General features: G+C 26.1%; 4 protein-coding genes across 4 annotated transcripts; 1 reads left to right on the top strand and 3 right to left on the bottom strand.

Moving 5' to 3' along the window:
- Nucleotides 1–7,893: 7,893 nt before the first annotated feature.
- Nucleotides 7,894–8,490, bottom strand: LOC113558074 (cytoplasmic polyadenylation element-binding protein 2-like). The gene has a single exon (XM_026963591.1). It carries the CDS (start codon nucleotides 8,488–8,490, stop codon nucleotides 7,894–7,896), a length of 597 nt encoding a protein of 198 aa, XP_026819392.1.
- Nucleotides 8,491–23,372: 14,882 nt separating this feature from the next.
- Nucleotides 23,373–31,411, bottom strand: LOC113556927 (sorting and assembly machinery component 50 homolog). Its single transcript, XM_026962159.1, has 10 exons — nucleotides 30,746–31,411; nucleotides 29,487–29,555; nucleotides 25,339–25,440; nucleotides 25,147–25,263; nucleotides 24,867–25,078; nucleotides 24,680–24,785; nucleotides 24,313–24,588; nucleotides 24,073–24,234; nucleotides 23,867–23,987; nucleotides 23,373–23,796 (listed from the first exon to the last, which is right to left on the bottom strand). Exons 1-10 carry the CDS (start codon nucleotides 30,764–30,766, stop codon nucleotides 23,609–23,611), a joined length of 1,374 nt encoding a protein of 457 aa, XP_026817960.1. The 5' UTR covers nucleotides 30,767–31,411; the 3' UTR covers nucleotides 23,373–23,608.
- A 4,077-nt stretch (nucleotides 31,412–35,488) lies between these two features.
- LOC113558969 lies at nucleotides 35,489–37,122 on the top strand (the record flags this gene model as incomplete). Its single annotated transcript, XM_026964563.1, has 2 exons — nucleotides 35,489–35,740; nucleotides 36,826–37,122. Coding segments are annotated over exons 1-2 (549 nt in total), but the record flags the coding sequence as incomplete, so codon positions are not given.
- Nucleotides 37,123–37,720: 598 nt separating this feature from the next.
- LOC113558779 lies at nucleotides 37,721–49,169 on the bottom strand. The gene is given in 13 exon segments (XM_026964317.2): nucleotides 37,721–38,487; nucleotides 38,964–39,051; nucleotides 39,846–39,894; nucleotides 39,897–39,972; nucleotides 41,322–41,427; nucleotides 41,488–41,576; nucleotides 41,637–41,732; nucleotides 41,818–42,425; nucleotides 42,483–42,611; nucleotides 42,682–42,776; nucleotides 42,845–43,046; nucleotides 48,623–48,779; nucleotides 48,890–49,169. Coding segments are annotated over 11 exon segments (1,563 nt in total). The 5' UTR covers nucleotides 48,669–48,779; nucleotides 48,890–49,169; the 3' UTR covers nucleotides 37,721–38,487; nucleotides 38,964–38,984.
- Nucleotides 49,170–70,094: the final 20,925 nt, after the last annotated feature.

The following is a 70,094-nucleotide window of genomic DNA, read 5'->3' on the forward strand; positions in this document are numbered from 1 at the left end:
CAACCCGATAATGTAAAAGATGATTTCATATTTTTATATTTTTATACTAGTAATAACAAAGAAAATAATAATATGTATAATTAGTAATTGTACGAAAAAATCTAACATCAAAATTTAATGACTTTACTAACGATTAGTATTTAGTTTGATAAATTGTATTTATCTTTTATTATAATAACGAGCAATGACACAAAAATGTATATATTTGTTTCGAAATTCTCTACAAAAATGAAGGATAATTATTATTGATAAAATTATAATTAGGCGAAATATACTTTTATAATAATAATAAATAATCTTAGATTTCTTGAAATCAATATATTTCATGATATTATTGTTATAGTTATACATTGTTAGTTGTTGGTCGATGTTCGTTAAAGTGAATATTTACTTAAAAAATAATCACTATGATAACGTTTTACTAATTATTTAATGTGATATTTGATATAATTATTATTACTAGAAGAAAACTTATCGAAAACTCAAGAGTGACGCATGACCTAAAATCGTCTGCAATATTCTTAAAAACAAAACGATACTGTAGAGAATTTAATGACAACAGTTAAAGAGCCAGTAATTATTTTTTAATTATGATACATACAAAAATATTTCTATTCAAGTTACATATTAGTAAAGTATAAAATAAGAAAAATTTTAGGAATTGAAGAAATACCTAACATTAATTCAATTAGTATGTAGGTAGAAGTTTATAGATACTAATACTATACGTTAACGATTAACCATACGACAATATACAGTTGGGGTCTCCAAAATTATTCATTCGAGGGTCACACAAATTATCAAACGCTATTAGTGGGCCAAAATGTATGAACTTATATAATTTTTAATTGTTTAGAAATATAATATGTACACTTATTATAAATATTAAAAAATAATTCTTATAATATACCTATTTAATTATACTTAGTATTAATTTTAATAATAATGAAAATTATGAAATAGGTGTTTTTTTCTCTATATAGGTGATAATTGATACGTATGCGCGATAACGACTTCGAATATAACGCATATTTTTAGATTATTTACCGTCCTTTATAGAGAGCCGATTTAAAACTTATCCGTAGTTTGGAGATCCTTGATATACATGCAGTATACGGCTATAACTTTAAATACTATATAATTTACATGTTTAACATTAACATTTTACAAATAACATCTGACCAAATTTTAGTTATATCTTATTACCATCAGTTATATACATCATATTATGTAATGTAATTATCTTAGAGTAGTTGACTATAATCGAAATATATTTAAAATAACAGCGTTTAGACCAGTTATAAAATTATTATATAGATACTTTTACTATAAAGTATAAAGCTATAATTTATAGTTGAATCTCGAAGTTTTAGTTAAAAAAATGTAAATCGAATAAAAAGTTGTTATCGTTTTACATTTTGTCCGAAGACAAGATATATAATCTAGTTGTATAATATTGTATAGTATATGTATTAATTAACTAATTTTAAAAAAATTAACAGGACGTACAAATGGCAGTAAACTTTTTTATTATTTTTAAACATCGTGGTATAAGAAAATAATACCACGTCATAAAGTATAATAATTTAGAATGTTATTAATTCTATACAGATGTTCAACATTAAAGGTAGCACGAAATATTTCGAATATTTGACCCTGAATTTCATTGGGGATTTTTTCTGTATATAAAAGATATAAAATTATTATAGGGATTTATTTAAAAAATTATCACGCACGCAAAGCGAAAAAAACTTTTTTTTTAACTATGATCCAGTTCTTGAGTTCATATTTGAATTTAATTATTTTTTTTTTTAAACTTTGATCTATAAAGTTTTTTTCTATCTTAAAAATTTTCATATCGAGAGTGAGTTAAAGTTTAGATTAATGCATGTTGTATATTTTATTAGTCTAACTACAATTTTACTAAGTTCATTGTTTTATGTGATTTTGTTTTATGATACATCATCACTTGAGTTTTCAAAAAAAATTATTCAAAATCAAACTTTTAAATTGTTAATAAACTGTTAAAAAATATATGATAATAAATAATTAATAATACATAATATGAATAAATCGAAACTTTAATTTACTCTTGATAAGTCAAGATTTATGATAGAAAAGAACTTAATAGGTCAATGTTACAAAAAAAATTAAATTAATTCAAAATTAAACTCAAAAAGGAGGGTTTAATTAAAAAAAAATTGTATACCTAGTTGTGCGTGCGCATAAAATTGTTTTAAATTTAAAGTTATCATAATTAATATACTAGTTAAGTTTTTTATACAGTAAAAATATCTCGAAAGAATTTCAGGATCACATATTCGAAATAATTCGTGCTACTATATTATTTTTAAGCACATCAAATATAATAGTTGTTTTATTTCTACGGGTATATTATTTATGTGATAATTGTTATTAATTTTTTTTTTCAAAACATTTATTGCAGAAATATACTAGTATAGGTATATTTATGCCTTATAAATATATATACCTATGAAGATGAAGTTATTTAGAATAATAGGCAATTAATAACGTTATTCATCGTACATAGTTGAAAATACAAGTAATAAAAAAATTGTCAAAAATAAATATGTTTTTCATACATTTTACATTCCATAATTTTGATTTTGTATATTGAAACAAAATATTTTTAGACTATTTATTATGTACATTATCACCTTGAAAATTTGTAATCCTTTCATCATAATTTAAAAAACTTATAAAAATCAAATAACTGGTTTAAAATTTATTAATTATATACATTCATATTTAAGAAGCATTGTTTACCTCACAATTTGTTAATATGTTTAAGGGTTACTACATAAAAAATATAGACTTCGTAAGAATAAAAATGGGATTTTTCATAAAAAGGTTAGATTATTATTCTAATCGTTTAGTTCACAAATAAGCAGACTAAAATAAAATATGTACTATATTAATATAGTCATATCATTAATTATTATTTATAAATGGTATAATATGTACCTACATGTTGTAAAATCAATGTCCATAAAAAATACACAACTCACTGTCTTAGCATAATATTTATAAGTTTATAACAAACAAACATTCATAACATGCGTGTTTTATATACAAACTATTATACCTACTATCAAAAACCACAATACTTTATTACGACATTTTAACATTTTTGTTATTAAACTCAATAATACAATTAATTTATTGGTTGCAAAACTACAAATAATACTGATAAAATGTATAAAACAAATTTGAACTAAAAATTTCTATTATAAAGATTAAAGTAAAAATATTAAATGCTAATAGAATTTACTCTGATATGAGTAAACGAGTATATCAGCATTCACTATTTAGTTTATTAACCTTTTCGTAGGATAAAAATTATTGTCAAATAATAAATATAAACTTCATTATTAACAGGATTTTAAATAATGATTTTATGGCCTTGTTTTAACACGCGCATAACGTAGGAATAAAAGCAACAGCGTAGCTAAGGAATATGGGATAATCGAGAGCTAACTAGTGACCTTGTAATTTAAATTATCAATATTTATATTGGTAACCATTAAGTTTAACAATCAGGTAATTAATTTGGGTACACACGAATTGCGTACCAAAATAGGTAGACGAACCTTTTTGAACGAATTGTGTCCGCGCGGGACGCAATTCGTGTTACTTTTTCATCTATAGGTTTCTAAAGTGATATTGCCATAATAAAGATATTCCAGGTTATATAAAAAAAATTGAAATGTAATTGTAAAAATATAATAATGTCATAAATCATAATCTATCACATTAGTTAATTCGTTGTTATTTGTGAGTAAGAACTTTTTTCTGCCCATAATTCCGGAGGAAATATTGAATTTTCATTTATGTATGTGTCTACAAAATAGTTAGCAAACTCTGTAGTTTTGTGTTTATCTGATTGAATAGCAGACATTTCAAACGAAGAAAAAACTCTAACTTTGTGTGGTTCTAGGAAAGATAATTCAAACGTCATTGCTAAGTACTTTTCTATTTCATTATTTAGGATATAGTCTGAAGCCAAGCCTAATTCTTTTATTTTTGTCCACCAATATTTTTATCGAAAATATCTATAAGGTCGGAGCTATTACATGGCGTATTCTGCCGCGTTGTCCGTGTAACTCAAAATGCATTGGTTTATTTTTAATTCAATGGAAAACGCCGCGAAATACGCTGCGGTTCGAAACGCGCGAATACGCCGTATAGCTTCGGCCTAAAAGTACGCACTACCAAAAACAAGTTTTCATATAATAATATTATGTTAATGATAAATATTTAATTATTATTATTTTTTTTTTTAAATTCAAAAATATCAAAAATAAAAATAAATTTGATAACTACTGGAAACCAAAAAAAAAAAAAAAATCGTCAAGTGAAAAGGTTCAAAAAACTTGTCTACCTGTTTTGGTACTGCAATTTGTGTGCATCGATTAATTTTTTGACGGGACCAAGGATTTCGAAATGATTTTCATAGTTCGCAAAAATAAAAAATAAAAGAAACTATAATTTAAGTGGCAAAAATAAAATTTTCAGATCATAATTTTCTACCTTACTATAATATTCAATTAAAATAATTTTAAATAAAAAATAAATAATGAATCGTTCGTTATTACATGAGTTTTCCGAGGATGAATTAATTTTTGTAATCGAAAAACGACGTCGCGTTCATTTTATTTGCCTTTTGTTTCTAATCTCGTATTTATTTATTTTCTTCACGCATTACCACTCAAGATAATATTTTGTATATTTGATATTTTTTGTTTTTGTATCAACTTATTATGCCTAAAAGACGTGTATTTCGATTTATAATCCAAGATATAAACAGAATTCATGATATTAAAATAATCATACAACCGTATTTTTCATACGTTAACTTATTCATAATAATAAAGTGCTCTGCTAAGTGACTGCCTTTTGTAGTTTGGTCAAAATATATTCATCATGATCAAGTATAACAGTATTAGTGATGTAAAGTGTGTATAAGTACCAATTCAATCATGTATTATGTATACACGTATTGTTAAAATCTTCTTTTACATACTGCTCGTTTAAAATATGAATTAAATTAAGTGAAAAAATGTTTCTCTCTTATATTCCTTAAATAGATTTTTGAAGTATTATTTATACATACAGTATTATTCATAACAATACGAATAGGCATAATAATAACTGAGACTTTGAGAGCTTACAAAATAGAATAAATGTTGGCACGTGCGGTAACAAATTTTGGTAATATTTATATACCCAACTTATAGATTTGGTAAATATGAATTAATTTATCAAACAATATTAATGGTCGATATATAAGATTTTAAAATGTACGATTATGTTTCTCATAGTTTTGAAATCTAATTTTATATAAGTAGATCAATGAACGTATATTTGGATATTTATTGTTTTTTATATTGATCAACAGGTCAAAATCATAGATATAAACGCACAATCGGTGTCTACGTGTCTACAATTAATGATAGGTGGAAGAAAGATAAGATTAAAATTCACTGAATTATATCAGCACGGCAGCACTCAACTAAATATACGATTTAAGTTGTGTAAAAACTTAAAACTGGATCATTTTATAATAAATATTACTATATCAAGTGTTTGTAAATATTAATAAGAACGCTGATGACCAATATCAGAGAAGTAAAAAAATAAGTGCAGACAAACAAATTGTTTAGGTATCATTTTATAGTCCGTGTAGATAATATGTACCTAGTACATAACCCACATCATACACGACCCGTATGTAATGGGTTTTGGTGTCCTAACTGAAAACCATTCAATCCGAATCAAGACTTATCCTGACTACCTGTTCATTTATATAATGGTTATATAAAATCCACTTGTTGTACATGTTTTCATTAAATATTTAAATATGAGCTTACCGATGTCTTTAACTAATCAATTTTTAAATAGTCTGTTTTAAAATAATAAAATAATCTCGAGCAAACAAAGTAAAAAATAAAAATAAATAAATAGTTAATAGTTTGGTAAAGGATATTCACGTAGCATTTATTATATAGGTTTAATAATATTAAATTATATAGTATTTATTATATTATCTATTTAAAATTTTTAACGTTTTAAAGGCCTTATTATTTGTAACATTTATAATAAGACTAATATTAATATTATCGTTTCTTGATTTTCATTAAATATACGTTTTGATTGTATTACTAGTATAATGTTTTTAATATCCGTGCGTTATACATCATCATGTAGGGTATTAGTCGTAACTCGTAGTATGGGGAAGGGTATAAATTCAGCGAGCTGAGAGACAAAATCGCCACCCTAGTATTTCACATATAATCACTTATACAATTATATTGTTATACAAAGACTATAACCAGTTTTATGTTAATTATTAAACGGCAAAAATTCATAGATTTGTTGGTAGCTAAAACATTACGGTACTTCTTGTGTATATAAATTATAAGCCACTGCACTAGGTCAGCGGTCGGCAACCTTTTTTGACGGAAGAGCCAAAAGTAACCATATACAACATTTTCCTGATTTTTAAGAGCCACTAAAAATTTTCGTAATTTTTTTAATATAATTTTTTTTTTTAATTTTAATATAGCTATAATAATAATACAATTAATTTATAATAATAATAATAAATTTATAATAAAAAAAACCGTTTTTAATAATAGGGAGTTACTGAGTTACATTAATGGGAGCATTGGCTTTGCATGTCTTTTCAAAGTTCACTAATTTGGTTGTCGGTTTACGGCACACATGAACAAGACTATTCCTAACCTTATCTTTATGATTGTCTCATTGTATATAGTCAGTAGAATTTACATTATATGTAAGCTACCTATTTTTTGAATCCCATTTAACTGTAGTATTGCGTGGATTGTTGAAACTTACACATATCATTACTTTTTGTTGTTGTTGTTGTTGCTAGAAGACTAAGTAGAAATACACTATACAATATATTAATCTGCTGTTTTTATTTTTTACAAAATAATATATTATGTACCAGTAGAATTTAGGATTTGTATGTGTTTATTTTATTTATCATACTAATGTGTTTTATATTATTGTTATTTACAGACGTAAATACGGTTTCGTTATTCATAGTACAGTCAAAGGTCAGTGTTATAAGAATACTTCTAATCTTTGCGGGTATACTTATATTACAACAGCTCATACTATACGCAGTGAGAGTTCATGCAACGGTAATTATAACATGTCAATTCAGAATCTGAATATTATAAGTTGAAAAAGTATAGTGTCACTTGGTGACGCAACCGGGGAAATGTGATTGGGGTTTTATGGGTTATAATCTCTTAGTCCTAAATAACCCGAAATATGAGATTCTATTACAAATCCCACACCGTCGTATGTAGATTGTAGTTGGAGGAAATTTTATTTCAACTCACATTACGGAGTTTTTTTTTTAAATTCATTGCCTAAAATTTATCGCGATCAACCTCAGGTTGCAATCTTTTTATTTGATTGACGACGTCGGTTATAAAAACGCATATCAAATTTATAAACTATATGCAGTATAGTATATCGGTGGACTGCAGCCCGTTTACGAGCCGGTTATCGTGTACAATATTGTTTTTTATTCGTACGAATAAAAATACTTAATTTTGAGACGTTTTCATTTCGTGTACAAGCTTATTATTGTTATAATTATCTGTACTGACTCTACAGCGATAATCTGTTGTCTATATATCGTTGTAAAAGCCGCACAAATCGGTGTCGGCACACTACTTCTATACTGTAGTATCTATTCGACAAACAAACGCGATTACAATATAATTAAAGTTTCAGAAGCAGAAAGCGATCGATTCGATGGGACGGTGACACGATGGTACGTTTTATAATTATAATAAAACAACAATATTGTGGGTTGCGGTGTACCGTACGGAATTAATGTTTTGTTAATTCACTTTGACGTCTTTGCACACAGATGTCTGCGGTCGTTCGCTTTTTCACGCGGTGGACGCGGCACGGTCGGAACAACTTTCTGAGTGCGGGACGATCGTCGTATTGATCTGCGGCCCACTTTCGCATTCGACGGGCGTTAAAGGGTCGGTAACGCGCGTTTCGTTCGGCCGGGCGCCCGCTAACGGTACCGCCGCCGCCGCCACCACCACCACCACCACCACCACCACCCACACCAGTACCAACACCACCGCCGGCCACGCCGTCTACAACACCGCTGGTGCTGCCGTCCACCGCCCGATGTGAGGACCGCGACTCGGCGCGGCTTCTGTCGCGGTGGCCGTTGTCCGGGGGGATCACGGGTGGCCGCGGCGGGCACGGCCGGCTGGGATGGCAGGTGGGCGCCGGGTACGTTAAACACGGCGTCCGGTCGGCCACGCACTTCAGTCGCTCGCACTCGTGCTGCATCCCGTCGTTCCTGGTACACTTGCAGCCGACGATCAGTCGGCTGCTGCGGAATTCAAACCGGTCAAACTCGGCGGTCGGCCGATTTTCGTCACACGCCGTTTTGGTTTTCGACATGATTTTGTTCACGCTCTACCGCCGTTTACGGTATGACAATGACGTTCCGATCGTATATGATGTATATCTTTCGACTAGAAAAACATTTTCAAAACAGAATCAGAAACAATAACAATATCGTTATCGGATATTAATATTATAATTTATTGTAATGTATGTATGTATATAATATGTGCATGCTATATAGAGCTAGGAGACCCATAGTGGTCATGGAATTAATTTGGTGGCTCGAATCGGGTCTAAATAACGTTCAAAAGTTCAAAGAGACTGCGGAAATAAGAATATATTGTTTTTCATAAATTTATATTTAGAAAAAAAAAATACAAACATTATAAACACGCCATTTAAAATTTTTATTTCTTACGTCAATATTAATGATTTGGGCTGGGTCTTTTATTTTTAAAACGCTTTAAAATTCAACTCAAATAGTGATTCGTATGTGAGGGTTAAATACAAGCCGTTGCCAGACCAAATTTTCAGGTGGGGCGAAGCAAATTTTCTTTTTTGTGGGGGCATTATATGTAAAAACAATATCAAATAAAATACTTTTAGGAGAGGCAACAACTGGGTTTAATACTTAAATATTTGTCAGACGAATTCGGTCTTTTTAACGATATTTTTGCGTATATAAGTTTTTTTTTTTTATAAGAAATTTAATGTTTTATGGTATTTTCACGATTTATTTTAAAGTGAACGCGAATTGTAACACAAATTTATTTGTTCTAATAAAAAATAGCATATTAGCATAGTTAAAATATATAGTAATCAGATCGTGTTGATCGTATAATAGATATGCAATGATTGTCGGTCACCTTTTTCATATCTGTAAATAATTAGGAAGAGGCGATAACAATACTTCTTTTAATATTATATTACAGTGGTTTTCAATCTGTGCGTCGTCGGTTATTATCAAGGGAACCGGGTACGCAATAGTAACTAAAAACGTTTCCTATTACTATATTATGTTTTTTATTATTATCATTATTCGTATGGGAGCCATACAAATTGACTTCAAAATCAAAAGGAATCGTGAACCCAATAAGGTTACTGTTTATATTATATTAATTGTTGTATACAACACGTTTCAATTATATCATTGCATTAAGTTGTAAGAAATACATTATAAACACATTTTTATGATGTATATATTTTAAAATTTACAAGGCATATTTTGTATATATTTTTTTAGGGCATTTCTTAAGGCGCTTTAATTCCACCCTGTTGTGATCGTAATCGATAGTAATAATAATATTTCAGTTTACAAAATATTTCATAACTTTGTGGTAGTATAGGTACACGTACGCAACATAAAGCTGCGGTCAGTCAATATTTATATGATTATAATATCCACGAAAAGTTGGACCGCACTGAATGTTTCAATATCGATCTCAAAATATTAAGTGACGTCACTAGTACTTATATATATATATATATATGACGCAGGCGGCAGGTTTTAAACATGCTTACACTTTTGCTTTTTTTAATAATAAATGTTATGGTGGTGCTTTAGATATTATTATTTTCATATATTGTCTATAAAAACGTTATGAATTATACATTTTTTTATTTGTATTTAGATCAAAATATTATTTTAATACTATACTTTTAAAATAACTTCTTGCACGCAATAAATAATATTTTAAGCAAACCAAAGTCATTTCGTACATGTTGGATTACAACTGAGGTGGAAATCATGATAGTATTACTTCCATCAGTATCGAAATACATTTATCTTAACTAGGTAGGTAGCGATTTTTTAAACAGTTCAAAAAATGTGCTAAAAAAAAACAACCAGTCGAAACTTGAAAAAACCTAGTGCACATTTATATCAATCCAGTAGGCAGTAGGTATAATATTATTAAGTCCGGATTTATGGTTGTCCTAATGGGTTAGGTACCCTATATAGTTATCATATACAGTATACACCATTATGAACCAACTCTTCCATGTAGCTGTATAATAAGTAGGTATACACTGTGTAAGTAACATTATGTTTTTTATTTCTTATAACAAATCACTAGTAAATATTTTATCTACAAAATATGGTGTTATCTATACAACTAGCTGTAAACAAACTGTTTTATTCTTTTACTTTGAACTTATTGTACTCGTCTAATATCCATAAAGCAATGAGATAATAGAAACCGAAATAATAATATAACAGCTCAGAGTTGACATTATTTGTTTGTATTTTTTTTTTTATTTCCGACAAGTCGGGAACAATAATATAATATAAAGCTGCGTGTTTTAACATTGTTGTTAAACCATCGTTAGGTATATAATGCTCGTTACTAATAATAAATACAGCAAGTAAATCATTTTGTATTTGTTCAGCTACTGCCTATTAACAGATATATATGCGCAGAGGGAAACTATAGGACTACTTAAAACTCCTTGCCCCGAAATGTTTTCCAGTACACGTGCCTAAGCCGTAATAATATATACAATAGGTAATATAGGAATATATACAATATTATAATCAATACAGAAATCGTGCATATTTATCTCATTTTTGATCAGTAATCGTTTTAAACATTGACAAAATTACTATAAATACAACTAAGAATAAAAATATAATATATACTATTATATTACAAATATATAGGCATTTTAAGAATTACATTTTATTTTTATTTTCAATTCTTAGATAGGTACTTGAATATTATAACATTTTAAAAATATACCTTCAAATTATAGGTAATTAAAAACAAATGTTTATAGATGATGTTTGATACTTTGATTTACAATATTATTCTTTCTCTTTATATGACTTTTTGTTTATTATTATATGAGAGTTATACTTTTCTTAATATAAATCTTGTTGTTTTATATTCATTTGATAGATTTGGTTTTAATTTATAAACTATTAATGTTTTAAAGACAGATGTTCTAATCGATTTTAATTTATTACTGTAATTTTTAGTGGAAAAAATAAACTATTCAAATATTTTTGATTATCAAAAATATAATTTTAATGCGCACATTGAACTTTTAATAAATAAGAACTAATCGAGTTCAAACTAATTGATTAGTTATCTCTATTTAATATATACGCACATCATATCAAATATATTATTCCTATTCGTTGGACAAAAAAATGAGTCATTATTCATACTCGTTAATATATATTTACTATAGATTTGTATTCGGTTTAAAGACAAATAGTGGCAACTTTGAATTATCTATTTTATTTATACCCGATGGTAAGAAAAAGAGTCTGGGGGGGGGGAAGTCACGGAAAAAAAGTGTTAAGGAAAAAGTCTCCGGGGAGAAAAGTACAAATTAGAATATTTTAAATAAAACTTATATAATCATTCTGTATGGTATTTTATGACATACACTTTTATAATCACTCTGTATAATATGTTAGTTTGTTTTAAAAAACCAAAAATAAAATGATATAATCTACTATTCACTTAATATTATACATTTATAGACTTATAGTTTATACCTAATATACGTTAGGTTGCTGTAGAAAACCGTAGATAAAATTATGATTAAGTTAATAAAAACGATAATTTTTGGTTTTTAGATTTTACCAACGAGATCGGCCGTAAATTATACACACATATATACATATATAGATTATAGGCGGTTAGAGCTTGATATAATAAAGTAAAATACGGTGATCTCTTGAATAGTATAATATTAATATGGTGTAGTGCAGTAGGTCGGTATAATAGGTGTGAGTGTGTGATAGACGAAGACAGCGTACGTCAAACTGTATTAAACAGATTTTATTTTTTTGAAAATGGAAATTTTAAAATCTAATAAAAGAAATATGAAAATTGCGTATGAAGGTATTTTATACACAAATATTATTATTTCTTAATTATTGATATTATTATAACTGTACTAGTTTTGGGGAAAATAAAATAGAGCTTGAAAAATTTTTAAAAGCTATAACTCAAAATATTAAGTTAAAGCTTAAAGTTTTATTTAAAATATTCCAATTTGTACTTCCCCCCCCCCGAACCTTTTTTTCTGTTTCTCTTTCTAACAAACCTATATAATTTTTTTAATTCGTTTCAAAAATGGGTAATTTTATTGTATGTACTTTTGGATAATCGCAATAAATTAATTCTAAACATGTAATAAAGTTATATAGTTTATTAAATTAAAGGTAAATAAATGATAAATTTTATTACAAAGGAAAATTATCACTTGAACTTATAAAAAGTTTTTAAATTATCAAAATTATCAAAAAAATTAGGGAAAATTAGGTACCTACAACACTGTGTATACCTAACGTAACACAACTAAAATAATTATTGTCTAACATCTAAAGGCCGTATCTGAATTATAATATAATTTTCTAAGGAACTAAATTGTATACCTAATACGCGTGACTATAGAATTTACTAACTACGCATCAGCTATCAAGATAAATATACGATAGTCTCCTTTATAAACTTTAGACTTTAGAGTTCCACAGCGGCTTTTTATGTCCCATCGTACTACACTAATTACTTTACAGATGAACATTTGAGACGTATAACGTCTAATGTCAATACGAACCCTATACTTTTCTCTTTTAACCACTTCATTTTCATTGGTCAGAACTTTCTTTTCTTTTTCATTTGTATTTTGTTTCTTTTGTTGATGTATAATATACCGTCCTTTTTATTTTGTTTACCCATTTTTATTTGTTGATTGTACAAAAATGCTTAGCTCGTATATTTTCATAGTAAAAAATTAAATAATATAGTAAACGATTTAAAACTATGTATTAATACAATATTTATTATAAATGAAAGAAAAATACTATAATATTTATATGTTTTGTAATATATGGTTATTATGATTTTACTCTATAATATTTAAAAAACATTAATAACTATTTTATGTGGCAAAGTTTTATATAATATGTTGTGCGTGAATTCGGGGGAGAAAAAATATTGCACTAACATCTTTTTGTGATTTGATATAAATCAAACTTATTTCTGTCACGGTAAGTACTATAAACCTAGGTAGGTACTACTATATACTCATGATTTACAGTAGTTACAGTCTGTATGCATATAATAAAAGGCCTTAGTCATTACTGTAAAAGCGTAGTTAACCAACTATTCGATTTTCGATTTTAATAAAATACACTTTATTTTTGTAAAATGTATTTACGCTTTTGGGTTCTGTTTGGGTCATGTTTTGCTGCTTGTGGGCTACAGCCGAAATCACTGCATGCATCACTACGGCTTCGACGCAGTCTAATCGTATAAATGTATATTTTTTTAGTATTTTATTAATGACAATTTAATACGCTTTACAATTTGAGTTCCTTTTATATATAATTTATTTTTTTTGGTGGCAATATTTTAAATTTTATTCAAAAATTTTGAAATCTTATGAAAATGGTTTAAAATAATAATCTTGATTTATTTATTTTTAGTGCAACAATAATAAATTGTTATAAATTTGACATTAATATTATCAAATAGAGATATAGTCTAATATATATATATTTTTTTCACCTATCTTTTTTGGTCTCCAATAGCAATTAATATAATACGAGTATAATATGATTTTATATTAACATGCGCTGTCCAATATCCACCACCACTAGCCAAATATTGAGTAGGTACCTAAAACACACACACACACACACACATACACACAAACATCTATACACACTCGCCCCAAATCCAACACAATTATTCACACTCGACACACTAATACGTGTACACTGTACACAGTCGAACACACGCACGTATGTATACATACAAATACACACACAATACACATACCGTACTTCGTACAATAACTGAATAATCACATTATACACTATACTCGTGTATTAATATGTATAATGTTTGTGGTTTATATATTCTATGTTATTTTAAATATTGATATTGTGTCATTGAAACAATTTGATGCTTCTATAATGTATTGAATATATTATGAAAAATTGAAAAATTCATTAGAATGGTATTTGAATTATTTGATTATCTCGTCTAGTTTCATAAAAATGTAACGAATTATTAATTTTTAGAAAAATATAATATGATTTATATGATATTACAATTTACAATGATTTATTGATCTGTTCACATTAAAAAAAAAGTATGTTTATTTATTTGAATTTTAGACATTTTTAATTAAAATAATAATTAAAGTTATAACAGAATGGTCAGAATTTAACTAAAAAGTAAATTAGCGTGTTAGCGATCTGTTGAATCAAAAAAGTTTGATACTTGACTTTAAACATGGGTGTTAGAATTAAATTTAATGAATTTTATTTATAGTTTATAAGAATTATATTCATATACCTAAATAATTAGATAATTACAATGTTTAATTAAAAATAGTAACACAAAATTATCAATGTATCTATTTATCTCTATATAAAAATAAATCCCTCTTTCCCTTGGTAAACGGCTAGACCGATTTCGCCAATTTTTTTTTTATTTTGTTTTATTTGTTATTGTCATGAGAAAGTTGTTATCGAAGAAATAATTAAGAAAGTTGCGCGAAAAAATAGTTATTAATTAAAATAAACGTGTAAATTGTATATTGTATACCTATAAATATACTAATATACATATTGTACAGCCCGGGGGCCCACGGGTTCCCAGTTACCTGTAACCTGTCCTTTTACCCGTCAAATCACGTTTTTGATCGGCATGTAGATACGAATTGTTCGGAGAAGTAAAATTCTACTATCTATCTATATCTATCTATATTCTATATAATATATAAAAATGAATCCAAACGACATATGCCATTCGACTTTAAAACGTTTGCAATTATTTCCAGTGCGGCTAGCATTTGCAATGTCGAATGTCGATAAATAAATCGCAAGGACAGTCGCTAAGTGTTTGTGGCATCACTTTTGAAAATTCGTGTTTTTCAAATGGACAGTCGTATGTTATCCGTTCTTGTGTCTAAATATCAACAAAACTATTCATATACGCAATACGCCCCAGAAAACAAAACTAAAAATGTTGTGTACCTATATCATAAAACATTAGAATAATAAACATTATTTTTTTTGGAATAATGATTTTTTTTTTTTATTATTATTATTATACCAATTCGAAATCAATATTCATAGTTAAGACAGGACAACGTCTATCGGATCAGCTAGTACATTATCTATAGTTTAAGCAAAACAATTTTTATCTTTATGTTAATGAACAATATTTATTAATGTCAAATGACAAATCTTCGCTGACAATAAAGACATTGTTATAATGTTTTTATCAAACCATGAATCATCCTATTAAACTTCAAGTGTATAGAAATTGTTTTGACTATCTAACACGATATCAATGTTTGGAACGAGTTTGAATTTTATAAACGATATATCGACTATTAAAATATATTATTATAATGTTATATTTTACATTAATCGTGTTAATTATATTATAATATAATATGATATATTGTTCACATGACCTTTATAATTTAATATTATGAATCATGATATTATATTCTTACGTCCGCAACAATATTTATTAAAAACATTTTGTCCACCATAATATCAAATAGAATGAACTATGAACCCTGACACCCAGTTTCAATACAGTCTATTATAATACGGCTACACACTACATGCAACGTCCCAAAAAGTTACCCATGTTAAGCAAGCTACAATAAATTCAGTTTATAAGACGATAATTGGCCAAGTATATATATAGATACCGTATGATCCTCAATATCACCGCAGACAAACAATATGTTTTAATTTGTTTTTTTTTCAGTAATTAGTAAAAAGTAAATGCCATTTTCGAAAAATTTCTTAAAAAATTCAAAAATTTCAAAAAAATTTTTGTAGGAAATTTTTTTGCCATCGATACTTACTATGGATAATATGAGACTTTTGGGACATCATATGGTATTATTGGTATTGCACAGTGTACAATGAAACTTTCATATAATGAGGTCTCAACAGCAAGCCCGGATTAAGAATCGATTACGCCTCAGGAGACCATTAACTTAAAAAAAATTGTATCAATACATTCACTAAATTTTAAAGACTGTATATTATTGTATAATTTGTACAATACAAAATATATATATATAAGGCTATATAAATTAATAATTTTGTAATACTTTATTATACCTAAACATATTATACATATACATATATATATATAACGCCGTATTTGTTATTAAAAATTTAACTTTTTTCTTTGCTTTTTCTTTTGTAAATTGTTGTATAGTTTCATTGAAATAAATGAATTGAAAAATATCATTTTCTATATACAATATCATTAATGATGTTAAATTGTCTTGAGTCTAGATTGTTCTATATTTATTTTTAATTCTTGTTAACTTGGAAAATGCTCTTTCGGCCGAACAATTGGCCACTGAGATAATTAAATATAATCTAAGAGCAATTAAAATATTTGGGAAAACTTTATGCAATGATTTTTTGTAAAATCATTGTGTTATTATACATAGGCACCGCATATCATGCGAATAGATCAAGAATAATTAATATCAATTATTACTACGTATATACGCTATCAAATATTAGAATATCAATTTAATATTTATTATCATTTAGTAATTTTTCGTGATAAAAAATAAGGACATTTTATTTTATAATTATTAATTACCTAATAAACCCACTAAATTTTTTTTTAAACTATTATAAATGCATTAAAAAAAACATATTTTGGAGAAAAAGATGGCTCCTCAAAATCAATGGGTCCCGCGACCGCGCCCCCCTTGGCTCCCCTTAATTTGGGCTTACTCAACGGCAACAAAAAATTATTATAGAAAAATTCGTTAGTTAGAATTACATAAATTTAGTTCTATTTTGAATATGGTTTTCAAAGATATTCGTTAATCAGTACATTTTATTGAATGAACGTTTATTGCTAATATTATATTTATACAGGTAACAATTTTCCACGTCAATTTTGAAAATAAACGTATATTGTAGCCAACCAGAGAAAAAAATTGTTAATTGCGCCCAAAACTTTGCTGTCATGTAGATACAAGTACAGGTATAAATTAATACATAGTGAATTTCATTTAGATGTGAATTTTTTATTTTATTATAACCATCACTTTATTATCCTTCAAAAATTGATTTCAATTTTCGTTAAAATGAAAAATTTAATAAAAATGAGCCTTAGATATCTTCCAATATGCGGTCTATTTCTGTTTTGTGTACTACCTACCTATAATTGGGTATCCCGCATCATTATTATTTATTAGTTTATTACCTACTAATGTAATATAATATGTTTTAACTTAATTTTTTATTATGATATTTATTTTATCATGTAAAATTTAACAACATGTTAGTCGGTTTAGTATCGTTTGTGGTGAAACAACTTTATTTTTCAAATTTGAATTAAAAAAATCCAAAAAGTTTTAACTGATTAAACTTATTGTCAATTGTTAAGATGAAAAAGTACGTCGGAACGGCTGGTGGCTGCGTTTTTATAGTTGGAGTCGTTTACCGTCGCTGTTCGGTGTTTATAATGTCAATGTTATAGCGAATGCGTGAAGCCTAATATTTTTATTTATACCACACTTGCTTATCCGTGCTGGTCTCCGTACGGGGCACTACAATAGTTTATTTTTTAATTAATTTTAATTTTAATATTATTACGGTAGACCACGTTCATTCTGGTAGACCGCATATTGGGAGATATTTTTTTGTAAGGATAATTAAATATTGAGTAAATAATAATATAATAAAAGCTTAAGTTATTTTAGTAAATCACTATAATAGTAATATGATATAATTATCGCATATGTTATAATGATCCCTGATAATATAATTATTTTTATAAAATACTTGTCTACACCAACCTATACTATTTATTATTTTTTATGTAGATTTCAAATTTCAATTCAAACAAGCACCTTGCTTTTACGCCTATAATTGTACCACAGTATTTAAAATATATCAATGAATTCAAAGTCACTTAAATCAGGCGCAGATCCAAAGGAGAGGGATGGGCAAGGACAAGGGGCGATAGCCCCCCCCCTTCCCGTAAATATATTCTGGATCCGCACCTTACTTAAATACTAGGATTAAAAATTAATAGTTACTATATCTATTTTAAATCAAAAAAATACTGGATTACGAAACATTCGATTGTAGTGTATTAAAATTCGATAACCGTAGGCATATTAAAATACTACTATAGATGAAATTAATATTTATTTTCAATTTTAACCGGATGTATATCATATTTTCAAGACTATTTAATTAAAATTATTATATTTATATAATTATTAGTTTTATTTTTTTAATTATAACAATAATATTTTTTACTCTCTTTAATTCAAGTTTTAGTTAATAAAAAATAGATATAATTTTTTCAATTTTAATCAGTATTTACTATTTTGTATATTAATACTAACTGAATATATTATAGTAGGTATATAGGTGTAAGTGTAAAGAGTGTAACTATTATGAAGGTCTCTATGTAGTATATATAATTGATATTTCAACTTTTTCAAAAATATTTTGCATGGCAGTATTATCACTATTATATAGCAATAAGAAATCTAAATTATGAATATTATGGTTAATAGGTAGTTTATACATAGTTTTATTTATTAAATTATTATATCGACGACAGTTGTAGTTGATATTCAAGGAACAGAGATCTAGGGCATTATGGTGAAGGTTTCCTTGAATCTGTGACCATCGTAATGAATTCCCATATTCTACATGCCTCCGCGGCGTACAAATACAATACAAATACACAATGGTACTGCTACGGCGGCAGTAAATAATAAATATTTTATCAGGCGACATTTTATCGACACAGTGGTAATACTGCAGTACCGAGTGTACATTGTATGCAGACCGTAACTCGATAATTTCGAAATTATGTTGTGCTTAATTATTCAATAAAGATTTCCTACAAATTGCTATTTAACTAGATTTTTATTGTCGATCTTCGGTAGAAAAACCAACTGATGTAACCCTCATTTTTTTCAAAAGTTAATCGAATATTATTCTTAATCTCGACACATAAATACGTATTCTGGCCAAGTGTTGTAACTCACAAACGAGTAACTCTTGGTACAAAATTGTATTTTTCTTCGACTCAAATGACGTACCTAGCCCTCATACCCTTATAAACAAAATAATAACATCACTAGAATTGTGGCCACCACTGTTCTAAATTCGTTTATGTCGTTTATATGTTGTATTTAAAAAAAAAAAGAAATGAAAATAGTAAATACTATTCCGTGTTTTCAGAAACAAATTTACGTGATAAAATTGTTTATACAGCGCTATCTATTAGATTTACGGAAAAAGACTACCTCAAACACAATAAAAGTAAAATAAAGTCCCAATGGTTAGACAGCGCTGTAGTACATATTTCATTTTAGAGTGTTTTGATAGAGTTTAATAATATTATCATGATTATTATCAAGGCACTCTATTTCATTTTTTCCGCGATCAAATGGATAAAAGATAAAGCACAGAATTGTAAGAGAAATGGTTAAAACCGAGTACTCGTTTTATTGTACTTCAAAATTATTTGGTGGTGTGTACTAAATAGTATTGGCAAATAAATATCGACATGCGTAATAATGTATTAAAGACAAAACCTTCAAGTCTTGTACGAAATTATTCAGCCTTAGACCCGCTGAATTTGTATTATGGGGATTAATTCGTTCGTTTTTCTACCAAGACGGACCTGGCTTATGCCGACTGCAACGTCTATTCTAGTTATTGAATAGAATTTCGACTTATTTTATGGGATTTATTTATTTACTCGAAAACGACTTAAGTTTTTTGAAATTGAACTCTCGCGTAAGTCGTTTACGTGTAGGCGCCTACTTCAATTTCATGACGAATCTAAGTATGTTTCCAGAACTCTTACCGGATAAATCAGTTAGTTAAAATACGACCGTCAAAAGATTAGTGGGTACTTAAGAAATAAGAACAAAAACAAACAAAATACGTAATTAATATTCGTATAAACCTACGTGTATAATGCGTGTGCGTGCATGTGTGAGATTGCTAACGATTGCCACTAATCATCAGTTATCTACTATACCCCTACGCACACTTTTACACGATCCACGCACAAACACATAAAATATTACCGAAGTCTTAAATATTTTGGCTGCACATTAGTGTCGCGGTCACGGATGACTTTTGAGATAAGCACATGTACCTAATAGTTGCGGTCACGGCAATGTCTAAACTTTTGCGATGATATAAAATGAGTTAAAATGTGTAAAATTAAAATCACAATATATTAGTAGTTATTATAATTAATATAATTATAACGAGTACCTAAAAACTTTAATTTGAAATCTGAAGCCCACAGATTTTAAATAGTCCAAGCTGCAATTTTTTTTTTTATGTACAAGTTCCATACTTTTATATTGGAATCGACCTCAGAGCTACATCGAATACTATTTTTTATAAGTTTATACCGTGTATATAACTACTGTTAAGTTATCTTACATGATTATCAACCGCCGCCGTAATTTGTTATACGATAATATTTTTATAATACTAAATTTCAACCGAACTAAATCACTGTCGTTTTTTTTAAGTATAAAAGTACTAGGTAAGTTTAAGAAATATTTATTTATTTTTGCGCTTTTATCCCACTACTGAGCCAGTGAAGTGCAAAAGCGGAAAACGAATTTGTGCTTTTTGCCTATCGAAAAAATAGACGATTTGCGCTTTAGGGATTCACTGAGACCGCAATCAGTAATTACTAATTAGTAATATTTTTGTCGAGAGACCGCAATCAGCTAGTAGGTAACCTTTTTGTTGGTTAACCGCAACTATAGTACGTTATTTATTATTTTGACAGCAACTATAGTAAACATCGATTATTTTTGCTGTTTCTAAATTTGAAAAATACGTATCAATTATATCTATAATATAGGTGTGCTAATAGTCATTAGTTGGCCTTAAAGATTTTTTTACAAAGTTGGTGGTCCGCACAACTAAAAAGGTTGGGAATCGCTGTACTAACCTATTTATTTGAAAGTGATAAAAAAAAAAATATCATCTCTTCTTATCAATTCTTAATAGGTATTCACTATTCAAAATTATTAACTATAATTTTAAGTTTTAAAGGTAAAATTGTGATTATTTCAAAAAAAGCGGAAGTCGTTTTCAAGTAAATTTCATAATAAATTTAAAATATTACGATTTTAGAAATTTTATCCGACGACTACACGATAGGTAGTCAATTTTCATAAGATTTTAGTCTATATTTGTTGTAAATTTAGTTTGAATCGAATCCCTCTAGGCTTTAATGTATTTATGTAGGTACTTACAAGTTACAATGTACTACTTCTAGCCGTTTGTCGACATGTTAACTATGCAAATGGCAGCATTTCCGGAACAAATTTACCAAAACTAATATAATCTATGCATCATGTATGTAGGTATTGTGATAACAATTTATTTTTTTCTTAGATAGATGTTGAACGAGAACGAGGTGCTTATTACAAAATGTACAGCTGCAAAAAAGTAAATATATAGGTTAAGGCTAGTATGAAAATTAAATCACTTTTTTCACGTTTCACAATTAAGTTTTAATTGTTGATATGTTATCAATTTTGAATGGTAACTAATTATTTTGATTGTTAACAATTGTAACATTAAACTTCAAAATTATCTTAAAAGCAAAAATTTAACTATATATTTATTTATTTAACTGTATTTTCCATTATTATTTAATAATTATCTAGTATCTATGTGAATTTTAATTATTAATACTGATAGCAGGTATTTTTTTAATTTATTCAAGTATTTCAATAATTAAAAATTGGAGGTAAAGTTGGTCGTGAAGGTAAAGTATAACTTTTGTGGGTTTGGACGATATGGTTCTACATGCCTCAGTTAATAGTAATACTAGTAATAGAGACAGAATGACTTAGTTAAAACCAAATTAATTTTCCGAATTCTTATAAATTTTAAACCAGTGTAATTATTTAGTTAAATCATATCATAAATTACCTTTTTAATCAAAATAAGCAATCAATGTTGAAATTTTAATTTTTGTGTGTTAGATACCTTCTCACTCGGCCATAATATAAATGTATATATTTTATATTATTATATATTAAAGTAGTTTATCATTCGTGGCCATCAATTGATCAGATATGATGACATAAAAATAATATTATCCTAAATTGTTGTATAATAATTTCATAGCAAATTCTACAACGCTGATGCTAGACTTAGATTACTTTCTAATATACTTTAAACTGGCAGCTTAGCTAAGCCATTTTAATAAAGAGTCAAAGAAACATATGGATATAATTTTAGTTTAGTCCATTACTCTATTCAATTATACATACCAATTTAAATCAAACAAACCATGCATACACTTAAGAAGATGCAACTCTCACATTTGTACACAATAGAAATACACTGAATTAGTATCGGCTATATGCAGAATGTATTTTGTATTGTTAACTATTAATAAAGTGGATTGATCTACTGAACTATGTCTAACATAAAGGTAAGAACATTATCTGTTTATATGTTGGTTCTTTAACAATTTTAAATTTTTAAACGAGTTTCGAGTATTTAAAATATTATATATAGAATAAAAATATTAAAAATGTTCATAACTCAAAATTAATATGCAAAAATTAACGTTTAAAATACTTACATTTAGTTTTGAATAAATATGAAATGTTTGAATCGAGCAATTTCTATTATTTATAATTTTGTGAAATTTTAATAAAACTGTTTTTTATAAATAATACCTAAGCAACTGCAATAAATTATAAAATGATAACAAAATAAAATATTGTTATGTTATAAAAGGTAGGTAGGTAGGTTTAATATTTAAATTATTATTCAAGATTGTATTAAAAGTTTAAAACATTATGGGTTATAAAATAAAAATAAAATGTGATTAAAAATTAATTTGCTATTATATTTGATCAGTCGTAATCTAAATAAGTACATTATACTTGAACTTTTAGTACCTATTCATGTTCATACATATATATTAATTACATTGAACATTAAACAAAAACAAAAATAAAAATATAAATAAAACAATAAATTAGATATAATAAAATAATACTGATGTCTCTGATTTAAATAAATAAATTATTGTTTTATATAAAATCAATACAATTGATTAATACTTGATTATAATTAAGGTAACTAGCACATACAGAGATTCTGGTCTTATATCTTTTAAATAAAGTTTGCTCCAACTCCAAATTGAAAACCATCAACAATTCTATCGCCAGGTGAATATTGAATTGGTGAACATAAATTGAACTCAAACCTTATTGAATTACCAATTCGGGCAACTACCCCGACACCAGCTGATAACCTGACGTCTTTAAATGTTTTTCCCAGACTGGATTTGGTGTCTTTACCTAAAAAAAAAACCAAATATATATAAATAAAAAAACTAGGAATATATAATAAATTAATAACTGTTTTTACCAAAGAATGATATATTCCCAGCATTACAAAATAAATGTAGCCTGATTGCCTCATTTATTCGGTTACTTTCCATGCCAAAAAGTGGTTTTACATAAATATGGACGGCAGAAACCCAATAGCTCTATAATATAATTATAAACATTTATTAATTATAGTTATTTGTTGTTCAAATGTACCACATTTATATTAATGTTTTGATGAATTACCGTAACACCAGCCACAACATTATCATTTAAGTTCCCAATTCCTCGAGACTGGAAACCACGTAATGTCATAGGACCACCGAGAAAAAATCTATCCATCATATTAACTTTTTTAAATGTTCCTAAATCAGTTAGAAATCCACCACCAAATGATCCTTGAAACACCTCCATAGAGAATTTCAACAAATATTACTTTCCACACAAATGATAAATAATTAACAATTAAAGTATAAATTAACCTACAACATCTTTACTGATTTTTGAATAAAATTGGCTTGTAAAATAGTTCCTCAAAAATTTAACATCGCCGCCAAAACCAGCTACTTCCATAACCATTTGGAAGAATGCACCTTCATTAGCTAAAACCTTGGAATCTCTAGTATCAATCGTAGTTATATGTTTAATAGAAGATTTAACTGATAAACCTGATTCCTCTCTTAGTTTAAATGGACTATTTTTTGATAACATATTTATATCACGTACTACACCTTCATACTGTAAATTTTGACTAAAATGACTCTAGAAATGTTTTTAAAAAAAATTGTTAATAAATTATTCTATAAAATATAATATAATATCTTTTTAAAAAAAGTTTGGTGTAGGTACCTACTTTATAAGATGCGAGGAATAATAAGTCAAATAAAGTTCCCCACTCGTTGAAAACACCATGTACAGTATTCCAGTATGATTTCTTTTTAAATATATGTGAGGAAGTGCTAAAATGATTAAAACAACTAAATAATGTAGTTAATTGAAAATTAAGATCTGAGGTTATAGATCAATTAAATTATACAAACCATGAAGATATACTTCCAGGAATATGTTTGGATATACTAACATCATACTTTTGAGTGCCACTATTTCCGAGTGATGATTCTATTTTAAAATGATTGGCATGGCCAGTTAAGTTGTTTAGCTTAAAACCTAATTTAACAAATCCTTCATTATCTCTTGCAACCGAATGAAGTATACTAGATGCAAATTTCAGTTCTTGTACATTAAAAGTAACCTATAAATAGATAAAGTAGAAATTAGATAATACAAAAAAATGATTTATAAATTGTATTTTAAAAATACCTTATATCCATTTGGAGTGGAATTTGATCCACTACTTACATCTATATTAACACTAATATTTTCAAAACAATTTAAGCTCATTAAATTTTTACGAACAATTTCAGCATTTTTTATTATCTGAAAAAAAAATGATATAAAAGTCAAATATTGGATTACAGGAATCAGTATCAGTATTTTTTTTAGAAAACTTACATTATTGAAAGAATTTGATGTAAACATTAAGTTAATTGATGATTCAAGAATAAAATCTTTAGTTTTTGAATATCCATGCATGTACACTTGATCAACTCTTGCCTGTAAATATGTTTATATAATAATAATGGACTAAATAACTAAATACTGAATATATATTAATTTTAATTAAATTAAAATCATATGTCCATAAATAAAATAAATTACATGAATTAAAAAAAACCATCAGTGCAATTAATTAATTTTTTATATAAATTATAATTAATTCAAAAATCAATTCAATAAAATATTATTAACAGTGACAATTTTATTATTATTGATTCAATAATAAAATACTAGATATATATTAGATTTATACTATAACTATTTAATTTTATTTAAAAAAAAAACCAAAAAAAGCTGTTTTAGAACTAGCCAAGATTTGACATATGAAATTTTAAAAACATAAATGTTTTAAATTAATTAGTTTTTTGATACTTTTTGGTTGTTATCTAACAGTTAATTGGCTTCTGAGGAAATTTCAATTCTGTTTTTATACAAAGAAATATTTAGTATTAATTTTTAGTTTATATTTGTTATTACTTCTTAGTTCTTACAATACACATGGTGAATTTGTTAATTAAATAATTTATAGTAAATTAATATAAAGAAGACATTAATTTAATAAATAATATGTAATTTATTATTTAAAAAAAACAAACAAAATTAATGCTTTTTGATGATACAGAAATTAACTATATAAGAATCTAATTAAGACCTATAAATTAGTTTAATATTTTTTTATCCCATCCAATCACCATAAGTTATAAACATTCAATATTTTGAGCAGTCAAACAGGTGTTCCACTAATATGATGTAATAATTATTATTTTTGATGGACTAGCATGTGTTTAAATAAAAAAACAAACGGATTACATAATAAAATTATATAATACAATAATAGGTTCAAGATTTCTACTGGCAGTCAAATGGTAAATTGGTTGCCAGAGAATGATAACTAAAAAGTAGGTACCCATTATTTATTATATTTCATTTTTGAAATTATTTTTTTATCTTATGAAATATTTTAGTTTCTAATGATATACTGTTGATATGAACAATTCAAACAAATAATGGCAAAAGAATTAAAAAGCTATTAATTACCTAACTAAAAAAAAAAATATAATTTTTTTTATGAAACCGTATTACTGTATTTACTAGAGCAATCATTAAGATTAAAAAAATGCAATTTTGTCAGTAAAAACAGACTTTATAATTTAGTTACATTTATCTTTACTAGTAAAACTTACAGATCTTAGATATCACTGATATCACAATGTCGTTCCCAGGGTGGGTGGGGAAATGTAACTCCAACAATGATTTTTTTTTAACTTTCATAAACAACTTAGAAGGTATAAGAGCTGTTATAAATCATTATTTTTACTATTAATTGAGCACGAATATTTATGCACTAATAACTATCAAAAAATACCATAACATTATGACGTCAAGATCGTAAAAATATACAAGACAATTTTTTTTTCAAAATTATTTATGGTAAAAATATACATAGTTTTTATTTTATTTACAAAATTAACAACTTATAATAATTATAATAATAGGTTTATACTAAAAAGAGAATTTTTTTAATAAATTAATATATTTTTAAAATTTGATTTATTATTAAAATAAATAACCATAACATTTTCAGTTTTTCTTCAGTGAAATTGTGAAATTTATCTGTTAAAATATTTTTGAAGACTGAGAAAGAGCGTTCAATGTCAACTGAAGTAGTTTTAGCATATTTAAAGCAACTAAGTATTGTAGGATCTTGTTAAATATAATTTATTTATTTATATATATTTACCATATTTATACATATTACTATTTAATGCCTACAAAATGTATTATTAATTTTTCTATTTGACAATATACTCATGCTTAATACTCTACTTTTTTAAATTTATATTAAAAATATGCAGAAATATTTCACTATTAGTTTCAAACTATTATGATTCTTAAAGATAACTGACAAAAATTCAAAAATATGCAATTGCATAAAAATTAGTGCTCTAATTATTAGTAATAATTTATTGTCTCTTATAAACATTCATTATACAGATCAGTGATCACTAAAAATCAGATTTTAAAGCATATGCTTCTTTTTTTATAAATGAGATATACATCTAATTTTTATTCATACATTTGTTTCATGTCATGGTTCTTAATAAACCAATTTATTTTTGCTTTTTTTCAATTATTCCAGCTGTAGCATTTTTATATGTTTATTAAGCTATACATATCAATAACAGTGGTTTAGTTATAGCTAGAGTTATATTTATGGCAAAAAAAGTGTTTTAAGATTGATGTTTTAAAAAGAGCTCAAAGTGTATTTGGTGAATGTGACATAATATTTCCACACATACACAAGTTACTAAAAATTATAGGCAATTAAGGACTTATGTAAAAAATTCTATTGAACAAAAGAAGATTAAATGGCTTAGCTCTAATAACATTCATCAAAACATTAAAATTAAATTAAATGAAGTAATAAATGAGATGAGTACAAAAGCTAAGCAGTTAAATTTTCATTTTGAATAGTTAATTTGTTTTAAAGAATTATATTTCTTTTACTTAACTTGTTTTAATAAATGTTTTTATTTTAATGGTGTTATTTTAATTAAAGAACTTTGTATTAGTGTGTTACAATTGTAATTCATTTTAATTATAGAACCATACTCAATATACATGTATGGAGTAAATACACATTTATAAGCTATATACAATTTTTGGAGGTTTGAACCATTAAGCCGCTTATTCGTATCTTTGGATCATCACAATTCATTTAAATTTATTATTATTAGGGTTTGGAACTTATAAGAGTTGCATATTGTTCTGTATGCTCTAGATTTTTAGCAGACCAAGCTAGAAATCTGTGCTATACAATGTTGAGTTTAAAAATTGAAAATTAAAAATACATATTTTGCATATTTCATTAATTTTAGAAAAATTTATATTTTGTTGATTTTCATAAATTTTCACATACTTGTATAATGCATATTCAATATTTTCTAAAAAAAATTTGGGCATTTCACATGGAAAATTTTAAGAAAATATTGGTGGCTCAATGCAAAAACTAACTTAACAGGTGTTATACAACATATATTTGTTTAATTATTTTTTTAGTTCAATAAAATCTCAAATGCCAACCGGTTATACGCCATATTTCAGTTTTTAATAGTACAATTTTTTTAAATATAGGTTTTTAGACATTTTTTTTGTGTATATTAATAAATAAGAAATAAACTTTTAATAAATAAATAAATATTTTTTTTTGCATATTTCACATTTTTTCATGCTTATTTTATAATTTTTTCATATAAATTTGCATGCATATTTTGCCTTTTTTGGCTCCTATAACTTCTAAACTCTAATTATTGCTTATAAAATATATCCCCCTGGGCACGTCACTGCTGATATGAGTCTTAAATGCTAGTAATTATAATTTAAATGTTATTTTATGTTATTTAACAATGAAATATTAAATTACAGAATGACAATTTAATAACTAATAACTGATTAGCAGGTAATGTAGTAAAGAATATTAAAGGTAACAAAGTTTACTAGGCAGCATTTTTCCAGTAGGTACAAATTGGAGTATATTTTATAATCATAACATTTTGAGAAAATAAAATCAGAGACTACCAGTAGATTAATAATTAAGAGGGTGTCACACCTGAATGTGTTATCTCTGTCCTACAAGTACGTAACATAGCAAATTACGCTCAGCAGATGCAAAACTGTTAGTTTAAAAATTAGAGTGAATCAACCTATCATGAAACTTGATGGTAAGAACACATCATCTGTGTTATTATGTTGACTTTTTACGATAGTTTACATTTTTAGCAAGTAATGCATTAAAAAAAACTGAATAATTGTAAAAAACCAACATACAAACACAATTAATATTCTTACTATCAAATTTCATAATAGGTCGATTCACTTTAATTTTTAAACTAACAGAGCTAAACGTGATCTGCTGAGCGTAAATTTGCTATGTTGCGCATTTGTAAGATGGAGACAAAATATGTGGGTGTTGCATCTTCTTAAGAGTTATCAATTTTGTCAATTAAATGGTAATAGTTAAATTGTAAATTAAAAAAACTCACTTCTTTATTTTCCAGCAATTTAAAATCTTGTAGTGACAACTTTTGATCAATATTGAATTCATGGTAAGGCTAGAAATTAAAATATACATGTATTTTATAGCAATAGATAACAAGTTTGTTAATTAGTAGAAGATATGCGTAATGTAAGTAATGATATTGTAATGACTAAAAATTTTGTTTTATATAACTATTGTGGTACCTATAAATAAAATAAATAAGTAAGGAAAAATAATAAATATAAAGTTACATAAATAATAAAAAATGTATTTATATTATGTTATCAGGTCTTATTCAAACAGGCACTAGGAATCAAATTAGGTTGTAAGAAATATCAAAAGTGCAGTTGGCCTTATACATTTTATGGCATTATGTTTATTGCCTAGTATTTCATAATTTTCATCATCACTGAGACATGAGAATAATTGAATTCTTACTCGGTTTTTGTGTAACCCATCTTGCACCTAATAATTATCTAAGTTAACATTACTTGTCATTTCAATGATTGAATAATCTACAAAATATGAATTACGATGAGGTACAATAATTCAATATTTTCTGAGATGTTAAAGATACAAGTTATTCATAAAAAAAGAAAGTTTTATTTGTAAAATATAATTTCATTATTTAAGTATTTGTATTTCAAACTTTAACATTTTAAATTTAAATAAAGATATATTGTTTGTATAAAATGTTAATAACTAATAAGTACAAGAAAAATAAAACTAGTAAATTGACATATTTTAGACATATTGTTTTCAATTAAAAATGAATTTTTGCTTCAATTTTTGATTAATGATCAAACTTCTAAATTTTCAAGACATAATTTATTTGGTGGAAAAGAACAAGTATTAATGTAAATCGAAAAAAGTTCACGTGAAAAATATGTTTAGTATATTTTGGGCAGTAAGCAAAAATCTTTAGAATGAGTCCAGTATGTAATTGTAGTTAAAAGAAATAAAAATTGAGTTTTACAAAATCATAAGAAAATAATATTCAAAATTATTTTTAGATATATGATTTTGTAATTAAAGCATATTGAAAATAACTTCAATTTAATAAAATAGTGAATCTTCTCCATTTTGTCTTCTATCGAATAAATGTTTACATAAGCAATAAAGAGAAACTTCCATTCATCAAAATAATTTTGAAAAGCAAATGCATTTAATTCTACTTAACACATTTTTCTATAATATAATTTTTATTTTTTATCCACGAGTCTAAGAAAAACATTATATAAAAATTAAATTATTTTTACTTACTTTTGCGAATAGATTTCCCATGAATAGTTATTATGTTTTAATAGCGTAACAGCAATTTGTAATGTAGCCTGTGGGTAGGTAATTAATGAAATGTTGACAAAAAGTGAGGCATTGAGTGTTTATATTTTATTATGAACTGGGACCGATCGATGAATTGGAATTGAAAAATTGGTAAGCCGAAATTATACTGTGAGTCCTGAAAGGCACTACGGGACCTTTTCTAATAAAAGATCGACAACGAAAACAAATAAATCTAAGCTTTTAAAATAATAACTATTAACATTTGGTTGAAAGATAGGTCAAAAAGCAGGTCAGTGATAAGCGACGAACGTCTAAACAAACACCGACCGATTAACTGATAACGCGATCTTATCGATAACGATACCCGCCGCTGCGGCGATAACAAAAAATTCAATAGGTACCTATAAAAAAAAATTGGTAGACTACCTATTATTTTAATGTCGTTCTCGTCACCGTAATAATATTAATACAACCCACAGAACCGTAGACAATGTATGTGCCTATGCGTTTTTTATTCCTCGTGACAACGGACGGTCGATCCGTCGGACACGACGTGTAATAGGTATGCATTCATATTTTGACGCAATCAGCCTAATAATAGTTTGTTTTTTTTTTCCAAATCCTAATATGGTCAACACGACGACAGCCGTAGGTATACGAGTTTTGTCGGATTTGCGAAGTCATCAAAACGATTTTTATCGCGGAATATTAAAAACTAATGTCGAGCGGCGAGCGCTTTAATGTATACTTAAATGTTTACCCGTACAAAACGCATAACTGTGTCGCCGCTACTATATATAAAATAAAATTGGCCGCCGAGCTCGATAAGAGTTTGTCTCAAGGACGAAATTATAATATTATGGCACACTTACAAAATCGTACCGGGCAATCCGTTTATCGTCGTCCATTATTTTGTCTATACATACCTATAACAGACATAGGTGATATATTATAATGTTCACAACAACACATAGGTTATGGTAGTCGTTAATCTTTTTTACAATTTTATAACCACTATTTTTATACTTACCTACGCATAATATGTTTATTATTAATAATTCATTTTTTTTATTTTAGCAATAGGTAGGTATCTTTATGTTTACAATTTTAACTGCTGCAGGAGTCGAAATAAATTTCCTCAAGGTTAATTTACCTCATAAATGCCTTAACTATTTCTGATAGGTGCCTACTGTTTTTACATTTGAAAGAAAAAAAATATATGACTTAAAATAGTTTAAACTGTGATCGATTATTATGGTAAGCATTTCAAAATCGTCCAGAACAATAAACTTTAAGCTTGAGAGGGGGACTTAATTACTTAATCTATATTGAACTAATATTTAAAAAAAATAATAAAAATATGTAAATAGTAAATAGGTACTTACATAGTTTAAAAACAAAAAATAGAGTAAAAATTTTAAAATAATTAAGTAATTTATTCAAATTGTATATCAGACGCGTCCCGCGATAGGGGCGATAGCCTAGTACAAATTTTTAATATTTTTTTTAATAATTAAAATTGGATATGTTATGAAAATTTAATTACGATTTTTTTGTTATGTTAGGGTTACAAGTTCCAAATAATTTATTTAACGCCATTGAAGAATATCCTGATTTTATTTTTCTTTATATTAGACAAATTCTTTTTATATTATACACTCTTCTAATAGTTAGCGTAGCAACTGCAGAACGCAGCTTCTCAACTCTTCGTAGGTATCATTTTCACTTTTCAGTTATCAAACTGAAATTGAAATATTGAATACATTTTTATACTTTTATTTAAAATCTTTACTAAACTACCTATATACTTTTTTAAAACACAATTTTAATTTTTTAAATATTTATACAAAAGTATAAAATTATGCATATTGTAAATTTTACTACTAATAGATACATTTAAATTTTTACTTACACTAAAAATTTCTTACGGCCTTACTTCTCTTTCATTAGGTAGATACTATATTTTAATATTGATTACAGAAAATCAATTATTCATTAACAAGCATTTATTTTATTTACAAACTTAATTTTTAAAGCATTTAAGTAAATAAATTATTTATTGCTTATTGCTTATGCATACGCTTCTTAGTTATTATTGTTTTGGTGTATTGTTGTTTATTAGATTAAAAATTTGGTTAAGAAGCAGAATGAGTGAGCAGAGGCTGACTGGATTAGCTTTTTTTAATATACATATAGAAATGAAACAATTAATACAGACGACATTATTAATCGCTTTGCTGCTTCTAATAAAAGAGTTTTGGACTTTGTTATATAACATATTATACATTTTTGAATATAATAAAGATATTTTTTACTATTATTATTATCAATATTATTATTTACTTTAAAATTGTAAGTAATATTTTACTGCATCTGCATAATATATTAGAAATCTTTAAAGCTAATATAAGTTAAAATTACATCAAATATATTATAGGTTTAAGTTTTGGTTTATCAAAGCGGTATGTAAGAGTTGAAATTCCCCGTAGAATTGACCTGAAGACGCCCCTGTGGTATATCGTACCTATATATCTATTTAAATATTATACCTATAAGTTATAGATAACTTATAAAATCTTCATAGTTGTGTAGGTAAACGGTAAAAAAGTCCGGATAAACGGAAAAAAAGTTCAAGAAAAAAATAATTTAAAAATTATATTATTTATTAGGTATTAAAATATACAAAAAAAGTAATTAATTATTCATTAATTATTATCATTATTTTAAAATTACTTATATTAAATTATTATGACTATATTATATACTGACTATTGAGTACTAACAGTACTTATATATTATAGTTTATAAGTTAATTATGTCACATATAATTTGCCGTTATCGTTACTACTCCCTACTGACCCTACTCCTTTATCGTAAACAATGTGATATATTTTGTAATATCAGTTACATTATAAATATAGGTATTCACCTCTGTTGGTAGTTAACATACCAGGACATTTTTTCGAAGACTTCTCTATCTTAATGTTTTTATTAGTTCATGCTGGATTGTACATGCAAATTCACCAAAAACAATGTTTTTACCACCTTTTATTAATTTTACACTATCCATTGTTATAAACGTATGTATTAAAGTATGTACACTATGACACGAAGTTGATTGCTAGTGCTATATATCGTAGGTATACTAGATAAGTATTAATGTTACTTGTTATTTTTATACGGAAATAGCAAATATACAGCTAGGCCCTTATTATTGAGATATCATTGTGTATAACTTGTCTCAATAGTAAGTACATTTGACTATTTGAGTATACAGAACGCAAAAATTTTAAAAAAAATAACTAAGCTCAAAAAAACATTTTTGTTAAATAATTTTTTTAAGAACTAATTTTATTTTAATTTAATAATTAATTTATATTTAAATAATTTTTTTTCGGACTTTTTTTCCTAATATCAGTTGTGTAGTATTGTGTTTTGTGTACAATATAATATTGACTAATATGTTTTATGTAAATCGTGTTATATTAAAATATCATTTATCTATACAGTTATTTTATTAGTACTTTAAACACATTTTAAAAAGATTGATTCTATGAGTTATGATACCTATCTAATGTAATATTATTTAATATTATGTATGTTACAGTAAAAGTACGAATACCGGTTAAACCTAGAATTTACCGGTAAATCCTAGGTTTCGCCGACTACTGTCCGAATTTCGGACATTTATCAATTGATTTCGGTAAAACCTAGGATTTACCGGTAAATTCTAGGTTTAACCGGTATTCGTACTTTTACCGTAACATATACATATATTCAAAAATTATAATTTGATTATTTATTATTATATTCAAATTCAACTTTAATAATATTAAAAAATAATAAAAATTTTATTTGGTTATAGTTGAACGTGTTTTTATAACTAGGTAGTAGGTATCCTAAATAATATAATTGTTTACTATTTACAATTATAAAATATTTTTAGGGTATGCATAATGTTTAATCGTACGTTTAGAATTTTAATATTTATATGTACCTATATATAGGTAGTTAAGACTGTTAAAAGACAATTGATTACTAACATTTATATAAGTATAAAATAACAATAGGTATATATGAAAAATTTGATAAAAATAAAGTTATAAAATATTAATAATATAGTAAATATTTTTAAACAATACTTTATAGTATGCTTATTGCTTGATATCATAAAATATATTTATTATATATACCAAAAGTACCTTTGTCAATAGATTTAAAAATATCTACTTATATGTACTAATAAAATAATTCCATTTAATTTTGTTAATATAAAAAAAAAAAAAATTAAAATATAAATTATATAATATATATAATTAAGTAAGTACCTACACCTACCTAATATTATAAAAAACAGCCATTATTTTTAACCGTATAATTTAATAAAATATTATAAAGATTATAATTTATAGCATTTTAATTATTATTAAAATATATAAATATTTCTTTATTAGTGTGCGCCGATATATTAGTTATATTATGTATATTATATATTAGTTTTAAACTATTATTTAGCTTGAGTTATAGCAACTATACTTGTTTAATTCTACAATAATCAATACGAACAATGTATCGTAAATTAAAACATTATTATTTATTTCACATGAGAATAATATGCCGGTCTACTCGTTTTTCACTCGGTTAGGTTAGCTGTTGAAATGAACGTCAAAAAAACGTTGCTGTTACGCACATTTTCATTTTTCATAAGGAGGCATAATTATTATGGGCGCGATCACTATGATCTACGAGTTAATGATCACGTGCGTATTTTTCGCAGACGTCGGCACGATGCCGGTGGATCGTCTAAACCAATTAACAAATTTCACACCCGAGAGCTCGTTAGGTTACAACAACTTGAACAACTCGACCGTGGTCGACAATCCGCCCAACTGGGACATTTTGGAGAAGATCGACGTGAAGAAATTACTGGAGATACTGAAAATACTCAGCGAAGAAAAATCTGCAGAAGTGTCGGTAAGTGATCAGAATAGGTAAGGAGTAACGGAACGGAGTAATTAATTATAATATAACGAATAAGATTTTAACTTAAATGTAAATCGAGTGACGTTTTTAATTCTGTGATAAATTTATTGATTTAATAATGATTTAGTGTTTTTTTTTTCTTGAAAATTTATAAGATTTCGACAATTTTTGTTTTCATCACAATTAAAAAATATCGAAAATATAAATATTACAATATTTTTTACAAGCGTTTAAAAGTTTACGTAATTCATGAAAATCATAAAAATGTTTATTTATAGCTAAAAATTCATAAAATGTTTTATTTGAATACTTAAAGTTTGATAATGTAATATGTAAGATTTTTCATACGTTTTTACTAAATAAGTATAACGTTACGCTTTTAGCGTATATAACTTCGATTTGAATTTTAATGATATGTCAATCGTGTACCTATATAACATTTTAGCCTAATATGATTATTGTAATTTTGTTATTATGAAAAATATTAATTTTAGAGACTTTAAATATCCCACTATTATTACTTAAATAACCATTTTTTATTTACAATTAAATTAAAACTAATCAAATAATAAAAATTTACTCCAATATTCTTAAATAATTATTATACTATACTTAGTACTCGCATTATGTTTTTTACGTAAAAAATCTGAAATAACTAATAATACATGAGCTTGATGACTTTAAGATTATTAATTATTTGACCTAAAGATTAGTGTGTCTATAGGTACTTAATTTTTCGAAAGCCATTTTACGTAAAAACTTAAAACTATTGTTTCGCATGAATTTATACTAAGATATTAAGATATTCAATGCACTGTTGCCTCTTATTAATACCTACTTACTCCCAAAGGCGGATACAAGGGGGGCAATGAGGGCAATTGCCCTCTCCCCGTTCATAAAAAAAAGTATCATATATTCCAACAAAGTTTTTTTTGAAATAGATGATGACCGTTTTTTAGTTGATAACTAACAAATCCCTCCCTCCCCCGTTTAGGACCACTGTATTCGACCTTGCCTACTCCTAATTATTTTAGAAATGTATTGTACTTCAATTATTGTAGTATTTTAATATTTAGGAAACTACGAGTTTACCGTCTACTACCGTGAACGCGGTACACGAATTGGACTGTTCAAAAGACAAGGTCGACGAAGATTTACAGAAAAGTCAAGTTACAAGATTGGTGTTTTTGAAGACAGCGAATGCCCTAGTGTCGGATCACATAAAATCGGTTCACAAAACAATTCAAAAGAACAACGACGTTTTGACGAAGCTTAATATTTTGAAAGGGATGCTGAGGGAAGATTATATACGCTCAAAAGGATTGTCACCGTGGTTTAAATACAATATGTCCAAGTATAAAAATATTGATAGCACTTATTATTAAATATAATATGTACCTTACAGTTGTACCTATATGGCTATATACATACACGAGTATACGACGACCAATAACAATTTTAGAACCGTACCAACAAATATTATACACAATCATTTGGTTTGCAGTGTTTGATGTTTCTGACAATATATCTACTAAAATGAGTTGTTGCTTATTTAAGCCTTCGATAATTTATTTAATGAAAATTATCATAAGTAGGTACCTATACCTTACCTACCTGGGTAATACACGATTTAGATTCTAGAGTATATTTTGGGTTTGATATTATATCAACTGTTGTAAAATATCAATAATCGTGTATCCAGGGCCGTGATTGCCGGTACTATCTATGCAATTTAAATTTTTAATTTTATCTAAGCCAAATGTTTCACCAAGAGATGAATTTCATCTTCCCATAAAAAAAAAAAAAAACACTTATGGATAAAATGACATAAACTTTTTTATTAATATAATTTAATTTAATATTTAATGATCAGCTGCATGTACAATAATTGAAAATAAAGTAATACATCAATTGCATAAGTATATTATCTTCTCATAAAAAAAAAAAAAAAACACTTATGAATAAAATGACATTAACTTTTTTATTAATATAATTTAATTTAATATTTAAAGATCAGCTGCATATACAATAATTGAAAATCAATTAACACATCAATTGCACAAGTTAACAAGTTATTAAAAAAAAAAGTTCTCACATATTATACAACAAATAATAATCATAAAACTTTAAGTCAAATAAAAGATCAATAAGTCAGTTAAATTTAAAGAATAAAAATTTGGTTACTTTAAGTTACACTTTCTTAGTAACATCATCAGATGCTTAGCACTGTTCCCAAGAGGAATGCCACTAAACATTGCATGGAAGCATCAACCTTATTCCTAATAATAAATGTTTCTAGAAAATTACAATATTTTTCTAGATTTATCAAAAAACAATTACTTATGTGATAACAGAAAAATGGTCCTCATAGACTCTCTTATGTTTAATTTCCATTGATAAACTTAATCATAAATAATATTAAACCATTAAAAAAAAACATCAATTAAATACTTAAAAATCTTTTGTATTAATTAATAACTAGGAATACTTAAGAATAACTAACCAATGCTATGTTCATTTAACATAAACAAGGAATTGAAAAAAATATTTATAGATATTATATACAAAAGAATACTTAAATAACAAGCTATGAAATTATTTTACTACATTTTTTGTATTATTAACTAAACTAAATTAAAAATATTTTGTCCGTAAATAATTTACAATTTTTTTTATACATTTATTATTCCACGTAATCAATCGAAGAGAAATATGTATCGACATTATCATCCAGAAATCTGAAAAACAATACATTTTTTATGATTTAAATATACCATATTTACTGTTATAATTATGTATTGAGGGGAAGTTGTGTTGACTGTATTATTAATAGTATTACAAATTTTACATTAAGAAGAATCTATTTTATATGTTTTATTTTTCAGTTATTTTTATTATTAGAATGAATTGATATTGATCTATTATCAAATTTTACAAGCTGATTTCCATATATGCTAGCACCCTGATAGTATCTTAACGGCATATGATTACGGGCTGCTATAATCACATTTACAAATAAATGTAAATATTTTCCATGGAGTTGGACTAATAATAATTTTTTTTTTTGATGATGCACCATCAAAATTGAATAATATAGATCAGTAGTTCCCAATCCATGGGTTGCGGACAGCTTAAAACTGGGCCGTGGACCATATAATATTAACATTACTGTATATTGTTTAAATGAAAAAAAAATTTAAAAATAATTACTTACTGCATCATTTTATTAACATAGTTAATAAAGAAATCCATATGGCATTGAACATTCCATGGGGTTGTTAATATAACATACGGTAATCTCACTAAAAAAACAAATATACACATATAATCAATGATACAATAGTGAAATATTTTCATTAATTTTATTCAATGTTACTTAATAACAAATTTTGGATAACAGACATGTTATTTACATCTTATTAATAATGTATTCCTTCTTAGACAAAGAATACACTCACACTATTTCCAAGTTTTGTTAATAATGTTAAATAGAATCAATATTTAAGTTATTTTATAGTAAAATATAATACCATAGGCTTGTGTGAATTGTGAAATGGACCACACAGTGTTGGGTAAATTATTTTTTAAAAGTAATAAAATTATATTATTTGTTGTATTAAGAGGACGCTACACCAGCATGTGTTGTCTCTATCTTACAAATATAAAACATACCAAAAACTGTTTTACGTAAGAGAAAACCGAGAAGGCGTTATGACATTTTCACCACATAAAGAGGAGAACTTTGGCTATAAAATTTTATTTTTATTTTTCCGATATTGGCACTACAGAAAAAAAAAAATTATTCAAGTTTAAAAATAATGAATATTGAAACAATAATCGCTTTTTTTTGTTAGTAAGACAGAGACAATACATACGAGTATAACATCCTTTTAACACCCAAGATGAAGCATTAATATGAAATATCTGAAATATATTTAATTATAAACATGCAAAATAAAATAGTTAACATAACTTAATACATAATTATTAATGAAATAATATTCATCAATTAATTATAAAATCAACTCTTATAAGTAAATTCCTTTAAAAGTTTTAAAAATTAAACATAAAAAATGTATTTGTGTTTAATACATACCAAGGAATCTTAATAGATACATGGGACCATACACATAACACCAAATTTTTTTGGGTACTATGTGTTCTTTAAAGACATATGTGGTGTTTGGTTGATCAACTAATCTTTTCCGAAAATGGGTCATTGCCTAAAATAGATAATATATAATACATAACTATTATAAAAATTTAATTTATTTATTTTAATTGGAGTAAGACAAATTATAATGTCCTCCAGTAAAAGTATTGGTTGAAACCTTGTACACTTAGCAATAAAAATGTGCTGGGATGTTATCAAAATAGTACTAATTAAGCTTGATACTTCTTTTAATTATAAAATTATAAATAAAAAAAATGTAAAATATATTAACAACTAAACAAAAACTTTTTATAAGAAAGCAAGCAGTGTATGGTACCAAACTTTTTTTTTAACACAATTTTTTTTATAAGCATTTGAAATCAACATTTTAATTTAAAATAATAATTTTAGTAATTTTGTTGAAATACAAATAACTTGATATAACTAATTGCTATTTAATATATTATTAATAACAATACACAATTAAATAAAAAATAATTCAAATTATATCAATATTATAAAATTACATTAAAATTACATATATTTTTTATACAAAATATGCTATTTGGTTTTGTATAAATCAGTCCAACTTACTACATTCCCAAAGATCAACTCTGATTAGAATTGTTTTTCATATACAATAATTAATTTCTGGATTTAAATCTTATCATTTACATACATTACTGTAATTTACTCAATAATGTGATATACTTTCAACACCTATATTAAATTTCTTCCATGGCAATATGACTAATATTTACCATTAAAGTCTTTTACAAAATGTTTTATTTAAATGGCATAAATATCTTAACATAAATATTTTAGAAATGTCATAATGAAAAGTTAAGTATAATAATGTATAGAAATTTTCAAGTTTCCACAAGGAATATTTTTAAATTACACTAAAGCAACTAAAATTGTTATTCTTTGTTTAAATATCTTATTTTGTCAATATTTAAATATCAAATGTTAAAAACAAAAAATTATGCATATATATTTTTAAGATTTCTTAGTTTCACTGAGGATTACTCATGAAAAATGTTGAATTATATTTCCTAGCCTTGACTTTAACATTTTATAAACATTTTTAACAATAAAATATTTAAAATTTTAACAATTTATGAAAAAATTAAAATTTTAAAAACTTATAAAAGAAATTGTGTATAATAAGTATAATTATGTGTCAGATACCACACTTAAAATTGAAGATAAAAGCATTTTTTTTTTTGCTATAAATTATAATATGTATATGCAAACACTATTTTATTAACCAATATTGTAACATCAATATATTTATTGCTTCATTCATAAGTTTGTCTTTGAAAGAATATCTTAGAATTTGAAATCTTTAAAAATGAAAATAATAGAATAATAAGTTTGTAGGAACTAAAAATATGCTTTGTATTTTTTTATCATTACCTTAAACTGAATACCGTTCTTTATCTCACTTTTGTATGTTATATGTGTGTGAACAATATTGTTAAAACACTCCATTAATTTTACAGACACCATCATTGAAGTTTGCCTAAAATAAATATTGTATAAAATATTTAATAATAATTAATTTAGATAATTAAATAATTACTTCTGACGATCATCTTCAGATTTATATAATTCTTCAATGAAAGCATGTGCAATGTTTGCTACATAATGAACGTCTTGAAACTTAAGTATCTAAAACAAAGCAATCAATATTACAAAGATAATAATAATGAAGTATAATATGAAATGTACCTTTTTGTATCTATTGTGCATCAACCAATCATCCATCATCACTTTTCTTATTTTATTTGGTAATATCATAGATTGATGTAATTTGTCACCAAGGCGCTAAAAAAAATTGTACAAACAAAGATAGTTTATTCAAATTCTTAATTTAAAATAAAAAAATAATTTTTTATACTGTTTATAATACCACTGAAAATGGAATGATTTCTAAGAAAATATTAGAACAAGCACGAATAGCAGCTTCCTCTTTTAGAGCTTGTTCATCAATATTCTCTTTAGTAGTATTATCTTCAATTATGAGTTGGCTTGGTTCAGTAATTAGAGTTTGTACTGAATCACTTGTAGTAGCATCATTAGATACTTTACAAAAATCACTGTTTACGGGTTGGCTTGGTTCAGAAATTAAAGCTTTTTCTGCAACCTGTTCTTCGATATTTTTTGTAGTATCATCAAATATGTTAGTGGCATTAACCTGTAACTTTTCTGTAGATTTATTTTTAGTATATGTTTTAAGACGTTTAAGAACTGGTTCATATTCAGGTTGAAACTCATTAGAATAATCAATATTTGTGGACTGGCTTGGTTCAGTTACTTTTATATTTTGAATTACTTCATTTGTAATTTTTTTAGCTTTATTGGTATATGTTTTTACATTTTTTGTTGCTTCACTGCTACTTGTTATAGTACTACTAGTAGGAATATTTTTTGTAATTGTGTCATCATTGGTAACTTTGATTTTGTCCTTGACATCTTTATCGATAGAGTTACTTTTTGGTACTGCTTTCTTTGATTGGCCTGGTTTTAATAAAACATTAAAATGACAATATAAATATTTAACTAAAAATGTATTACCTCTTTTTTGTAGATTTTTGTTTGTTTGCGATAACGTTTTAACTGCTAAGCTGGTAGTAGGTTTTTTTTTATTCTTCACAGAAAGTGGACATGGACTATTTCTTTTAGTTACTGTTTTTCTTGGTCGGCCTAGTTTCAACAAAATTTTACAATGATAATCATGAAATAAAAAATAAATATGTAATTAAGAATAAATTACCTCTTTTTTTCATTAGGGAACCAACACTGATTGTTTTTTTAGGTTTATCAATTTTTTTTTTTTTTTTGGATTCCTCGAGTGCTCGTTTTTCATCACTGTGATTATAATACATTATTTATAAACAAATGGTACAAAAATAGGTAGTATTAAAACAATGTCTTACAATTTCTTCTGTAGTCTAGCTTGGTGACCATAATTAGTGTAACTCATTTCTAAAACTTCATTTTCATCTATCCATTCGTCCCAAGTTGTTTTCCATCCTTTATAATGAATAAAGTATTGATTCTCCCCATAGTCTGTTTTGCGGCGTTTCATACATTTAGCTTCATACAGCAAATCATTAAAGTATACAAACACATCATCACCTAATTAAGAATTAAGAACATTTTAAACAAAATTTAAACTTGAGTTGAGAGAAGCAAAAATGTTGTTAAGGATCAGATTTATATACAATAAAATATCAAAAAATATGCGTGTATTCATAACCATAAATTTATATATATTAAAGTATAAAATAAGTTACATAAACATTTATTTATCATTGTACAATTATAAATGAAAAAAAATTGCAACATCATAAGAAAAATCACATAACATGCTTGAACATGGTTGCACGTCCAACGCGCACACCTATGATCATTAAGAGTATTACTATTGCAAATATTGCTACTTGAAAACATGTATATGGAATTAAATTAAATTATATATATAATAGGTGTTTAAATTGTACAGAAATCCAAAGAATTACCTTAAAAATAATTAATGTGTAGTCTCTGTCTTATTATAATATACGTTAGTAAGACAGAGACTATGCATGCAGGTATACTGTCCTCTTAATATGCAACATTAACGCTATCTATATAAATTATATACTCGACAACATCAAAATGAAATTATCAATTATAATGTGGTTATCCAAAACCACATTAAGAGAAGAGAGAGCTTAAGAGAGCTTTCCTGTTTGAAAATGTTTAAAAACATCAAATAATTCAATGTGATCACAAAGGTAAAAATTGAATTAACAACAATACATTTTTGGTCAATATTTACATGTATTTTTTTCATATCATTCGAAAATCAATTTTTAAGAAAATTGGCTTATATATTTATAGTAATATTAAAATGTCCAATAATAATAACAAATTTTCATATCTAGGAAATTATTTTTAAGTTTATTGGGTAATATATAACACATATTTTAGTATTTTTTGGTGCTATTAAGTCACAATCCTGGTCATGTCTAATACTTAAATTTTAATGTAATTCTTTGGACTTCTGTACAATTTAAATACCTATTTTATATATAATTTAATTTAATTCCATATACATGTTTTCAAGTAGCAATATTTGCAATAGTAATATTCTTAATGATCATAGGTGTGCGCATTGGACGTGCAAACCATGTTCAAGCATGTTATGTGATTTTTTATGGGCCGAAGCACCCAATGCTTTAATCAAATTACTATACTAATATACCTAAATTACCAAATTCAATTTTGATATCAAAATTAAAAATAATAGAATACTTCACTGAGTGCACTCAGTAGTTGTAAGTCTGTATATAGTTTAGTGTACAGACGCAATAATGATTAGTATTATATATTAAAAATTGTTTTTATACTTGGTTTATAAAAATGTATGTAATTAACTAATAATTTTTTGTAATACTAATGTAATAATGATGGTAACCTTATTATCACAATTATTGAATAAGAGTTAATCTACAAAAAGTTTTTCATTATTACTAAAGAACGGATTTTAATTTAAATAAATATTTGTATGTAGTTTAAACATCGGAATGTTTTCAATATATGTATACGTTTCATTTAATTTTGAATAAACTGAAGCTAATTTTATTTTAAATATTTTACAAAAAAAATATGCGTAATTCTGTGTTATTGTATATTTTCCATTTTTATATTAGTATTTTACTATGTATGACGAGAAACAATCAGGTCTGTACACTTCTTGACATCAAATAACTACGATTAAATATCGTATTTAGGTATTAGGCTACTCATTAGTCATAACTATATACAAATTTGCTTTTTGATCTGTGTTTATATGGCCGTTATTCGATCACAGTATTTTTGTGTCATATCTATTTGTGTAGTTTTAATCTGTTAGTTTATTCCATATTATAATAAAGTTAATTATTTAAATATGCCCAGTCACTCACACAAAAAGATCAAAAGTTGGTCTTTATTTGAAAGAATTTCCAAATAAAACTTTTAGAAGTGATGGGCAAGTTTTATATTGTCAATTTTGTGAAAAATCATTGTTGATTGACCAACATCCAAATTTTATTGTATATGATCTAATTGCTGTTATTTTAAATTTTAAAATGTCAAATTATATGTTATTTTTAACTGTTTCTCTTACAAAGATAATTCAGAATAAAAAATTTGAATTTGTATTATGTATTATTTATAATAAATTCTATCTTATATTAAATTTAAATAGTACAATATTATAAATAAATATATCTTAAGAAATAATGAAATATATAATATATATTTAAATATTTTTAATTTTATACTAAATTAAAATACGTTCCCTAATTATTACATAGAATAAAAGCAAGAAGTATCTACCTATATTATAGTAACGTATATCTACTATATTATTATTATAGGGTATATAATCAGGTGTGTATACTGTCACTGTACACAAGTCATATTTAAATGTTACATTAAACTGTAAAATATAAACAATACCCCGTTCAATTGTATCTATATTTTCCAAATTAGTAGTTTTGTATTAGAATTTTAACTAAACTAATGCAAATTTCTTGAACAATAGACGCTATTAAAAGTATTACAGTAGTCTTGCTAATCCAAACTAGATGGGACCAAATTCTATCCGGATGAAACAAAATGACGTTTTTTTTTAACATACTAATAAATATTTTTCAAAAAACACCTTATGTATTTATACAAATTCAAAATTTGTTGATTTACAATTTTACATTACACATTATTATTGTTATTATTGTGATAAATGTATTACATATGTACATATATCAAAACAAATTTATAGAAAATTAAAGAAAGTATGAAATACAAATTGTCTAGATTAGCGATGACCAGATTATTGAGACTCTACTGTATTATGAAAGGGGGAACTGTTAAAGAGTAGTTAAAGAAAAAAATAATTAAAATTAGTTTTGTTAAAGCATTAAAACTTTTATAAGAAAAAAAAAATAATCACAAAGACTAGGGGTTAAAAAATATAGTCACTAAATATGCATATTTTTCATATTTAATAAGTAATGGAAATATTTGTATGTTATAAACTCCCAATGTGTTGCAAATAGTTGATATTTTCACAAAAACTATCCAAAGTGTCACACTGAAAATGATCATCAATTCTAAAAAATGTACATGATGATTGTATAAACGCTATATTAATGTTGTATTATTATGTTAATCATGTAAAATATGTGTGAAAGTCATTAATAACAATTAATAAGATCTGAATTTTTATACAAAAAATATTGTCGAATACACACATTCTAAAAGATATAAATCAGCCAAATCTTGATAAAAAATCAATGTACTAAAAACTGGTTTCAATGTTTATGGATTTCTCAAACCAAGAACGCATAATATATATTAAATAACAGTATGTATACAATATATGTTAATTCATAACTGTGAATAAAATAAAATAATTATTAATTTACTCATTAATATTGGTTGATGATCATTTAAGATAACTATTTCGTATATACAGTATAAACATATATCAAATGGTATTTGTTAAATTAACTTAATAAAATAGCAAGGAACTTGTTCAAAGTAAAAAAAATTTCCAAATTGAACTATTTAAAAACTATGGGCTTCAAATTTACAGTATTCATTATAATTATTATAAACATGTAATTTTAATTTTAATTTTTTTAATATTACTGTAAAAGATTAATTAATAATAATAGTAATAATAAATATAGTTTTGATAAAATACAGTTTATTTTTGAAAAATTTATTTGCGCTTATGGTTTGTTAAAAGAGTATTTTTTTTGCACTTTTGGGTTATATTTTATGCTAATAAGCTACAGCTATAATGCACAACTTAATAAATTATTAATATATTGTAATATACATAATACAAAACAATTTAGTAAATTTATAAAAATAAAATATTCATTTTAAAATAGTGTTGCTATTAAAACCAAAATAAACTCAAATAAAAATAAAAATTTAATTTAATAAAAATATTGACACTAACAGCGACATCTATAACAGTGTGCTATGTGGGTTGTCTTTTTAGATAAATACACTCGTACACTACCACCATCAGCCACCACCAAACCAAGCCGATAAATATAGAAATAGCAACTTTCAATAATAATAAATAATAGTAACTAATTAGTAGGGCTCGGAAGTTGATGACCATAAAAACATTAAAAAAATGAAAATATGACATCATAATGTTCTTAAAAAATTACAAATATTTGTTTTAAAGTAATAAAAATATACATTTCTTTTAATTGAACTTTATTTGTGTTCTATATACATTTATCAACGCTTACAAATTATTCAAAAAAAGATGTCCTTAGAAATTAAATAAAAGAATGTATGGAATTTCGAAAATATAGTAAAATCCCATTACAACAAACTCCAAGCGGTCAAATTTTTTTTCGTTATAACGAAAATTCGAATAAGCTCTTTATAAGCCCTACTTCCCAACAGGGGACTTTTATGACTTTTGTTATAACGGGATTTTTTGTTGTATTGGTATTCGTTGTAACGGGAATTATTGTATTACAAAAAAATAACAAAATGTAGGTTTAATAAATTCACTACAACACGACAATGACGACTGTAATAGGTGAGATAAAATCGGATAGGTACTAATTTTAGTCAGTGATGATTTCAAAGTTCTAATTAAGTTATCGGCATAATGATAAAAACTAAACAAATGTGGGAAAATGACCCAAAAATGTCAAAAAATTACTTAAAAAGTAATAAGCACCAAAAAATGTAAAATAAAAATTAGTTCTTCAGATTCACATGCTAATGAAACACATTAGCATCGTCTAAGAAGTTCTAAAAAAAAAATGCAAAATACATCAACTTCCGAGCCTTATTAATAAACACAAAATATTGTGTACAGTGTAGTGTATAGAATAAAGATAAAAGTTAAAATATAGTTTAGCAAAAAACATTAAACATAAAAATATATGAAACTTTAAAATTAAACTCAATATTATATATAAATGGCGACTTAATAAATTTGAATAACACATTTTTAAATTTCGTACAATTTAAAAGACTGTGGAATAAATTTAAACTTAAAAATTCACAACACTAGCTATAGTTTAAGTTTAGCAAATTCTATGCCAATTCATCCAAGACTAACTCTTATTCAACATTTTAAATTAATAAATATTCTAAAACAGCGGTGCGCAACGTGAGAGTCACAACATTTTATTAGAATTATTGGCGACCAATAATTTAATACCAAATGAATAAGTTATATACTATTATAAGAAGGGGGCCGTATCAATGTATTATTAAAATAAAAAATGTCGAGGGTCGTGAATCAAAAACGGATGCGCACCATTGTTCTAGAAGCTTGATGAAAACTGTACAATTCACTTGTTCAAATGCCTTTTAAGTCAGTACAGTATCTACTTGTCTGTAGCGACATAATACGTTCATGATATAATTCACGAACGCTATATTAAAAACACATGAATAGTACTAGGTACCTGCAAATTTCACCAAGTTAGATTTAAGTTTGGCTTTTTATTAATATACCTAGGTACCTAGTTAACTGTCATGTTTTCGTTCCATGGAATTCTTTTGTTATGTTACATTACAGTACAATATCAACCAAGCAATTGAACGGAGATAATATAAGCAGCATAATATTTGCCAAATCAAGGCATGAACTTAATAGTACATTTTTTTTTTTGTAATAAAATTAACACTACCTTCGGCGAAATTGTAGTTGTCTTTCAATATGTCGTCGTCTGACATGTTGTCAAATAAATGAATCACTAGAGACAATTGGAGATTTGGTGTTTAACAATCCGTTTCCTTAAAAAGCGGTAGTAGTATATTTATGTATGTTTTATTGTATCGAAGACGCTGAAATTTTGACGTACAGATCAATAATACGTAAAATAAACAAGTGTTTGATAGTGTAAACAACACTACAACAGTTGTAGATAAGCAAACGCTAATGGCGAAATACTAACAGGTAAAAATGGTCGAAACGAGTTAGAACGGTATCAATAAATGGCGGTGCTTGATAACGCAATTCATTCGATCTAAAAGATGCAAACTATGCCAATAGGCTACAATTCAGAAATAACCAGCGGTCGTCATTATGGCTTGGCAGAAGGCTATCGGATATTCACAAGATTTACAGTATTTCAGATTTTGATCACAGGAAAACCGCAATGGCAACAATGACTAACAATCGAAATTCAGAATGTGTAGTGTGTACACGGTACTACCGACTACGGCGGCTGCAGACTAACACTAAAGCGTCAAAAAGTGAAATACTCATAAAAGATCCGCTGTGCGCGTGCGGCGCGTGTGCTGTGAGCTCGTCCGTGCGTACATTGACCCTATAGTTGTACACTACGGCGTAGTACTCAAAGACGTTGTAAGTACCGTCTTATAAGCTTTCCGCTTTCCTTGACATTTACATTATTATCATTTATTTATCCGATATCCAGTGAGCGCACACAGAATAAATGATAACGGACGGACCGTCGACGATTATCATTAGTCTTTATTTTTATTTGAAATTTTACTCGATTCTCGTATTAAAGAAAAAACTCTTCATCACATTATAAGTTATAACATATTATTTTCAATCACACATTGTGAATCGTCGATAAATTGCAGTACGGTTTTCTATGTGGAGTATACCGAGGACTAGCGTTAAACCGCGGCAGACTTCGTTGTTATTCTCGAGTAGGTACTGAAACATGGGATGAACTATGGTTTAGATGCTTATGTACCTAAAATGGATTAAATTTGTATGTACTTTAAAATTAACAAATGTGTATAAAAAAACTAAGTAAAATATAAATATAAAACTTAAGTGTACCTAAAGGTATTTAGATTGTAGGTCAAAGGCAGTTTGCTATAAGAAGACTATGAACGAATGCTCCTAGTCCAAAAATGGATAGCGTGTACGGTGTATTTACTATGGGTGGTAACAGTTCCGCAACTATTAACTCTGAGGCCTGTGTGCAAAATTTATTTGGGGGCCCCAAATCAATACTATTATTTTTTACTTGTTTTTTTTTTGTATGACTACAGCAATTAATCAGTACCTTTTTGATATATTTACTTATATGGAATCATTTATGATATTATACATACATTATACTAATTAGACAAGATGTTTACCTTACATTATTATATTACTAATTTGAAACTTTATACCAAAACCATTTTAATAATGTTTTATCTAGATTAAACATGCTCATAATATTTTGTAGGTTTAATTATATAGTATTTATAATTCATAATTAAACAAAATAAAATAACTAATAGTATAAACTAAAAACATTTCTATTAAATTTTAATTTAGTAATTTTAGCAAAATATAATAATGAATCATAAGTAGTTTACATTAATAAACCGTTTTTTAATGCAAATACTGCAGTATGTCTAGATTCCCATTGGGTAGAGCACACTTTATATAAAGTTAAATACTTTTCTTCTAATTTTTGATTTAGTGTTATATCCTAATGCCAATAATGCCTATTGAGATTTACTTGATATAAAGAAATTAAATAAATTCTATACAGTTTTAAAAAATCTTGATATGCTTGGTGAAATTTTTGAAGCATCAGATATCACTATGTTTAAGTTATGAGCACAACAATGGATAAATAATGCAGTTGGAACAATTTAATTTATTCTCTTTTGGACTCCAGAGTATTTTCTACTCATAACCGGTATTCAATCATATTCTTGTCCTTTACAATTTAAAATTTTTATATTATGATTGTGTAAAACGTCTTGTATCAACTGTGCGTAATCTGTTACTCCATGTTGTTCTAAAGTATAAATATTTTCTAAAAATGATTCTTTAATATTAATTGTGTGTGTTTTATAGTAAACAATCACATACCGTATAATGACACTGACTTAGTCGTCAGATTTTTGTTGTCTTGGGTAGGGTCTAATATGACTGAGAAAAATAACTCATTATTTATTCACATATTATGTGACATATGTTTTCAGATAAAATTGCAATCAATTAATTTTGAACCTTCCAAAATAATTATTTGATGTGTTTGGTAGGATCATTTAAAAGTACATAAAGAACTGGTAAAAATCAGCTAATAGATGAATTGTTTGATAAAATTACCTTTAAGCTGTACAGACTTATCACCTTTCTTACCTGTATTTCCTCATAAAGCAGTGTTTTTTGATGTGAGAGTTAAAATAACTTTAATGATGTGATGTAGAATATTTCGTTAATATTCTGCTTCTTTAGATATATGTTGTTTTATACTTTTATCAATTGTAGAATTTTTTAACCAAGTACCTCTAACTGTTGTGGCTTCAGTATGTTATAAGGATTTTTTGTGAACTTGAATATTTTAATATGAAGTTATTAAATATGATACATTTTTTCAATCATTTATACCATAAATCCATTCAGACCTATAGTTTGAATTATTTCTGTTTGCAAATAACCAACATGACTCATAGTAAGCTTTTTTTAAAATTACAAAATGTGGAATTTTTGAACCAGTCTTAATAATCATATTATAATAGCTCAATAAAAAATATCTATTTTTATTGTCCTTCTCGAATTCAATTTAAGGTTAACATGTCTCAAATAATAAAATGCTCCGTTTAAGAGAATCTGATATATCTTTGTTAAAATGTCCGCGATCAGTAGGGTACAAACAATTTTAAATTCAATTTATCAACTAAATATTCTAGTCACACCTATTATCAATACCCGTATAAAACCGATTTATTTATAGACATTATAAAATGCTTAATACTATTATTTTAGGACTTGGCTCTTACATAATATTTATCCTATATTTAATAATTATGCCTATAATTAATTTAATCTAAAATGAAAAACAGACAATTAATTTTCAATTTTATATTTTGGTTTTAGAGGCCCCTTAGAGTTGGAGGCCTATGTGCATTGCACGCCTTTCATGCTCAGTATTTACAGTACTGGGTGATGAGTCAATATGAAAATGAATCTAAATCTTATGTGTTACAGTGTAGTATAACGGGTGTCCATTCGCCTACCTGTTTTAAATTATAACTAGACTGGATTTATATACATTTAAAATTTTGAAATATGCACTTAAAAAGTTTCAAATATGCACATAAAAAGCACAAAATATGCAAAATAATTTTTGATTATTATAGCTAGGTATTTATTTATTGATAAATTATAAAACTTAACATTAATGATGGAAAAAAAAACTCTAATTTTATATATTATATGATTGTGATGAAAAAATAGACAATTTATTTGTTATTGGAAAAACAATAAGTAACAATAATATGTCAATACATTTAATACTTAAGTATTATAAAGTAACTAATACAAACAGTGTTATATAATATGAACACATTTTTATAATATGTTGACTATTACCGAACGTAGGTACACTTTGAACTACAGTCGTCAGTCTGTCAGTCCTAGTTTTGTAGTATTGACAAATGACAATAACTTGATAATGTTAAGCAAAATTGATAAGATAAATATATTCAATATGAAAATCAATATGTAATGAATTAAGTACCTACCTACCTACTAACTAATAAGTAATAATGATCTACGGAAACGTAATGTTATATTTTTAAAAATGTTGTGTTGTGGACCAAATTTATAGATAATAATTGTATATAAAATTATCAAACTAAATTAAAACATTTAAATTTATACACAATATGCAAAAACATGCGTTTTATGGAAAATAAAAATTTGTAATATTATTTATTTAGGTATGACTGATGTAAATCTATTTACTGCATGTAATTACTTATAAAAATATGAACATGCATTATATGCAAAATTCCGGTCTTTAATTGTAACATTAAATATTAATTAATCAATATCATTCATTTTTTTTTTTTAAGTTGTTAAATCATAACATAAAATTAGTCATAAGTTAAAATAAGTTTATTATAGCTAATTGTAAAAGTACATGAAAAATGTAACTTTAGAAAAACTAAAAATATTGCACTGATCTTAATAAATTTAGTTGGTGGATGGGTAGCTTATGAAGCTTGCTCCTAGACTGTTGAAGACTCAAGGTACTATACATATTTTTTTTTATTAAATTAAATCAATACATTACATTTAAAACAAGTAATAAATTGTAACATATTAAAATTAAATTATCCCCTTAAGCATAGCTTGTAGTGGGATAATTGAGTTATTTTATAAATTACTTATTACATTTTATAAAGGTATTTACAAATTATTACATCTTTTTTTTTAAAAACATTGTATTGGATTTAATACTATATAAGATAAAAATAACTTGCAAATTAAAGTTTGCTTAACAATCATGTTATAATTAATTTTTTATTTATTTAATAACCAGATTTTTTTTTTATATTAAAAAAGATGTTCTTGATATAATGGCAATGCATTAAAATTAATTGGACCTAGATAATCTAAAAAATGTTTTCCAAAACTTTTTTTTGTTTATTCAGCTTTGATATCATAAGCCCTTATTTCACATTCATTAATTTTTTGTAAGACTAATAATTTTAGAAGAATATAATATGGAAAATTGTTTATACAGCAACCTGACCGGTAATACACCTAACTCTATGTAGTTTGAAACAGAGGAACCTATTAAAACATTTTTACGCAAACATAGCTAAATTCTGTTGTGTTATGAGAGACCTTAATACATTTTCAGAATAACCTCCTCAAAGTATTAGTCGATATTGGAAAATTGAAAATTGATTTATATAACACATTATACATTATGGTGCACATGGTTTCTTTGGATATTATATTGTTTAGTTCAGTGGTCTTCAACCGGTGGGTCGTTACCCATTTTTGGGTCGTATAAGCTTTAAAATTGGATTGCAATAAGTCTTCTTTTTAAAATAAAAATTATATAAGGTAAAAAAAAATTTATTTTAATTATTAAATTTAGAAAATTAATAAATAAAAAGACCTATTTGCATACTAAATGTTGTAAATGTAAATTTTATTTATTCAGTTTTAAATAGTACTACTGCAAAGCATTAAGTAATTTTAGTTTTCTTACAAAGCTTCATGGGTTGCGAAAAATGTATGCCTAAAAAAATGGGTTGTGAGTTCAAAAAGGTTGAAGACCACTGGTTTAGTTTATACATTTTGAAAATAATAGATCTTAGGCTACGCGCCCAATTTATGTTTGAAATATGTATTCTTCAGCGTAAGTTTCAGTCAAAAAATTAAACCTAAATATTTTACTTTTGTTACTCAGATTATTTTTTGGTAATTACATGAGACTAACAAAGTATTATTTGTACCACAAGAGTGTATAACAATATTATCTATTGGTATATAAACATTAGTTATGGAGAATGCAACAAATACACTTTTTTTATATTTAAGGTCAGTTTTTGTTCAGATAATCTCTTAAATACTTTGTTCATTTCAACAGTTGCAATACATTTAACATTGTGCTATGTATCACTTGAGAAGAGTATACACATATCATCTGCATATGAAATAACTGTACTGTTTATTTTAAAATTACATATTTCATTTATGTAAAGTGAATAAAACTGGACCTAAAATCTGCCTTGTAGGACCCAATAATTAATTTAATATCTATCAATAAAAATAGCATTGATCAAAACCGTCTACTTTCTGTTTTTTAAATAACTTTTAAATCACTTCAGGCTTTGATCATTTATTCCTAGCCCTGGTAGAATGTTAATAAGTATTTTGTGGTCTATTGTATCAAAGGCTTTTGCTAAATCTAAAAAAAAAAACTAAAACTTTTTGATTGTTATCCAGATTATTGTATATAAATTAGGTAGCCTCATAAAGTGAACCGGTAGTATTTTTACCGGGTCTGAAACCAAATTGATTTTTTGTAATTCAAATTGTTTGTTTCTAAATATGAAATAAGCCGATTTTTTACTACTTTTTTTAATATTTTTGAAAAATTACAGAGTAATGAGATTGGCTTATAATTTAATATATTCTCTTTTTCTCTAGATTTATACAGTGGTTTCACAATAGCTAATTTAAATTTTTTTGGAAAAATACCTTGTTTTAAACATAAGTTAAAAATATAAGTAATAGGATTAATAATATTTATTGATATTTGTTTTATCATCTTCATTGAGATTTTATCAAAACCTGGAGAGGTTTCATTTTTAGCCTATGTATAATTGATAATATTTCTAATTTTTCTATTTGTTTAGTAAAAATTCCATTGAAAGATGAATTACAGATTTTTTTACTAAATCAATGATACAATTTTTGAATTTCTTAGTGTATTCTTCAGCAACACCCACAAAAAATTTCTTTGGTAAATTTGCTGTTTTGTAAAGGTTCTGTTTGAAAGTTATTTTTTTTGCTATTAATACATAAGGTATTATTGAAATTTTCATTTAAATTACTTTTCTTAGAATCAGTGAGTTTATTAATTAGCCCTTGGTTATCCAGTCCTTTATTAATATTTATTAGATTAGTTGATTTTTCAATTGCATTTGATAGTTTGTTATAAAATAAATCAATTTATTTTATCATAATATGGTGATTTTATTTGTATTGTATCAATTAAAAAAATAAAAGTAGTTTGTATATATAGGTGGATTTTTTTATAATGATTTCAAAAAAATACAAAAATGTACTAAAATATATGTATGTAATAATTACTAATAAAATTATTCAGCTAAAAAAAAAATCATTTATAATCATAAAACAAGAAAATAGGTAAAATATTTAAATTTATATGTAAAATAATAAAAGTATCAATTGATTCAGTTAGAAATTAATTTAATTTGTATCTAGATTCTAGGTTAGCATTAGAGAAAAATAGAAAAAAAATGTAAATTTCACAGAATATTGAGCCTAGGTGTCAGTTTAGTGTTAATTTAACAGTTTAAATTTTATCAATTTTGTGGCATAATATTAAATCTACCTAATATAAATGCTTCTGTTTTAGATCATTATTTCAGTTACTTGCATTTAACTTTTTCTATAGAATTATTTCTTTGAACTAGAAAAAGTAATTTTTCTATTCATCTTTCAACTATTTATGCTAAAGCTTATTTTTATCTTTATTCTTAATCTATAGTGATTTATGCCTAACAGCCATATTATTAAGATAATATTTGTTATTAACTAATAAGTATAAATAAAATATTGAAAAAATAAATTTTTATTAACCTAATGTTTTACTTGTATTCAATCTCCAAGAGAGGGTACTTGGTGGAAACCCCATTGGTTTGTTTCAAACTTACTCTATAAACAGTCCAGCTGATAATTGTACAACGCAGGAATAAATTACTCATTAAATATGAGGACAATTTCAAAAAAATTATGAACTTGTAATAGGTGTGTTAATCAGGATCATTCACTGAACAATAAGTTAACAATACTTATCTAACAAAATTCATTCTTCCTGCTTTTTTTCTATTTTTCTCTACTATCAATATCTATATTATGTAATAAATATTGTATAAAACAATGTCTAAGCAAAATATCGGTACATAAATAATAATATATAATTATAGGCTTTTCGAGTGCGTTTTGTCCATCAGCTATACTCCATATAGGTACCTAAATAATCATAATAATACGGTACCTGTGCGCCGTAATTTATTGCGTTAATAATATTATATTATACTGTATTCCTGTATGGATTTCTTCACCTGTACACCACTATGGCTGAGTTTAAACACTCACCGTTTAACACACGCGGCGCCGCGTATTCGTTCTTCCTCCACAGAACAATGGGCATACACATATTATAGTATGTGAGCCTAAAGAAAAATTATAACAATTTATTTAGCACAGGTCGTGGGCGTTGGTGAAAAAAAAAGGCGATTGTTTATTCGGTAAGCCAGGCAGTCAGTGCTATTATATATTATCGTTCTAATTTACAAGTAGGTACGTCCGTCATAGGTACACTCATGCACATAATATGATGTATACCTATATAATAATATGTATGTCTGCTGGTCGCTGCCTAACCGAACGGTACCTATAAACACAAATAATAACGATCACAATCGTAATATTACCCATGTGTAATAAACTAATAACACACATTATATAAATAATAAATGCAGTAATAATTGCGTACGAAAATCATGGGAGGCTATACCTATACATATTGAACGAGTTAAAACACACACACACACATACGGTTGAACGTTTTAAGCCATTGTTAACGGCCATTAAAAAAATAAAAATATTATTCATAATAATGTAATACGTGCCATTGTTTTGACGGCGTTGCTTGTGCATTTAAATGCAAGAAACGTGGTAACCGTGGAGCACGGGATAGGATAAAAAAAATGTGTAGGTATACGTAGGCGATTTCGTCAGGATGTGAGCTCTATTTATTTCGGCTCGGGGTACGAAAATGCGTGTACGAACATCCATCACAACAAGCTCGAGAAAATGAACAATATACCCGACCGGACAGACGTTTTGAAAATTGCATAATATATTGTAAATAATGTATAATTACCACCGTCAGCTTATTGTATACAATACGCGAGCAAGCGTGTGCCGACTTCGGCAGTGTATAAAAATAATTATATAGCTAATATATTCTTAAAAGTTAAAGTACTTTATACCTACCGATTACCTATACAGTTCAATTTGCTCACATAATATATTATTATACGATAAGCCGTGTTCGAGAGTACGGATTTATGAATATTTAATCAGACAGCTATACGTTTTATAAATACGTATAGCTGTCTAATTACAAATATGCGGCTACGGTATAATACTTAATATTATACTTTTGTTTGGGGAAGTTACGACCATTTTTTTATCGTTGATACGGTACCTAATCCGTAGGCGGAACCTTGTTACTTGTGTATATATAAATTCTATATCACTGCATCAAGCGAAAAAATTATATAGGTACTCCTTCTAGCTTCTGCATATCATGCTATAATATTATAATACACTGCAGTTTTTACTATCTTTAAATGTACCTTTTTGAATATTTAGGTATACTAGTTTAAGTTAATAAAATATAATAACTTTTTTTTTTATTATTGATCTCTTGAAACATCGGCTGCAAGGGCCATTAGTTTAACTTAACTTAAAATTAATTAACAAAGAGTGATTAGGTTACATGTTAGATACAATGTTTACATTTAGGTATTTGTAGCTTAAATTAAATTATATAATTGTACTTATTTTAGAAATTGTAAGATGTTGATAGATTATTGTGGGTCTGGTCCTAGTGCTTCTCCAATTTGTAGTGAAATTTGGTGTTTTATTCTAGGGTTTTCGTATTTTTGGCATTCAGTGACTATATGCTTGAGTGTGTAGTCCACTCCACATGTTTCACATATAGGAGGATTTTTGTTTAACATGAGATAGTTGTGTGTGATGAATGTATGCCCTATTCGTAGTCTATTTATTATAGTTTCATTTTTCTTCTTAAATCCTGGGTTATGCCATGACTGGATATTATTTTTTTATTTGATTTAACTTGGTATTCTGTTTTGTCCATTATTTATACCATTGGTGGTTTAGAATTTGAATGATTTGTATTTTTTTCTTCATATGTGTGTGTGTGTGTAAAAATTAGTGTGAGGTTGGAAGTGGCTGCATTTGACGCTTCGAGATTTGCTTTTTCATTTTTTTTAATACTATTTAATATCTAAATGTATATAATTTATTTTCAACAATGAATTGTTGAGGTTTTTAATTTATGTATATCAAATTAGGTTTATTATCAATTATTGTTCATAGACTCAATTATTCAATATGAGACGTAATGCATTTTTATGTAAGTATTGCGAAAAATCTTAGTTGTAAATTGAAATTTTTTTTTTTGTAAGAAGGATTAAATGTGTGTGTCTGCACTGGTGCTATACTTTACAAATTAATAAAGAGGATAGTAACATTATAATGAAATTTAATTAATACATTAATAAATTTTAATTTTAATTTAAAATAAGTAATACACAAGTTGTTACTCAAAATATTATAATTCTAAAGACGAAATATTATTTTGTGTACCTATTATAAACGTAATAAAATAAAATACATAAATAAAATCATTTTTTTTTTTTGTAGGTGCATTAAGTCATTAACTTTGTATATCAATATAGCAATATACGTAATAATTTGGTACCTATAAAAGTGTGATTTTTATGAATACTGATATACTATACAGTTTTTTAAGCTTATTGTTTCCCAAATATAATATTTTTGGAATATTGGAAAATTTTTTTTTTAAAGATTTAAAGGTATGGACTTACACATAATTGCGAATTTATTATTTTTATATCGTATGATAATTTGTTTCGCAAACCTATATTTAAAATAATAATAATTAATTTGAAATAAAAATATGTTTATAATATGTTTTATGGTGATATATTGATATAAATGCAATGCCATAAAAAGGGTGGGTAAGTGGGTACCGCTCTGCTGTATAGTAGTGATGAAGAGTAGGTCACTATAATGGATGTGTTAAATTTGAATGTAATGACAGCCGACAGGTATTATTCAATGATAATCATTGTAAACGAAAAACGATTCAGAACAGATATGATTTGTCAGTCTAGGATAATTAGTAGGATATTTTATATTATTACCTATATTTAAATTGTAATACATCGTTATTTTACCCAATTCCGTAAAAAATTAAATTTCATAGGCTCATAAAATTTTTTCTATATTAATGCTTGAATTTTTTTTTACAGTTATTTGAAGAAAAAGTTATGGAGAACATTGTATTGGGTTTTTTAACTTTAGGTATAAATCACAAAAATGTTATGAATTTTCAACTTAACATTTCTTGAAAATTTTCGCAATTTTCAAATATTTTATAAATATTTGAACTTTAAATGCTTATAAACAAAAATTGTGACCAACGATTTTTATTTTTTTTTTACTACGATAAGTTTAACTTATAATAAACCTTGTATTAAATTTTAAAGATTTTTTGGATTGTTAATAGCTTAAAAAAAGTGAAAATATTTTGAAAATTTCATCGTTAATAGATTACGCTAATATAAACATTTGATGAAAATTTCAAGTATTTACAATGGTTCGTTTTTGAGTTACAGCAAAATAAAGAAATTGATTTTGTCGAAAATTGATTAAGCATAAAAATTCCCATTTTGACCTCCCCCCAAGTACCAACTAGATTAATTTTCTTTTTCAAAGATGGGCTGAAGTAAAAAATCAAAGCACTTTTACTAACTCCAAAATGGCAAAACGTGATGACAGACACAAAAAAAAAAACCAAACATTATTATAAAATCAATACAACTTCGTTCAGAATCTAAAATAAAACAGATTTATAAAAAATAAAGGTATATTTTTTTGCACATTAATAAAGTAGATTTATAACATTTTTAATTACATCTGCTTATATAAGGTTTTTAAGTTAACTTATTTAAAATAGCACAGTGAACACTGCGATGTAAATAGTCTAATTGTCCAATTGAATGATATAAATAATATAATAATTTATTATTTAATTGCACATTAAATGCTTGAAATTTTCATTAGAATATTAATTATTTTTAAACATTTTACAAAATCATTAAAAATAGTATATAATTGCTTTGAATAAATATAGATATTAATAATTAAAGTAGGTAATAATTATGAACAATAAAAATCAATATTCCGAGTAAGTATAAGTGAACATTTCAGAAGCAGACATCTTCATAATTATACCATGTTTTAATGACTCGTTTGATAGAAGTTGAGGTCTGATACGAATTTGAATAGGTCATCAATAGTTAAATGATTCTATCCTATCATTAAGGATATCAGTTGCATAATAATTTAAGTTAGATAACATTCAACATTATACCTTATACCAAAATCGTATTTGCAAATTCCTTCCAAAATATAATTTATTATTTAGTAAAAATACAAGTATAGTAAACATATAACTAAAATATGCTTTATTGTCACTACTTATTACAGTACACAATATACGCTAAACAATATCGCACGATATTAAAATAATGTTCAGAACGTTTCACATTACCGTAATAACCGTTGGAAATTTGCTCAAAAATCTCTATAGTTAAGCTCCTATTTACGCACAGGCTCGAGTACTCGTTTAAATATCACGTGCATACACGGTACACGTATAATAAATCGTTTTATGGTAACGGGTAAAATATTACATATTATAAACAACTATTTATGCACTTTCGAGTTTAACCATACCATTTACCGATGTCGCCAACGCTGTTTTATGCAGATAAATCACTGAATTTTGTGTGCCGTAATAAACAGGGCCGTCCCAAGGTTTTTCGGGGCCAGGGGCAAATTAATTTGGGGGCCCTTTGACCATAATAATAAAATATGATAAACAAAATACTCACTGAGAATAACAAAATGTTTATAAACGTTATTTTTCCAAACCTTAACCAATCAAGCTCATTTAAATTCGTGTACCTATAGCATTACATACTTACATAATAGAATTTAATATTATTCATATTATTTATATCAATATTATTCAATACATTATTAGCAATGTATTACCATGTATACAAAAAACTAAAATTTATTCCTAGATATAAATATTCAAAGAAAATATTAACTTGGATGTTTATAGGATTAAATAAATAGATAAGGTAGATTAAGAAAATTAAAAAAAATGTTCATATATTATTTTATTATTTTAAATAAAATATTAAAATGTATATCAGAACAACAGATAAGGTAGATTAAGAAAATTAAAAAAAATGTACGTATATTATTTTATTATTTTAAATAAAATATTAAAATGTATATCAGAACACCTTTTTCCTAGCTTTTTTTTCAGCAAAGCTGTCAATAATAAAAAAACATTTATCTTCAATAAATTTAACATGTAATTATGAATGTAAATAGGTATAACCGTATTAGGGTATAATTTAGTATTATTTTATAAGTACAGGTAGATATAATGATACAGACTATAGCTTAATGTCCCAATACGAAGATAGACTACTTTAAAGACTAATAGAAATATTAAAAATTAATCATTTTAATAAAAATAAAGAATAATATGTACATATTTCAATCAATTATTACTTACTAATATTGGTGTTTCTGCTAATCGCTATTTACTGTGCTAGTAATAAATTTATAAAAATACAGGGACACTGTGGTAGTGTGGTACACATCGACTGTCGAGTAATTAGCAACCGAATGGTGCGGCCGTGTAGGTTGTGGTTTACTATACAGAATAGTCAATTCTACAATGTATCGGTTATAGGTTTTTGTCTAAAAATATCGAGTGCTGCGTGCACCATCGCCTATCGTAGCAAATCAAGTATCGTTATCGCGATCTATCCACATTATACTACACACATATACTATACACATTATACTAATATATTAAAATATTATTAAGTAGAAACGACGGCATAGACGAGCGGTGCGGTGGAGGAGATTGTTTTGACTACGTGACTGGACGTCATGCTCTTACTCGCGCATTGTATGACTGTATAAGACAGTAATAAATTATATTTTAATTTTATTTTAAGTATTAATATTATGTGGATGACGCAAAGCAGATTATTTTTGTCTCAATAACGGTGGTCGGTGATAGTTCTTTGTTTTTAATTATTATACATCAAGACTTTTTGGGGGCCCCCTAAAAATATTACAACAATGGGGCCTGGGGCAAAATGGTCCCATTGCCCCCCCCTCTGAACGGCCCTGGTAATAAATATGCAATATGCATGTTTTGTTATGATTACTATAAATAAATAAAAATAAATATAAATTATTCATTAGTCTTAACCGACACTTAACCGGACAATGTAAGAACTGCCCTAAACCTCTAAACATTAACATTCTAAAACATATAGTTGCTAAATGGCAGTGCTTTGTGTACCTACAGATATAACATAACAATGTTTTAATTATTTAGTTATGAATGACTTAAAAATTTAATAATAATGAAAATTAATTATGAACAAGATGTCTTTAGCGAACAAAAAACAAAGTAAGTACTTTTAATATTATAATAAGTTATCAGTGTATTCGATAATTTGTGTTAGTACATCTTGTCCTAAAACATTTATAAAAATGCACTAATTTCATCATAATTATATTTTTTTATAATTTTGAAAAACACGCCAATTGAAATATTAAATGCAGCCTTTACGTAATAACTATTCAATTTTAAATAAAAATAATCAAGTTAAGGAAAAACCAAGTCGGGTTTTCTTTATCGTGAATGCCAGCTGAATGACGTTGTCAACGCATATTTGGAACTCAATAAAATTCGATGTCATGTTTAAGTATGATTATTCGGATCGTAAATTCGAAAATCGGTGTTCTGACAGTAGCGTTTGATGTGCGGCACTAGCCATCGTTTTATACGCACACGTACGAGCTCGGATTAAGTGAAATGGTGGAAGATTGTTATCGATAAGGCGTACATTATCGTCAGATTATTATCATTGCTATTATTAGTATTATTATATAGTCGTAAGTTCGAGAGATGACTATTTATAAGACACGTCAACACGATTTATTACGTACGGTATCTTAAGAGCGATAAAGGCGCTTATATTATGGTGCGTATACGTTGTGCATATTGTAAGCGTACATCAAATCAAATATTTAAATATTGCGACAGTGTTCGGGTATTATGGTTGTAATACTGAGGAAAATCTTGTCGACACAGTACTTCACAAGAATTGTAGATACGCGAGAGGATTATGTATAATATGTGTACTGTACTTATATGTACTATATTATACGACCACGCACATATTATAGGTGACTTATTTTTCGTGTGGAGACTAAGCAACGCACCATCATATAGGTCAATATTATTCAACAGAAAATTTAAATTTTTTTGACATAACTTATATGAGTGATGGTAAGCAGTTTCAATCGTAAACATAGAGAGTGGTTTCTGGTGGAAAATTGGATCTAGCTCACCAGCTGTACTTGAAGGAAGGAGAAGAGATCAAACTCTTTTTTTCCATTTTTTAGTTTTTATTTATTTATAATACATTTTTTGTTTGTGAATAAAACTTATTGAAAATTTAATATAAAATTGATTATTCATAAGTTATCATCACTAACATTTTAAAATAAAGTTTAGAGTAAAGGCACATACATTTTTTTATGACCTCGAAATTCAACATTTGTATTATTGGATAATATTTAAAGGTATAATAATGATTTATTCACAAAAAGTGTTGTAGTATAAGATTTTATAAAGAGAAAGGTAAGTTTTAACCAGATATATAAATGAAAAAAAACTGCTCACTTTATTCGCCATTTGCTAGCTAATTTCCAGTTACATTTTTATCTACATCAATGTAGCCGGTGTAGGTGTCATTTAAATATTTTTTAATTACAAAATATGCGAAATATATATACGTTGTAGGTATATTGTGTGAAAGTTATTCAATAATAAGTTTTCTAAGTTTTATGAAATATATATTTTTTTTAATAATGCCTGATTTCTAGTAATTACCGTTTTTAAATAATTTTTTAAGTTGTTAGAATTTGTAGTCCCCTTAATATTATCATGGATCGAATCAATCGATCTTTAAAAAAATGTTTAAATGCAGCAACTGCTGCATATACTGTCCCCGTGTTCCCGCTTCTGTCCAATAAACGCATTATTAATTTTATTATAAATTAATGTGTTACCAGTTATAACTTATACATTTTAGTTTATAACAATTATTTCTATATATTCTATAGCTCTTAAAAAAATTAAGTTTAAGCTCTTTGATCTATAAATATTGTAAAATTTGTGATTGAAGTTAAAATATATGGCAAAAATAGTATGTAGTATAACAATTTTAATTTACAATACAAAATAATATTTTGTGATGATAAATAATAATATGATTGCTTTACATATTTTAAAAATATATGAAAATTCTAGTAGGTAAACCCGTAATAAATAATTTGAATATTTTATATAAACTATTGATTTTTTCTTAATTTTTTTTTTTTATTATAATTTAATTTATTGACAATGTTAAGGTTTAAATACCAAAAGTCACTTAAAAACTAAAATGTGTTAATATCTTAATGATATTTTTTCTTATAAAATAGCATTTTGGGTAAATACCATCTATAACATACATATACATAAAGCTAAAACACTGGATAACACATTTTATTTAGATTTTTAATTGTTTTATTTTACGAGTGAAAAACGAGATTAGATTTTACAGAATCCCTTTATGCCATTTATTACACATTTACACAACATATAATCCTTCAGCACAGTGGACACTAGACATAATAAAAAATTTGGTTATTATATAAAGTATTTAAACATTCATGATATAATATAATAACACCATTTCATACTTTAACACTATAATATATACAAGAAAGAAACCAAAATTGTAAAATCAATGCATTTATCACTCTATTCAGAATTTAAAACAGGGAAAAACAGAAATTTTTACACAAAACCAGATTGTAATAAATTCTATTTTGTTTCAATTCATAGATAAATAAACGAGGGATTTGAAATAATTTATTATTACTTTAGAAATTATTAGCATTTATTAGATTTAGTATAATTTTTAAAAATTCTAAATATTTTTACTTTTTTGTGCTATTAAGGTATAGAAACTTGATTTTAATAAGTTTTTTCTATTTATATATGGTAAAATGTTTGTTTTGAATAAATAAATTTTATAAATTTGATTATTCAACACAAGTTAATGAAAAATTGCGAATTATTTTGTAGTTTAAAATTTATAAAATAATTTAAATAATTTAAAACTAACATAACTTTAAGTAAAGCCAAACATTATATAAATTCAAACCATGACTAATATATCCCCCACCCCCATATTTTTTACTATACATAATAATTTTAATCAGACAACGTCCCGTAAATATGTGTATTTACTATTTAGGTAACATAAACGAATAATGTGATAGTTTTAACTTTTAAACAAGAAACGTAATTAATTGTATCGTATTTTAGACAATTTAGTATAGGTACAATATTATTAAATCGAAAAATCGTTATATTAATACTGATAAAAAAAATAAAAGAGGCCTATTCAGGACAAGTATGAAAACAAAAGCTATATTGGAGAAGGTGCCTACTTAAGTTTTTAATGTTTTTTTTTTTTTTTTTGAACGAGCTCATGTTTTAAATTTGTTGTGACTGTGAAATATGTTTATTGTGTATGGAATAATAGCATTATATACATATAACTATATAAAATATTATAATAATGATAAATTGTACATATATGTTATATTTTTTTTAACTATTTTAACTTTTTTATTTTCGTAGTCGAGTATAGTTGTAGCGGTTAACGTATTATAAACAGTAATATAATACAATAATTATACATTTATACCACAACACACACACACACACACACATATATATATATATATATCTACTGCCACTTGCTACTCATAGCGGTTTTTCGACTATAATACATATATATATACACTATAGTATATAGTATAATGTAATAATAATGCCAATTTTATCGTGTTATTATATGTCGAGGAAAATTGGTCGATTTTGCGCGAAAACACGTCCACCTGCGCGTAATATATTCCAATTTCAAAAATCATAATAATAATAATAATTGTAAACAAAAGACCTAACACTTGTTACACACATTCACGCCTAATAAATTTAATAGTCTGCCGGTGCTTACCGGCCATCACGCGAAACATGCGAGAAACATAAAAAAACATACACGAAAAACAAAAATTATTACACTACAACAATTTAACGATATTCAGGTATAAAATATAAATTCATATGCGATTTGATATTTTGCGCCCTACGGACTGTAGTAAAAAATAATGTATATATTATATGTATCGGACGTCCCGTGTATGTGTGAATAATACCTGTATAGGTACTTACGCCGTACAGCCTTAGCGCATATTAGGCGTGCACGAGGAAGCAGATCGGTGTTCACCGATTGCAGTTGGACGTGTGAAATTTATCGCACCCACCGGCGTTGTACTTAATGTGTGTATGGTGTTTCCATGGCTTCTGGGCCTATTTGTTTAAATGTTTATATATATATATATATGTGTGTGTGTGTGTACAAAATTATTATAATATCCAAGCGTCTCCTTTTGAGAACTGCGACTATATTATACTGCTTATATATTATAGTGTTATACTATGATATGCAAGGTATCTATATAATAGATATATGGTATATATTATAATATGTTGAAAAGGTAGGTGCGGCGCAGTTGTCGACATTTATTTTTAATTTATAAATACAAATATATAGGTATATGTCAGGTACATCATACATATGAATATATGTATGTATTTACTATGTATTTAATATATTATGTGAGTATCATTACACTTGGGTAGTATTCGGAGTTCTGTTAAAATATTTACTTTTCAAAGATAATATGTTTACCTCGAAGAAAACATTTTTATTTTTTTCGACAATTTTTTGAGATAATAAACCAAAATAAAGATTGTATTTAATAATATAATATTATGCATTTTATTATGTTTATTAAATTTTATTAAAAAAAATACCAATTATTATATAAACGTTCTAATCAGTACCGTAACTACCTATATAGAACTCACAATGATCTCAGAAAAATCAACGATAAATATAATTAAAATAAACTAGAACTCGCTGTTCTATATTATAGTAAATGTCAAATGCACTTCGTTCATTATTAAGTATTTCATTAGCTGTAATTGATATGTCAAAATTGAACTCTGAGATGAATCGACATGATGAAAACCGACTCTGAGATGAGACGGTTTGTTTGCCTACCTATATAATTCTAAGGATATTTTATTAATATTTATTTTGGTATATTATATTGCTATTAGTAATATAATAGATTAACCTAATACATTTGCCAAAAACAAATCATATTTGTTTTACATAGTAATTGATATCATATTATTTCATATTTATGAGCAGCTGTTATTAACTTATAAGTCGCAATACCGACATCATAGTACCTATTACTATAGTGTACTACGAAACGGTGTAAATAGATTCGTGGTATAATAGCTTGAAATTAGTCTAAATATTTTAAAAATTGAAAATAATATTGAATATAGTAAATAATAATATAGTTTACGTAGTAACCAAAAGTTTCAAGTCCCTGCGAATAATATTTTTTGAATTACAAGATAATAACTTTTTGTTTAAATATCCAATATCGTAGGAATTTAAAATTAAGTAAAAAAAATATAAATACTAAGTAAAGTTAGTTTAATTTTTTGCTTAAAGTAAGCCTAAATATTAAAAAAAAAAACTTTTTTAAAAGGGCGATCGAATTTATGTAGCTCACCTCATATTGTCCAATCATTTTCAAACTATCTTAAATAACTTTCCATAATATCTAAAGCCATTTACAGAATTTTAGTTGTAAAAAAAAATTGAAAAAACTGAAAACTATATTTTATAATTGTATGTTAATTGTTTGTGTACCTATACAATTAATTGATGCTGTATTAGTGTCATTCGGATAATTCTTTTAATTCTTTTCATCTTATTGTTCCTATTAATTAAACTCAACTTAATCCAATAATCTTTTACAAAATATTCGTAAGGGTCTGGAGTCTGGACGTCTGGTTATGATTGGGTTTAACATTCCAGATGAAGGTAACTTCTCGTACTCAGTGAAAACCTATTAGAATTGTTAAGTCATATACCATGCCTTTATGTGTGTAATGTTACCCTATCGTTACGACACTGGTTCTAGTATTCGACAATAAATTATAATTGAAATTATATTATATTATGTAACGATGACTAATAGCAAAAAGTAAAATAAACTGAGGTCTATACATCGATCATTTTTAATTACATATAACTTACATAAGTACGTATTACATTAATTTTTATTATTTTATGATTACTATTATTACAGTCTCCGACTATGTGCGAATAATTGTACAATGACATCGGACATATTGTAAGTAATTGTAAGTTATCTGATATCATTTTTACAGAGTGTGGTGAAGGGCTAACTAATACATGTACACATTCAGAGTCAACCTAGGAAGCTTGTTTATGTGGTTAATTTAGAAGCCGGCTCATCTTTAAAAAGCAGAGTGATTTTGACCGGCATGCGGATATAGTTATTGATAATAACTACATATCATGTTTTGTCAAATGATCAAACGTGGCCTATTGACAGTTGCCACCACCCATCACTGGTTTTAATTTTATAAGTTAAAGTAGGTGTGTCAACTGGATTTCGATTAGAATACAGACTACAGGCATAGATACAGACCATAATATAGTTGTGTAAATTAAATTATCAAAGTAATCGTAGATCATAGATTTTTAGATAATATATTAAGAATGTTGAGATATTTAAATATTTTTTTACATTTCAACTTGCCAAGTGTTTGAACTATTTGAAGTATATTGAAGTTTTACATTCATTTATTATATATAGAATACCTACTTATATATAAGTCAAATTTGGTGATTAAAATTGGCCTATTTAAATGGGAATCAAAAGTGTGCGCTTACTTAAAAAAAAATGTACAAGTAATCTTTTTAAAAACACCCGTTTCAAATTTTATTTTATTCCGTAACAATATTAACGATTAAACTATGAAATGAACTACTTTAATAATTAGAGCAAATATAAATTCCAAGTACCTACTCGTTCTTCATAATATTGTGTAAGGACGATGAAAATGTACTATTTCCTATCTAGGGTTTACATATATACTTTGTGTAGTAAAATATCGGTAAGGTTATTTACCATAATGTTTTTAGATCAAAACCGGACACTAAAGTTTTGTTTTTGAGGGGATTGGATAAGATCAAGGATATTGAATAAAGATTAAGGAGTTTCTATTAGAATAGTAAATTGAAAAATTGTAAATAAACAATATTTTTTTATAATTAATAAGATTTTACTTAGATTCATGAATAAAATGCCATTAAACGAAGTATTAAATTAAATATGTTACATGATTTTTATCAGTTCATCGAGGAAAACATTTAGGGAATAGGGATACACATCGTCGAGTGAATTATACGAGTCGTTATCCAGCGCTTGGTATTACATAATGTGAACAAATTATCACACGAATAGAAATAATAGTATTAGTAAAATTACATTTAGTAATATGTTAATAACTTATTTTGTGCCGTCAACGATAATAATGGGTCGTTGCTTGTGACGTTCAGGGAAAAAATATGAACAAAAATAGAAATTACAAATTATCGATTTATATACACCAGGGTAACATAACAAAGATCTGACATCTGACACAACTT

Source organism: Rhopalosiphum maidis, chromosome 3, assembly GCF_003676215.2.
Source record: "Rhopalosiphum maidis isolate BTI-1 chromosome 3, ASM367621v3, whole genome shotgun sequence".
Lineage (NCBI taxonomy): Eukaryota > Metazoa > Arthropoda > Insecta > Hemiptera > Aphididae > Rhopalosiphum > Rhopalosiphum maidis.

Coding starts and splice junctions, on each gene's coding strand:
- LOC113558074 (XM_026963591.1), bottom strand. CDS start 8,490: ATGTCGAAAACCAAAACGGCGTGTGACGAAAATCGGCCGACCGCCGAG.
- LOC113556927 (XM_026962159.1), bottom strand. CDS start 30,766: ATGGGAAATCTATTCGCAAAA. Junction 25,264..25,338: donor CATCAAATTCTTTCAATAAT/GTAAGTTTTCTA, acceptor TTTTTTTTTCAG/ATAATAAAAAATGCTGAAAT. Junction 23,797..23,866: donor TGGGAATATATCATTCTTTG/GTAAAAACAGTT, acceptor TTTTTTTTTTAG/GTAAAGACACCAAATCCAGT.